Raw genomic sequence first — 60948 nt, 5'->3', positions numbered from 1 at the left:
CACTTTATCTGGAGTTCCTGATCCACACTGATCCGAAGCTCTTTTGAATTGTGTGCCAGAATGGGTCATTCTGATCTACTGCAGTTTGGGATTTGCTTATTCCTCATTCTTCTATGTGCTTTTCATTGCCCTCCCAGAAATGACAAAATTTCTCATCCTCTTCTTCCCTGTACAAGTGCTTGCCTGATATCTTCTGAACAATTACCTCTTCTGGCACATATCTATTTTCAGTTGGAAAATGGGGAACAGGGTGTTTTGTATTCTGCAAGGGCATATTCATCTGGAAAGAAGAAAGGAAGGTGACATTTGCATAACAGTAGGAAATCATTCTGACCCCAGCCCATGTGCACCTGCAATTAACACATTATGAAACAAAAAACATTCGATAGATTTTGTGGTAATCTTCCAGCTGTCAGGGCACACAGTTGTAGGGGTCCACAATTGGATCTCAGTGCACTCCTTTGGTCATGCATGTCAGGACACATCACTGCTATGACCACGCAGGAGGTGGATCAGATGGTAGAACATGCACTCCAGGGTCAATTCTCTGGCTACTGCTGCTCATCTGCTAGGATGCAGTTTGCAAAGGTTGTGCCAATCTTGAGAAAAGCATGGGAGAACCTAAGCCACTGTTTTGATAACATGAATTCCACAACTGGGTAATATCTGATACAATTTTAGTTCCTTGAGGCTAGATGGAGAAAGGTGGCCAGGCACTTAATTTTCATGTTAGGTGCTTAAACTCCTGTTGGGTTCAATGGGACTGTCATTTCTACTTAAGTATTTAAATTCTCCTAAGGGTCAGTTCTTTGACTGCAGCCTACTATGGCAATATAAAGCAAAAATATGAGATAAGCCAGAGCAGGGAAGTCAAGAACTGCCTTTGAGTTATTGATTTTAACCATCATGTTCAAACTGTAGAAGGTGAAACCACTCTTTTTTCTGCATGTAGTTTGTAAAAAAACAGCTCCTGACATATAAGTTTCTAATCTGCTTTATGTTGAAACGAAGCAAGAAATTAAAGGACAGGGGGACAGGAACAGTCTATGCTACTGCAAACCTTTTACAGTCTAATAATATAAAGCAGCAGAATTGCTAGCTGGCTCTCAACTTGTCTCTCCTGAGAAACAAAGGCACTGAATGAAGAAAAGTGAAGGTAAGCTTGCACAAATAGAGCAAAGGGAAATCCATTGTCCACAACTTGTAAATGCTGAGATAAATACTTCAATTTTACAGGTTTTTTCTCCAGCCTACTGAGGTCACCTACCTGTTTCGTAGTAATCATATATATGTACTGGCACTGGTTTGATATCTGAGACAGGCAGACTTTGCTCCACGCTGAAGGAGAAGCTGATTTCCTTCTGGGAGACCTGGAAATGACAAGGCAAGAAAATGCATCATACCTACCCTTGAGGCTATGGCTGAGTCAGATAATTGTTTAAAAGCTGTTGTAAATATGTTTTGTTGCTAAAATTGTGTGCTCTTTTCTTTCTTCCTTTTCATATTTCCATTGCCATTTACCCCAACCATTCCCTGGTTAATGTGGCTTTCAGCACATCAGCATGCAACCTTTCACTGAAAGTTGCTGTTAGTTTCTTTCCTTCCTTTTTCCCAGCTAACATCACCTTCAGCATCCCTATGAATCTTCTCCCCACTTTTGTCTCTTTAATCACATTGAACTCAAGATCCCCATCCTTGCCTGTGGTTCAGTTCCTCATTTCACACTCTTTCAGCCAAATGTTCCAAACTCTCCTCCTTGCTCATCTTCCTCATCTTCAACCTTTCCCCTGCATGCCTGGCACTGTGCCCCTGCTTTCTTCTCTCTTTGTCCTTGTTTTTATCTTGCTGATCTCTACAGGAATGGAGCCATGGACAGTGGCTCTGCAGAGCTTTCTGCGTCACTGGTGCCATGATGGGTAAACTTTTCACATCTCAGTATTTCAGCTTCTCTGTGAATTCAGAATGCTGACTCCGATCTTCCTTATTAGATCCTTGGAAACCAACTAATAAAAGTTAGTGTTTGAGAGGTAGGTATTATTACTGTTTATTTTTACTTCCTCTCTCCTTTCTGTCTTGGTATTTTAAGATCCCTTGTGTTCTGATTTTCATCTTCCTTCTCTCTCATTCCCTTTATTAAAGTCATTGATGTGGGAGGGCCGTTTTTTCATACAGAAACCTCTCTAAAAGGGAAAGGTTTCTCAGATCAACTGATGAGAAGCATCACTTAGGGGCTGAAGAATATTATGTAGACTGGGAACTTCTGCAATATGGAGTGCAACTTAGCTGTGTTTGTGAAATGCTATTTCATCATATAGCATCTTCCAAAAAAGTAACAACAAATGCATCTCTATTCACTGTAGACTAAAACTACTGTATATATTTGATATTGGACTGAGTGAAGTCCCTTTACATCTCTAAGACTTGTATTGATAATCTGCTATTAATGAGATTATTCTTTTATCTATCTGTTGTAAACTTTCAATTCAATAAAACCGAAAAGAAACATCTCAAACTTACATTCTGAAGGTAGAAGAAGATGTGGTTGTCCTTGGTGTCTATACGATCCACAACAGAATTCTGGTACTGGAGCTTTAAAGAAGGCAATTGATAGCAATGTTAACATAAGAGACTTTGCAAGGAGATTTAGCTATTCCACAGTGAAAGATGTTTAAAGCCGCTGCCATGCTCCTCTTGTGCCACCCTGACATCTCGTGGCCAAAATAAGAAATGTAAGTTGAGTATTTTCATAACATGACGAGCGGAAACCAACCACAATGAAAAACAGTTCTACTACTCAGCTTTGCTGTGTGTGAATTTGTTAAAGAACTTAAGGGTGCTCTCATTTCATTGAGAATTCACTATTACATGACCATTTCTGCAGCTCAGGTTAACTCACTTTCTAGTGCATTGCATATTTTAAAAACTGAAAGTTTAAAAAAGTTTTAGAAAAGCACATGAGCAAAATTATTTTACTGTAAAAATACACAAAAATAAAATATTCAAAAAGTTATAAACCTACTAATTTTTCCCATATATAGAAAAAGGAGTACATACAAGTACAAAAAGTATCTATAAAGTACAGGAGCAGGATGCCAAATGGTGTCACATCTCAATGGAAAAAAACTTTCAAAGAAAATTTACTAATTTCATACTGTTCTAATAAAAAAAATAAATTCAGTCCTGAATACTGAGTGGCTCTGAAGACACCTAGCTATGAGTAGACTCTACAATGAATTTCATCCTTTTTTTCATGTGGGGAAACACCAGTAACATGAGAAGACCCACAAGAGCACCTGGACCCTGCTCTCCCCAGGGCTGCCACACGGCAGTGACCAGACCCAGTGTAGGGGGGTGAGACCCACGAGTTGAGTCAACAGCAGAGTATCCCTGTATCACCTCAGTGACTTAAGGGGAATGCTGCCTACAGGGACATGGGGCTGAGCATGGGGTGCTGGGGCCTGAGAAACAGGATATTTAGGGGGAAAACTAGGACTAACAAAGGGAGGGATGAAGTCAGACTGGGAGGGAAAAAAGGGTGAGAAAATGAGATATAAGGGTGGGAAAACAGGAAAAAAGGGAACAGTTGCACATAAACATGTTGGTGGTCAGTATGCTTGTCTTTCCATGCCTTGCAGCTGGTCACTGCAGTCTCTTCTCTCTTTTTGAACTCTGTTCCTGATTACTTTCCTTGGTGAGGGGCTCTCTGTTTTGTGTGCACCTGTGCACATGGAGTGCAAGTCATTGGAGAGGGGATCACAGATCACAGGGACCATGTGTCTGGAGTGCCAGCATCCTGAGAGACCAGACTTCAGGCCTGTTGTGTGTGCGTGTGTATATCAGTGGGTGGTCACTAGTGAATTTAAAGCTGGTCTAGCTAGTAAGTTAAGTGGCTTGGCAGCCACCTACTGAAGCAGAAGTCTGGGCCAAATATGGAAGATACCAGAGAATCTGAGCTAGCTACAGGAGGGATCAGAAGATCTGAGCCTGTTACTGGAGGGACCATAAGGTCTTGGGAGCAGATATTGGTCGGGTCATTGGGCTGGACCAGCTACCAAAGACTCATTTGTGTGTGCCTAGTGTGTGTATGTGTCTGCATGAAGCAACTGGAAGACTAGGGGATCCAAGCCCAGCTGCTGAAGAGATTGCATGTCTCAGGCTGATTACTGGAGGTACATACCATGTGTATGTTTGCGTGCTGTGGGGCTCAGATCCAGCCACTGGGGTGGGGCTGTGGCCTCAAGGGTGCATATGTCCAGGTACCAGCAACTAGGTACAACAAGGATCCAGGGGCAGCTACAGGGCAGACTGAGTGTCTGAGGTCAGATACCAGAGGGATCCACATGTATTTGCATGTATACAAGTGCGTGTGTATGAATACACGTATATTTATTTATTTTTTCCAAAATTTGGCTTTCAGTCTGATCAGCCAGAAATGGGAAAAAGGATAATGCCATTTGTGCTATCTGTGCTGGTGTAAGTACTGTCTTTTCTGCCTCTGTTGATCTGTGTGGCCAGCCATGTATATATGTTTATACATATATGTACATATAGTGTACTTGTCTGCCTATTGGGAATATGCACTTGGCCTTGCTGCTGGCTGGACTTGGGAATATTAAGCTGCAGTAGTCTTATTTCTGCTAAGCAACTGGATTCAGCAACTCCTAACAGATTTGTCTTCAACAGGTGAACACCTACGAGTCTGAGACACAGAAAATGTGACAGAAGGATATGCCCAGGGACTTTGCAGAATTCCCATGGAACTCCAATTTGCTAATCAGAGTTTATTTTTATCAACTTCCTATGTTTCCAGGGTTTACCATTAACTGTGTTCCCATTCTTTACCTTTTCCAGGGAAGACCTTATAGGAACAAAACCCGAGAGCATCTTCACATCAATAATAGCCATGTTGGAGACATTGCGGTTTCCTGTGTAACTAAAATGAGAAAAGTTCTGTTAGTCTGGTCTGCAAATGGAGAGACCAGTGAATTACACTGTCAGCTCCCAATGATGCTGTTTGTCTTCCTGCAGCTGCACAGAAGCAGTTAACTGCTTGTACTCAAATTTACTTGATTTGATGCTTTACCAAACTGTGAATACAAGGGGTTAGGTAAATAAGAGGTAGTTACCTGGTGGAGAGGACAAGGTCAAACTTTGGTGGGAAGTTGCTTGTGCAGGATACATTGGCTGTCCATACAGAGAGAGAAAATCCTGCAACTTTTTTTGGCAAATGGACGTTGTATCTCAGGGTAGTCTAAAAGAGATTTGAAGTGTGGGATGGTCACAAACTTACAGGCTTTTGTGGCTTTTGCGTGAGGCATGGAGAGGAATGAGGTATGAAGGACCCACTGCTTTGTTCTCAGAGGGGTGGTTCTGAGTTTCCAGCTTGCTTACCTGCAGATAGACACAGCCAGTGCCCTTCACTTCCACACTGTAATTCCCTGGAATAGTGGGTAAGGAAGCTTGCTGCAGTAAGAAGCGGTTGTTGTCATTCACCTGGAAAGTCTCGCTGGGGGACTTCATGAAGTTGATTTTGACTGTGTTAAGACTTTTTTTAGAGAAGGTGAGGTACCCATACTGAGCTAAAGCTTGGAGAGCAACAACAGTGTCCTGAAACAAATAAAATCATTCCTAATTAGATAGATACCCAGCTGTAAGATGAAGTTATGAGATTAGCACAGCTCCTATTTCCCTGAAGCTTTGTCAGTGCACATAATTGGAGAGTGACTTTGCAAAAAGCTAAGGAGACAAGGTACAAGTTCTGAGGCAACAGATTGGAAGTATCCCGTAAAACCTGGAATAATGCTCTGTCAACAGTGACTGCTGTCTACTGCTAACTTGAAACTCAGGTAAATTCTCATTTCCTGAAACTCAAATATGTATGAAGCTGCCAATGAAGAGCATGATGTGCCCTGACAAGGAGACTTCTGTGAACACCATTTATCAAATATTATTCAAGCAAATATGCAGTCATACCATTGAGATCCAGCTTGCAGGCTGGACTGCTCCCAGAAGCCTTTTTTTACCACACCCAGTTGTTACCTGGCTGGAGGAGAAACCACCGTACGGGTTCTGTTGTTTGACAAGCCAGTGCACGATACGAGAAATGTAAGATAAGTCTTCTGGAGTGAGTTTGGTTCTGTTGAGCAGAGCCAGAAGCACATAGCTGGTCATTTCAATCTCAGCAGAAGGGGCACGGGAGTAGAAGACAGGGAAATATTCTGCTGGTGGCTTATTTTCTCTCTGCCAATGAATGGAACTACCTGAAAACAGAAAAGTGGTGTGTAAAAAGCATGGAAAAATTACTTGCTGCTTAAGCCATTACAGTATCACGTGGGAGATAGGCATACAATTCCCTCTCTGCCCTTACCCAGAAGTTTTTTCAGTCGTCATTGTTCTGAACTGGGTAAGTTGCAGTTGCAGGATGGAAAACAGGAGGGGATGGAAGGGGAACTAATAAAAGGGGGCTGTATAAGTCAAAGAGGGTTTGAAGTGAAGGCAGTGCAGCAGAAGGATGCTAAGGCAGTTATGAATTGGAGTACACAACATAGTCAAGGGAACTGGGTTAGTTCAGCATGGAGAAGAGAAGGCTAATGGAGTAACTAGGTGCAATCTTCCACTACCTTGGACTGAGACTTACAGGGGTCTCTTCCCACCTACAGTATTTCATAATTCTAAAGTAATCAGGTCACACCTCACTCTCTTCTGCAGCCAAAAGAGACAGACAGAGAAGTTAATGGAGATAAACTCAGTAACATAGCAGGAATGAAATGAGAAGCAAGTAGCATGAATGAGAAAACAGCTACAGCTGTTCTGTTCTTGTTCTGTTTATCAGAATAGCTTACATCATACAACAGGCCATTCCATCAACTGTATTGTCTGTATCATGGCCACACTGCACTTACCATCTCTGGTAGCTGTCTTGTCCAGCTTCTCAAGGAAGAATTGACGTCTTTTCTCTTTGCCAGCTAAGCCATAAGCATAGGCAAAGAGGGCCTGGTTGTACAGGTTGTTGACCCCATTGCCAAATGCAGTCTCCAAACAGTTCATGCCGCTCTGAATGATGGGATGCTGGTAATGCAAAACATGGTAGGGTTGTCAGACACTGTGTCTCAGCTTCTCTTTAAGCACTTCCATCACTGCTTAAGCTACCATCACTGATCCTTCATGCTAAAAGTACACATCATCTATGGCATGTTTAAGGGCCTACAGTATGTATCCTGTAAAAAAATCCCCTTCCAGTGGTGCTGCATTCTTTCTGCATTTATTTAGAGGCAGCATAGCCAGACTAACAGAGCACTGTTGTTTTCCTGACTTGTGAGATGACCTTATGCAGGTGAACCCCTTGTCTCTTGGTTGATTTAGTTCTAAAATGTGGATTTTTACATAACTATGTAGAGGGTATTGAGACCTCATGATGAAGCAGGCTCTCTTAGATGAATGTTATTTCTCACTTGCTAGTTATAGCTATCAAGAAAATTCTTCAGCCCTTTTAGCCTTACAGACTATCTCTGTGAGCTCAGCTCTGTTCAGCTCAGATATCACCAGACACTACTAACCATGTCCTGTCTATGCAGCTTCACTTATAGATGTGACACTAGGTTCTGGAACTTCTTATGAAGATAGTGGGAACTAAGTTCATGTTGCTGAAGAATTATTTGATTCTGCACAATGTTTTTATCCTGCTGGTCTCAGGTACTTAAATGATGACCCATAGCATAGTATCTGAGTGACCTGCAAAACCCACTATGCCTAGAACATATGTGTCAAATTTGGAACGGTTCTTACCTTCCCCATTTTACAAAGAACAAAATCAGCAAAAAGATGGGGTCTCAAAGATATGCAGGAAGTGTATTCCGAGAACAGAACTAGGCTCTCATTCCCCTGTGCTTAGCAAGTATTCCAACAAGCAACTCTTAGTTTCCTTCTATTATTAACAGTGATAAAGGGAAATGGAAACAGAGCTTGAAACTAAATGCACAGAGAGTTTGTAGGACTGTAGATTTGCATAGCTTGGACTTTGGACTGGGTGAATTCAGAGAAAATTCCAAACTGGATTCTGAATGGAGTGGGGAAATTCATTCTGGATTTTACACCTACATAGACTACCATTGTTTAACACAACTGGATTCCTAAGGGAATTTTAAATTACTTTTCAATTAATAACTTCAATTAAGATTTTTTTTCAAATTAATCCATAGGGACTGGATACATAACTAATTTATAAGACTCAACAAATGCTTACGGCAACTGTAGACTTCTGTAAACATTTTTGGATTTTCTCAGCTGCCCCTACTGTCCTACAATCAGTACTTAACACATTGTAAAAGAATATAGATGTGAAGACTGTGACTTGGGCACTGACAAATTGCTGATCGGACTAACAGTGCGTAACAGCATCAAATACCCACAGCAGCAGAGTGTCCAGCCTCCAGCAATGCTGCCACAACATAGGCTGTGAGTGAGTATTCACCTTCTTCTCCACCCTGAAGAAAGCACAAGCAAAGAATAGGTCAGTACAGATGTCCTAGAAAGAAGCAAATTATGAATTAACTCACAGTTCAGATAACAGTTAGATTTGAGATCAGAAGTAATTTTTGTCTCCCTGTGTGTACAGGAATGAGAACAAACAAGCTGACACTGGATAAAGCCAGAATTATTTCACACATTTTCTTTGCTTCTGCACATACATAATAAAGCACATGGCTGAATGCGTAATGCAGTGATGAAAAATAAAATCTGAGATTTCTGACTCAGAAAGTTATACTTGTTTCTACCTCACCATCAATAGCAGACAAAAGAATCATGCCTCGCTTGTATATTGGAGGCATGAGAGAATAGTATTAGGAAGAGTGTGTGGTGATGAGCTTGTGTCTGGCAGAAATAATCCAAATCAATCCCAATGCCAGAACTGGAAGTTTGGGACTGAACTTGTCTCAATTACCTTCAAAGCATTGTTGAAATGTGAACCAGCATTTTCAAAGCAGCCATCTGACTTCTGCTTGCTTGCCAGCCAGATCAAAGATTGAGACTGGACGTTGTTGTCAATGTAGATGTAGCGTCTGGCTTGTGCAAATGACTTGTACACAAAGGCAGTGAGCCTGCAGGTGAACCAGAAATAGAAATTGGGTAAGGTGTGAATAAGACCAAGAAGGCTTACCAGAAAATGGATATGCATAGAAAATGACACAAAATGAACTCCAGAATGTCTGAAGTAAAAGAAACAAGTGTTTCATAAGTTTTAAATAAATAAGACAGTTGAAATCCTGATATGAAAAACTAACCAGGAGTTTCTCCATTACTGTGCTGAATCCATTCTTTCAGAGCAGGAGTATAGACACAGCTTGATGACTGATGATAGTAATTTCTAATCTTTATTAATAGAATTATGAAATAAACTAGGTGGGAAGGGACCTCTGGAAGTCTCCAGTCCAACTACCAGCTCAAACTAGGGCCAGCTTCAAAGCTCAGTCAGGTTTCTGCCTCTTGTCCAATCATGTTGTGAAAATCTCGAGGGACAGAGATATCCATATCCTCTCTGAGCATCTGTCTTGGTGCTGCAGCCTTCCCCTGGGGAAGATTTCTTTCCTTCTACCCAGCTGGAGTTTTCCCTATTGCAACTTGAGTAAGGACAAACTCTTGCCTTTACTCTGTGTACCCCTGACAAGAATCTGTCTTTTCTACAGTCCCTATCTAGGTAGTGGAAAGCTTTACCCAGATTCCCCATTATATTACTCTTCTACAGGCTGAACAAACATGGTTCCTTCAGCCTCCTCTCAAACATTATGTACTCCAGGCCCCAATCATCTTATCATTCTTTTTCTTGCAGTCTCTTCAGTTTATTAATCTCTCCTTTACTAAGGGATCGAAGTTATTGAGCTATATTCATTTAGTGTACTAAAAATAAGAATCACTTAATAGTTTGATCATTTTTCAAAGCCTAAGATCCTGCATGAGGGAAACAGAAAGTGTCATAACTTACCATACACTCCCTTCCCTATCTCGTGTCCCAAAGGAGCTGTAGGATCCATCCCGGTGTTTATATGACAGCTGTTTTTGGTAACCTGAAAACACAACAGAGATAATATATTTTCTAATCACAGAAAGGGACTAATTTTGTTATTTATTCAACTGAAACAGTAAGAATTTTGGACTTAATATTAAGTAAAGTATGTTTGGTCTAGCTGCTTTTGCTCCTGGAAGTATGACATGCTTCTTTGGGGTGCTGTTGTTGTCTACTCCTATGCAATAAAGGTGGTGCTACAATTCAGAGATCAGTGTTGACCACATAGAGCTTTAGAGTTCAATCTAGACAATCACAATATTAGACAGAGGAACCTGAAAGCCTCTCACCTGTGGATAAGTATCCAGTACCCCTGAGTCTAATCTCTTCAGTCAGCTGACCAGTTTTATTCAGATAATCCAGGGCATAGATGTTGGGTGTGAACAAGGCCATGTTCTGTTCTCCGCAGCCGTAAGGCATATGAAGGAGGTTCTCCATGTTCCTCAGGGCTGTACCCAAAATGTCTCCTGGAGAATGAAAGATATAAGGAGTCAGCTCAGTTTAAATATGTTTTTATTACACAGCATTATACATTGCTTTATATCACCTTATTATGAACCCAAGGGGAATAACCAATATAGACTAAATCACAGTAACCAAAGACACAGTTTAGAAGAAATGTTGAAATGCCCCCATTTCTTTTCTTTTTTTTTTTTAATTTTTCACTTTAATGCTGGACACCTGGGAGAAACTGAGAATTTGAGAAAAAAATGAGCACCAATACTGGCTGGCATAGGTTCTGAGAAATTCTATGAACCTTTAGAAGGGTTAGGGTTCCCTGCTCTTTATAGCTTGCTCCCCATTTTGTATGTACATATGAGAACGAGATGTGGAGTATGGTGCTGATGGTGCAATACAGAGGATGTATTGCACACTATCAGCACACCTCACACTGACCCAGGTACACAAAACAGTTGTTTAGAAAGCAATCTCAGTTCAGACCTTGAAAAACTTGAAAAACACTGAAGAGAACTGTCAGTCTGAATAACTACTTTAAGGTTAGCAGAGCTGATTTGGACCTGAAAGTCTTTTTCTATGGGAACTAGTAAAATGACAAATGTTTTTCATTACGTGAAAACATAAATGTGAAAATAAGCAGTCAGCAAAGTTCTGAAGTCTTCTTTCCAAGAAATCAAAATACCTTTTTTTAATGAAATCTGCTTTATCTCACTTTTCAGCTGAATTAACTGTTTTACTATACAGAATGCAATATGCTAATGCAGTATAATCTGAAATGTAATATAAATTGAAATAATTTGACTATTTTGTCCTCTTTTGATATAAGAGAATTCTGACCAACTTTTGTCTTTCATTGCCATTTTGCAAAGTAGGAAACATCTTCTCTAAAGTCAAGGTTAAGTTATCTCCTCAACTTTGCAGTAGTTTTTGCATATGTATACATGGTGCACCACAAGACAAACATCATCATTTACTTTTATTTTTAACCTAAATGCTAAACGTACCAATGACAGAAAAATAAGCTCTGGCTGATCCTTCCACCATGTTTCCTGGCAGGCTGAGAGAAATTGGTTCTGAAGTCGTTATGTCTGATGAGAAAATGTAACAACAAGAATTGTTAAAATAATGTTTTTTTCTGGAAGTCTTCACTTTGTAAGCATTACTATAGTGACTGTTAAGATCTGCAGTCTGGATAAAGAAACTCCTGCAGAGACTTGCCCAATGGCTCACAGGTATCTCTGAAAATCATGAACTGTAGCCCAGTACCTTTCCCCTGAGACCCTCTTTCCTCCCCTGGAAGGGTCTCTGGTTTTGTAGCACAAAAACTACAAGATAGTGAAGCAGGTTCTCCAGCTCCCTGGAATGAACAAATCAACTTGCCTTACCTTTTGTACAGACAAGAGAGCTCTGAGTCAATTCTTTTTTAATACCTTCGGGCTGTTTGATTGCAGGGAATTGATCAGAAAAAAAAAAAAAAAAAAAAGGAGAGAGAGAGAAAAAAAGTGTAGATCACCATAAAACTGTGAGCAAGATAGCAGTGTAAAACAGTATGTGTCTATCTAGACAGTGAACCCCTTGTACCCAGTCCTGCCGTATGTCTGCTAGAATATCTCTTGGTCAATGGCTCCCTCTCTTACCCAACACCCTCTCCAGAGAACCTTCCTTCTAAGAAAGCAGTTACAAAATAGACATTTCCAGCCCCTGAGAGGGCCTCTGTCCAACTAATCCTAGGTGGGTGCTGCTTTATAATGCTCAAGATAAATAATTTTCCTTATATATGTGCCCTCCACCCAACTCCTCAGTATTACAGTCACAGGCTAAAGGCATTTATAGGTAAGGTGTGGAACCTCCCTGCTTCTGGCTACATCTCTACTGACATCCATGGAGTTACAGGCATGTATGCTTGTAGTCCCAGGAAGGAGACAGCAACAGAAGGATAGTGGATGCCACTGATCATTGTGATTTACACTATCATTTTCACATGGAGAAGCCTTCTGTACATAGCTCCATCTGTGTCAGCTGTATTTCCTCTTCACATTAGCTAACTGCTTCTAACCCACAGCTATGGGAATTGCAGTTCCACAAAGCAGAAAGCACAGACAGATTTCCTACCATACCTCAACAAGTAGAGTTTGAATCAGGGTGTCCCTGTGAATTGTCTCATTTTCTGAGGATGTGCTGCTTCCAGTACCTATGGTATTCAGTTTGGCCTCAGCAGTAATTGTGAATTTCACTTCACCTGGAAAGCCACACAAGAAAAGAAAGTTATCTTCAATTACTACAGTTAACCCTGGTTTTTGCCACCTCTATTAGGCTGATGGACTACTGAGAAAAATGTTCTCTGCGCAGGCAGCTCAGTAGAAACAGATTTCATTAAGGCTCCACGTCTGTCTGCTAGTGGCAAGGAGTGGTTGCCTGGGGCCCTAGCATGAGGAACAAAATAGGGGTGATCCTGGCCAAACAACTGGAAGTACTCTCTACCAATTTCCACTTCTTCTTGGCCTTGTGTTGAGTTTTTGCTGGCCTAGGGCAGTGTTGCAATAGTTATAGTCCTGGTGTCTCTTTCATTCAGATGAAATTCGTTAACTGAAGGACAACACTGAGAAGCAGCACTGAGGAGCTCACACACACACACAGAACATTAGGGATTGGAAGGGACCTCAAGAGATCATCTAGTCCAATCCCCCTGCTGGAGCAGGAACACTTAGATGAGGCTACTCAGGAATGTGTCCAGGCAGGTCTTGAATGTCTCCAGAGTAGGAGACTCCCTGGGCAGCCTGTTCAAGTGTTCTGTTACCCTTACTGAGAAGAAGTTTCTTCTTGAATTTAAGTGGAACCTCTTGTTTTCCAATTTGAACCAAACCCTGAAGTGATCAGCTTTGCAGGCATTACTTAACCCCTGCAAGCATTGCAAACTGGAAATCCAAAGGAATTTTTTATCTGGAATAGAATGCATTATCATTACCAGGGAGAGACACTAGCTTTCTTTTTTTCAGCTCTGCAGTATTATTTCACTGTACATTCAGTGTTCACCTCACTATAAGTTTGAATCTATCTCAGTGAGTTTGAAGGAAATCAATTATAGGGTTTTAGAAAAAACCTTGTAAAGAAAAGGTCAATATGTGTTTTTTTTGAGTTTTGAGAAGAATCTTTGCTAATTAAAAGGTTTTGTAACTTTTGGGGCACTTACATATGCAAGCCATTGTAACTGTTTTTTTAAAATACAATGTTGACTTGAAGGCAGTGTGAACTAAAACAGATGTAAAATTGAGGAGGAGCAGTGTCCTCTTTGCCCATTGAAGATCCAGTCAAAAATTATTAGCAAATTTAATTTTTACTGAATACAGTTGGTCAGATGCAAAACTGCCAGATGAATCATCACAGGCACATGAAATTCTGCCAGTATTTCATACATAATGTGATAAGTGAAGAGTTCTTCCTAAAATGGACAGGAAATTGACTACCAAAACTTGGAAGAGATAAAACACTAGAACAACTGACTGCTTATTCAGTGCATCTAAGGGAACTTTAGCAGAGGTCTAATATTACATTTGTGGAACAAGTAATGGAGCTGTCCTAAAATGCCTGCATGTGCACTATTGATGCTGCATTAAAGGGTGGGAGTGACAGAGGTAGAAAGATCAAATAGGGTGATGAAAAGACAAACTTACCGATTTTGTTTGGGCTAACAGCCCAAATATAGGTTTTTCTTTCATTGACGCACACCCTTGCTGTGTTGCCCTCTGGTGAAATGATTTCTGCCTTGTAGTCACTCGACTTTGCCAGTATGGCACTGATCTGAGACAAAGAAAGAAGCAGCAAGTTTACAAATGAAGCAGGCTGCCCCTAAAGTTAGGCTGCAGAGCAAGGGAGACTTGCTGGAGAAGCTATTTGTCATATGAATCTGCTATCAGAACAGAAGGATGGGGTATTTCTCTGAGGAAATGGAAATCCTGTCTCTTTTCTGCCCACTGTTGTCTGGCTTTGACAGAAGTATACCTAGGTGTCTGTGTTCATTAGTCAAGTCTTCTTATGAGTTCCTGCTGCATGCAGCATAATCAACATGTATTCCGTATTGCACAGCATAGGACCCATACCCTCTACTCAAGTTCATCCTTCATGAGCAAGAAGAATTAAATTAGATAGGGTTAAGGAGGAAATTCTTATCTTCTCTGGACCAACCACAGTTATCATCGGCCACATTTTCCTAATGTTATGACACAGGGATGGGTCCAGAGAGAGAGGGTGAGAAAGGAATATGTCAGGCTAAAGCATAAGTTAAACACTTATTTCTGCATTTCTGATGCATTATGCAGGAGAATGCTGGGATCTCTGAGGAACAGACAAACCATGTAGGAAGTAAAAGGGAACTTGATGTACCTGGATGCATTTGTTGAGGTAGTTGAAGACATTGGCTATTAAATTAAATTTTTCCCCTCGAATGACAGAATATGGCAAGGTGAGATCCACAAAGAATGGTTGGAATGCTGTCAGTGAAACAGGTGAGGTGATGCCAAAACCAGCATCATCCTGCACACAGAAAGCACTGGCTTTCCATTCTGTGATGGTGTCAGGAATGGTGTAAAAGACATTGACCTCTCCCCTGGAACTGAGGAAAATACAAAAAAAAAAGCAAAAACAAACAGAATGAGAGATGTTCTTTAGCATCTTAAATCCAAATTGTAGAATAGGCTCCCTGCTTGAATTAGTGGATTGGTTTTGGCTAGGATAACATTCATTTTCTTCACAGTAGCTACAGGGCTGTGGTTTGGATTTGTGCTAGAAACAGTGTTGATAATACAGGGATGTTTTAGTTTTTCAGCTCCTCACACCACCCTGCCAGTGAGCAGGCTGGGGTATACAACAAGTTGGGAGAGGACACATCTGGGACAGCTGACTCCAAGTGAACAAAGGGATATTCCACACCACATGACATCATCTTCAGTACATAAGATGAGGGAAGAAGAAGGAAGGGAAGGACATTCAGAGTTACGGTGTTTGACTTCCCAAGTAACAGTTACACGTGATGGAGCCTTGCTGTCCTGGAGATGGCTGAACACCCGCCTGCCCATGGGAAGTAGTGAACAAATTCCTTGCTTTGCTCTGCTTGTGTGTGTGTGGGTTTTGCTTTACTTATTACACTGTCTTTATCTCAACCCATGAGTTTCCTCACTTTTATTCTACTGATTCTCTCCCCCATCCCACTGGGGGGAACTGAGTGAACAACTGTGTGGTGCTTAGTTGCTGGCTGGGGTTAAACCATGACAGCATTTCTGGTTTCATCTCACTTTCTGCAAGATACTGCTCTAAATTTAAAAAGTATTATAAAGCTGGAAGTAAAGATGAATAAAGGTGAATTGCATGTTAAAAAGTACTTGGAAAAACACTCAGCTTTTTAAATCTAGAAATACCATTTGTTTAAATACCATAATGCCCAAACATAGAGATTAGAACCTATAAATTTGGATTAATATTCTAGAGCAGCCCCTGGATGCATAGTTAAGATGGAGATGTTCTCATTGCATATGTTATGACATCTTGGAAAGAAAAACAAAATTACTTGAGTTTTCTGCTGCTGAATTAAAAATATGATTAAAAATAACAAGTTTTGCTCCTGGTCTCTCCTAAGCAAATGCTCTTATTTTACTCTTAGCCTTTATTCTTTCTTCCCATCAGAAGGATGGGGGACAGAGTACAGATCAGATGTCATTCAAAGTTCAAGTAGGTTTTATACAGTGTACAAAGTCAGGAGCTAAATGGCCATTGAGCAACATGGGAAAAGGAGACCTGCATCTACAAAGCAGACATATGTTCCATGGCTTCTTCCCATAACTCTTTTCAGCAACATGTATGAACTCAAAAATCCACATGAAAAGTAAGAAGTGAAACCAAAAATACTCACTCAGTATGAACCAGATCCCAAATCCAGGTCTCGGGGAAGAATTTCCGAACAGTGTTACTACCACGAGCACCGGCACTTCCACCAATGATCTTTGACTCAGCTAGAAGATTGTGTATAGTTAAAGTACAATATTAGAAACATCAGTCCAGAAGAATCTGAACTGCTGTGAAGCATGCTAAACAGAATAAATGAATACTAAGTATTTCATTTGAACATTTTTCCATTTTTTTCCCCATTAAAAAAATTGCAATGGATATAAGGTACAGGAAAAAACAATTTCTTAACTATTCTTTTTCTTCATGGGAAAACACTAGAAAATGTAGCTATTTCACAAGACATTTCATGTCATTTAATATTGAAATGTCTCATTATCCAGTTCAAAAGGCACGTCCCTCATCCTCTACCAATAGCTCTCTTTGATTTGCAAATAGACAACAGTAGCCAGTATTGTCATGAAAGGTTATAATGCTTTACAAACCTCCCTCAGAATTCAATCATTCTTACCTAGTAGTTAAAAAATGGAGCTGAATATCCAGCCGATTGGAAAACTACTTTTGTTCACATAATCAAACTACAGGTCTGATATTAGGAAGCAAAGTTGTCTTTCTAGTTTTGACACATGCTCATTTGTGATGTCCAACAACACATTTAGCATGGAGGTACCTCAGATTTCCTACCCATATCATGGAAGTAACAATACTTCCTTATTTTGCTGAACTTAGAATGATAGAATCACAGAATCATTGAAAAAATCTAGGTTGGGAGGAATATGTGGAGTTCTCTAGTCCAATCACCTTGAATTAGGACTAATTACAAAGTCAGATCATGTTACTCAAGGGTCTTGTCCAGCTCAGGTTGGAACACCTGCAGTGATGGAGATTCCAAAACCTCCTGGAGAACCCCTCCTAGAGTAGCACAACTCTCATGGGGAATAACTGTTTCCTAGTGTTGAATAGCACTTTCCTTTGTGGTAACCTATGACTGCTACTTTTATGCTGATCAATCTGATTTGGAGGAAGATAATCATAACTCGTGCTGATGTATAAAGTGCTTTGGAGACTATGCTAAGGGCTGTATGGATTCTTAACATTGGCAATTGCCATTATTTTTCTACATTGACATTTCCTTTTAAATACTTAATTGAATTGTGATTTGATGAAACCTGAAAAACCATAAAAAACTGATACCAGTTGAGGAAGAAAGTAGCACACCAGTATTCCCTGTCTTTTTTTTTATGTGCACCCTATACCTAAGTGTGAGAGAATTCATTCTACTACAAAGACTGTCAGAAAGAGTTTGGCAAACTGTGACACATAGACCTATCCCCCCCAAAAAACCCTCAGTATTCTGGCTGTTATTTAAATAGGCAACAGTTTTGAAGATCAGGCAGACTAGAACTGGAGATACAGTATGAACCTTCTTTTACCTATGCCATGGACACTGAAAGGGGTGACACGATGGTCAAAATAGACAGGGTAGTCTTCTATTTCTGATCTGTCTTCATTGCATAGAACTGGTTTCCGTAGCACAGAGTTGGTGAAAACCTTCAAACCCATATCCTGAATATGAAAAAATCAATCATGTCACTCAGGTCATGCACTAGCTACCACTGCATGCCACTTCTTCCACTTTGGTTATCACACCTCATCTCTCTCCTTCCTTCTCACATCCCACTCTTTCAACACTCAATGTCACGACTCACTCTTTCTCTCCAGCTTCCATATCTTTCTTACAGAGCAGTGACACCTGGTCTTCTGTGAAGAGCAGTAATGATGCAACTTATGTTAGGTCTTAGGCCATGGGACCAGTGGAAATGAAGGCAAATGTATCAGGAACCAAGTGGCATGCATCATGGACTCAGATCTTTACTAGGAATGCCTGAGGTCATGAGTCAAGGCCATAGTCCTGCTTAGGAAATGTCTACTTAAGTATGAGGAGGATCCCAGCAAATATATCTAGTAGTGACTTTCAGTCCTCTCGAATAAGAGGTGGGGATGAGAAGACAGAAATTGAGTGATCAGAGACTTTAGGAAGTTCCAGGCATCAGCTGCCTTCTCTTAGCAGTAAGAACCACCACCTGTGAAAGTTTAATGCTAATGTGCATGAATTCTACTGGAACATCTCCCCCTTAAAGAACTGTACAGACAACATACCCTGAAAATCCTGTAGACATCACCATCACGACTGACATTCACAGGTTCATAGTACAAGCCATCAAAAAAGGTGGTTTTGACTGGAGTACATCCCTCTGGCTTGTCATCTTCCAGATTGATCCCATTGTAGTAGTAGCCGTATAAATCACCCACAGTAAGTTGGTAGTACACCTGGGAGGTGAGAACAATTAGTCTAAGCACAAGAAAGGTCCCAGGCAGGTGCAAAATCACATATATCGAAAGTTATGGGGTGGCCCCTGAGCAATCCCATAGACTGCAGTGAGTTTGCCTAGTGATGCCTATCTAGAGATGAATGAACCATTTGGCTGATATACAAGAAGCAGCAGATTCTACACCCCTTCTTCTGAGGTGTAATGGTTTTTTGAGGTGAACTTAAGAAAAAAAAAAAACCAGATATACTCTTGAGTTATGCAGAGAGGAGGCTGGAGTCCAACAAGATACTAGCTGACATCTACAGCTTTGTTATGCCCCTATGGCCTGTGTGAGTCATAAAATGTAATTTTGATATAATCACTCCTCAGGGAGGAAGTATGCTTTCAAGGATTTACATTAGGCATATTGTTAGGACATGTCTTACACTGCCATGCTTTCCAAAAGTAAATATTCCACTATCAGTTTCTGGCTTTGAAGTATACAACTGCAATAGACCTTTCTTAAATCACTGAGATGTCTATTTCCAAGGGAAAAATAAAAACACAGTCAGCAGCAGAGAGATCACAGATGGGAATTAGAATGTCATTCTGGATGTTCATAGGTCAAAAGAACATGGGACTGGGGATGTGGCTTACACTTTCAGCAGATAACTCTTGCTCAGGCTGAAGAAGAAGGACACTCTGATCCACAGTTCTCAGGGCACAGTAGGAGTTGGCAGCAGCTTCAAGGTGGAGACTGACTTTAGAGCCTGGGAGACCCTGCTTCTCCGAGAACTCAAGCTGGAGCTGGAAATGAATAAATCCAAGACAAATAGACAGAAATTAGGAGAATAAGCTTGGCACATAAGTCTAAATCTCACCTTTCACCAGCACTATATTCTCTGCGGGGAAAAGCTCTTACCGCTAGATGGCCCTCCTGAATCCCTCTTCTGTAAAATACCACGATTTCTATAACCCCCTAGTCACCTCCCTCTCCACTCTCCATTAAGACCTTAGTTTGAGTCAGAGCATATGTGTCAATTCCAGAGACGGCTCCTCATATTCCCAAGCACATCTGTACCTTTTCTATTCCTAAAGGCTGTCCTAAGTGCAGGGCTCTTGATAAAGTCATTGTCCCCTAAACAAAGAACCAGTTGATATATCCGTTAATAAGAAAGTGAAGGTTTTAACCTTGTTTTTGAAGCATACATCACTGCGTATCCAAGAGCTGTCAGCCACTATCTCCCCATGAGGATGCACTGTGTAGAGCAACAGCCTGGAGCTGGGGGCAAGCTTCTCAGTGACAGTCAGTGTGATGAAGAATGTACCTTTTGGAGCTGTGGAAGTAACATGGATCAGGGGAGGAGAAGCCAACAAAAGACATTAAACAAAACTCAGCTTTAGTGGAAGTACCACATATTTATCCATAACCTAACAGAACTTTTAAGAACAGGGAAGTTGGATATTGCAAGATTCATCTCCCAGTGGCTGAGGAACAACTCCCATCAACAAGACAACAGATACAAACTGGAAGATGCTGAGAGCAGGGTGCTCTGCAGAGAGGAGTCTGAGTTCAGTAGAAGCTGGACAGGTAAATCTGTGCATGATTGCTATGAGAAGAACACAACATTACCTTTGGTCCTCAAGCCTAGAATGTCCTATATCAAAGGAGATAGGCCAATCTCCTGAACTAAGGGAGAGCTCTTTTAACACTAGGAAATAAGAAGTTCTTATCTACATGGATGACAACTACTAGACCAGGAACAGGAAATTAAGCTTTCACTCAGTGATGAATCACACACTATCACACACCTTCGTGTTAGCCCCCAATAATATGGAAAAAACACATGGCTGCAAGGGGATTTCATGAAGGGAAAATATGTGACATAGTTGTCTTCTGATGAATGGGATTGCCTTTCCCCAAACCACAGGGGAACATACGCAGTCACAGTGCATGAATACCCACAGAAAGACCAAAGATGGCAAATACTAAGGAACAAGTTCTATATGTAGAGTGAGGCTTACTTAAGCCACCTACTGAAGACCAGGTTCTGCAAGAAAATGTATTTTTAACAATGAAAGAATGAATTTCAGTTTGTTGTGACTGGTAGGTTCATTGTCATTTGTGGGTATTTGGAGACTTCAAAAAATGCAATGAATTCCAAGCAGTTAACTGCTGAATACCCCTGTCAAATGGGACACCTATTTCAAACTTCAAAATGTTTCAGTCTTCTAATTGGAGAGACCTGGATGTCATAGAGTAACTGTGAAACTGCAAATACTCCTTGGCAAGAAATAAAAGAGAAGAAGGTTAGTTTCCTTGCTGTTCAATTGCAGAGAAATTGTCATCTTTCAACTAACAAGATGAATATCAGTATGATATGGGGGATTGTCTAGATGCTGCAGCAAAAGCAAATGATACTGTGAGTGGTGACAGGTCATGGAGTTTAAGCTGCAGTTCGCTGCTTTCATCCCTTCTTACAAAACTTACTAATGCTCTGGCACTCAGAAAAATGCTCTGAAGTATTAGTTGTAATATATTTTAGAACTTACCACCAGAGATGTTGATTTGCTTCTGACCACTGAGAACAATTTTTCCTTTTGTCATCACCTGGACACAGAAAAAAAACTTATGAGACAGGATCAAAAGCACATTCTCCCTTTCTCCATGAAGTCATTGGATTTGAGTAGTGTTCTGAGACGCTTCAAAGGCCATCAAGTCAAGCTGTGATCTGTAACCACTGTCTGGCCTAGAGATTTCTGCCTTGTATGGTGTCCAAGAGAAGATAAAAGAAAAGAGATGTTTACCACATAGTAGAAGTTTGTGTGCCTGGTATTCCTGTAGCCTTCTCTGTTCAGGACATAGTGAACCTTGATCCTTCGCTGCTGGTGACAGCTGAGCTGCTCCTTCACTGGCTCGATTTTCACAAAGCTGTTGGTCCGTGAGTAGAAACGCTGAACAAAGAATAAGGCTTGGGGCTCATTATCATTGCTCCAGATGAAGAAGTCTTCACAGTCATCTGGTGCCTGCCTGACCTATGAAGCAGAAGAGCCACAGATGGGGAATCAACAAAGTGGAAAACGAAAAAATAACAGGAAGGTGAGAGGCAAATGCATCTTCCCTCTAAAATATTTTATTAGGAAGTTGATTTTGTGGGGCTGTTTAAGCCAAGAGCAAGAGCTGGTGTGAAAAACTTGTGCTTCATCAGCCCAGAGTGGGGGGCCTTCTGGACACCTTAATGTATCCAGACACCTATGGCACATAGCAGTAAGGAGATTATTTCAGATTATTGCAGGCTTAGGACAGGTTGTATAAACTGTTAGGAGTTAGAATGCTACTGTTCTCAGGAAGCTGGTGTGCATCCAGGCTGGGTGGGGAAGGCAGGGCAGTCTGTGAGGAACGTCCTCTAGTGCACAGAATAAAGAGAAGGAAGATGGCTGCAGAAAGGGCTTCTGAGCGCAGGGTAAAGTAGGGAGGTGATGAAGATTGCTGCATCCCAAACACACTTGGAACACAGTCTTCCACTTTTTAACACTGATTCTTTCTCATATTAATTTCACACAGATTGCAGGTGCTGGTGGACTGCCTACTTTCCTCATCTGAAACAATCCTGCCAGTACTCACTGATTGCTTCTAGTCCTTCTTTCCAATTAAGTATTTTTTCAGGAATTAGACTGAAACCTGTATTCACTTACACGCAACTTAAGACTGGGATCAAAGAAGTTGGACGTGTCAATGGAAAAAGCAGCAGTGCCATTCTCATTAGTGGTATAGTTGGCCAGATATTCTTCGTTGAGCTCCAGAAGGACAGTCCTATTGGGAATGGGCTCACCATCCATCTTAGTCACAGAGATCTGAACACAAAGAACACCCAAGGGATTCAGAAAAAAACAAACAAACCAACCAACCACAAAAAAAAACCCAAAGCAAAACAAAACCAAACAAAATAAAACAAACCACACACACAAAAATAAACTGGAAACGTGGTGCTCACCAGAGGATGCTCACTTAATTACTGAGGGCAGGTGCAGGGCATAGAAATCAAGAGTGAAACATATATAAGAGGCAAATGCTCCTCAGTATTTTGAAGGAGCAGGAGCTCTGTGACAAGCAAAGGTAGGAAATTCCCATTAGTGTAAGGACAAACTATACATCATAGATGGAGAAGAAATGTGATCTTGTATAAAAGATTATTTTAATGAACAGTCCTCTGTTTCTCTTCAGTGACGGTTAATTCAGTGCACCATGACATAAGTTAAAAACTACTGAGTGAGAGATGATGATTTAAATTCTTACCTCATGCTCTGAGCAAATAGAAACAGGGGAACTCTGGAGGACACACTCTTTGGAGGGCACTGATTAATAAGCCTAAAGCAATCAGATAACTTTGTGGCCACAGGTAACCTGTGGAGCTCAGTAGCACCTCGCATCTCCTGGGCACCTGTGCATACCTCTGTCCCCTTGTGTATCAGGATGATGCTGTATGGCTCATCCTCTTTTCTCTGCCTAGGTTTATCCTGCATGTGAAGGTTGGTAAGAATTTGGAATGTGCTCCAACACCTATATTGCTGTAAGTAAAAATCCCTATGACTGGGTGATGCAAGGCAAGGTAAATTCTATGTTCAGTTTAGGCATAACTGTTGCTGAAGTAGCTTCTTGCAGACTCTCCCCTATTCATATGACCTTTCACTTACCACCTTTTAGGCATTCTCTAATTATGGCAAAAGAGAGATCCTAAAACTGCAAGTATAATACGATTTTCTTATTTTCTCTAGGAGCACCTAATGTAGCAAAAGAACTATGCAGCAGTCACTGTTATAAAACATTATAATGAGAAGTTGTCAGCACAGTGTTAGGGGACATCTGTAAATGGAACAATACAGAGATCATCATGCTGAACCTCGGGGAGATTTGATCTAAATATACCATCTCAGGTACCCACCTCACCATAGTAAGGAATTCCTCTCTTGTAATAGAGATCCATATTCTTGAAGATCACTCTGTCATTTTCTTCATTGACTACAACATAGTCATAGCCTTTCATCTGGATACCTTTAAGATACACCAGGTATAAAGGGGAGGAAACAGAAATCAGACATGGGCAGAAAACTGTTTCTTTTGGAAAACTATAGGAGCAGAGATGCTCTGGAGGGAGAGTTAAACAAGAAAATGGTGATTGTCAGTTGTTTGCTGCACAGAGCGGGATCCAGGAGATTGCTCTCAGGAATTACCACCTATTAGCTTTAATCAGCTACTCCTAGCCTCCACTTGGTGTTACCTGTCCCGTTTTCAGTGACGATACTTTCTACATTGAGGCTGGCATACATCCTGGCGTATCTGCGGTAGAGCTGGAATATTTTGATGGAGATGACAGTGTTGAGGCAGCCATCCTTCCCCAGCTGAAAAAAGAGCACAAAGGGGAAAGCCCATTTTTCTCAAGGTTTGGAAAATTGCTCCTGAATCTGTATTTCTGGTTCTCTGAAGAGCTTCATGCCTCTTCTCACATCTTCAGCTCCTACTTTCTACTCGCTCACCTCCTACTATACGCTTCTCACTTCCTGGCTCCCTTCCCAGCTCATTGTTTCAATATTATCTACCCTTGCACCTGGGAATCTCCCTTCTCACTCCCTGTAGTCCTCTCTGTGATTACATCCCTTTTCAAACCCCTTTTGCGTGATGCCTGAGCTATATGACCAGAGCACTTTGAATCTGATCTAGTGGAGAAATTAATTAGTAGTTTAACATTAAGTGTCCTCAAAGACTTCCAGTACAGATCTGCTGATTACATTTCATAAGAACACAGCTCTGGTGTTTTTGGAATGGTCACAAATGTATAGTTTCATGAGCTTCCTTCCCTCCTATTGACTCCTTCTGAGGGAAAACCCAAAGTCCCCTAATAAGGTCATTGGTAAAAACTACCTTTATGATCTTCCAGCATTGCCTGTGAAATAGTGAGAAAAAAACATGCCTCTGGGATTGTCTCTGTCATGTTCTTCAGAAAAAGAAAGAGACCACTGAACACCATTCTACATGTTGGGTAGTAAAGCTGCCCGGGAAGAAAGGCCTTGTCCTGTGTCTTACCCGTCCAGTGACAGCTTCACAGGCTTCTTTCTGGTTTCGCTCACATCGTGGATAATAGAAGTGCTGCTGACACACATTAATTTGGGCATTTCCTTGTACCGGTTGGCCATAAGTGTACCTAGGAGAGAAAGAGACACCAGAATCCAATCAGGTGGACTTAGCATGAAACCTGCAAAAATTGCAGAGCAATTAAGACTCTAAACCCCTCAGGAGCACCCAGACCACAGACAGAAGAGCAGCTGGGGATTAGTTAGCCCTAGCAGAATTTGCTTCAGCTATTTTTAGGCTGTTTCTGGCATCTTGTTAAAAAAAGTCTGCTTTTCCATTGTCTTTGTGTTGTCATTCTTCAATGTCTGAAGCTGGAAAGTGGTGATGGGCTTGAGGCTTGGCTTGGCTTCCCTGCTGCTTGTTTTTTCTCATTAGTTCCTTATGCAAAGCAGTACATACTGCAGAAAGATCCCTGTTCAACCCTTTAGCTCATGAGACCCTGCCCTTTGGCAGTGTCACAGATGGCAATCTCAATTATAGACCCTCCTTTTGTATTTCTTCTCTCCTTTTCTGTAATAACATAAAACAACAGCTACCGAGTATGGACCACTTGATACCTTCAAACTGTGAGACACACAAATTCTCACAGTTCTAATTCTTCTATGTAGCAGGAGGAGAGTTATCATATTTCATGTCATAGAAGTCATAGCTAAAGGAATTCCTCTAACTCTGAATCAGCAGCAGGGTCTCAGCTTTCCAGCATGGCACAACATCCTCTCTCTGCTGTTTCTTGTGCACGAATGTGTCATTCTCAGCTCAGATACTTACGAAGCACAAACATTCACCCTGATTTCTTCATCAAAGAAAGAGATCCTCTGTGGCACACTGGTTGTCACTTCAAATTTTGGCAGCACTGGGGACACAACATGAATACAACTGATCAGCAGCTGCATGCTGTAGGTAGGTATGTGTGCAAAACAGTAAAAAACCAGCTGGTAAAGGCATTTTCACCAACAAGGGAGAGGGAATGGTTCAGAGAAAAGTCTACCTAGGAACTGGCTGTAGGATATCATCAGTGAAAAAATAACTTTTATTAGTAAGATGAATAACTTGTTTAAAATGCAATAATAATCATACTGATATTGATAACAGCCACTATAAGAATGGTAATAAATCAATTTAATTTGCTATACATTTTCCTCAAGAGAAATGTAGGAGTAATGCTGATGTCTCAAACTAGTTATCTCCTGGAGAACAGAAGTTATAATGCAATCCAGCCCCATTGAAGGAGAAAGGCAACAGATAAAGTAAAATAGTAAAATCAAATAGGTCACTGTCACTCCCTCTTTTCAGCTTATTCTTTGCACCCGGTCACCAGCAATAATGACAATATAGCTGGAAAAGGCATTTTTCTGGCACACCTGTACACAGGAGACTGGAAGGTATGAAAGAGCTCTGGAAAGTAAGCAGGAAAGGTGCCTTATTACACTTACAAAAAGAACTAAACAACTGGTAGTTGTTGGTCAAACCTTCTCTGCAGACTATTAAGGAAAACCTGCCACTAAAAGATGAAAAAACTTGTAAAACTAAAATGAATTTAGCAACTCCCTTGATATGGTCTGTTCCAGAGAGTAAACAGATCACTATGAGGGCTTTGGCACCTCCATTACCCACTGTTTTCTGTCTTGCACTTCCACTGGCTATCCAGCTTCCCCTAGTAACAACCTGGTACCTGTTATTAATATTTAATCTATCTGATAGATGATATCTTCAGATTTGTACTGCATATTTTAGCCTAGTGCTCTTCATATGGTGATGACCTCCACGAAAGAGGACAGGCTTGACTCATTCATTTTGCCTCTGAACAGATGGGAAGTGTAAGGCCCAAGTGACGGGACTTGGATTCCAAAGTCACACAGTGACTTTGTGCGAAGTCCAGAAAAGAATTAGACTCCTATTTTAATTCCTGAAAAATGCTACCTTCTCAGCATTTCCTTTTTCCCTTTCTTGCCTTCACTTTCTCCACCCAGCCCTCTTCATGCCTTTCATACTCAAGGCATGAAGTAGAGAATTCAAAGCCCTTAGAATCTGCACTAGACTTAGGAAGACCCAACCTCACTGCTGGTGCAGGGTAGTTCACAGCCATTGCTTACCATATTCCTCCACTGTGAAGTACTGGTACTTGTTTTCACCTGACTTCCTCTCCACCATGATGTGGTAGGACCCCAGAATAGGCTCTGGGATTAGTGGAAAGGAGAGCTGGACAATTCCATGCTTAGATGCTACATCCAGCCACTGGAATATCTTGTTTTGCTCCGGATCCTGGAGAGTGGAAGAAAGAGATGCACCAAAATGTTTATCACCTTGTTTCTTGTTCTTGCCTTCTTTTAAGTTTAGTGTCCTAGCATATAGGCTAAGTGCACCACAGTGTGACTGTGAGTTTGGGCTGATGACATATGCTCTGACTTCCCATTAATTTTCCAGATCTATTGGTGTATTAAAGAAGTCTAAATTTATGTTTAACTGGAAATTAGCTACACTGCCAAATGATCTCAGATCATACAGGAATAGTACCTGGTTGGGACTTAGGTTGCTTATCTGTAGCTTTTCTAGCGTAAGTCTTTCTGACTCAACTGTTTCTGTAAAATGGGAATTGCCCAGGGAAGTGTTGGAGTCACCATCCCTAGAAGTCTTTAAAAGGCGTTTAGACAAGGTTCTTAGGGATATGGTTTAGTACTAGAGTTAGGTTAGGTTATGGTTGGGCTCAATGATCCTGAGGGTCTCTTCCAACTGAAATGGTTCTGTGATTCTATGAATATTACACTGGCCTCTTTTAGAAAGTGCTTTGAGATCTAGTGATGTGAAAAGCAGTAGGAAACTGATTCATTGTTAGCCTGTCCCCCAGCAGAACATGACATTTCAGAAAGTTGTTATTCCTCTGCCTGTATGAGAATGAGGCTATTTCACCAGCCAATTTACTGTAGTCCTACCAAAGTAAGACTACGCTGAGCACTCTTGTGTGAATCCTAACAAAAGACACAGTGACAACCCCATGTCATCTCTGAATAACATCTCCAATCCTGCTGATTTCTTCTCCTGTAGTGTCTGATAGTTTGTATTGCCACTGTTCAACCTCAAGGCTTTAGATGGTGTGCTTTGGGTGGTTGTCCATTAGCTATTGACACTATGGGGAATGATGAAGGACACATAGCCTTTCCAAAGCAACTTGTGTTTTAATGTTATATTGCATATCTTACCTCAATGGTGATTCGGGGATACTAGAAGAGGAAAAAAGAGAACAAAATAAAAATTAAAACAAACAAACAAACAAAAAAAATAATCAAAACATCAAGAAATTAACTGTGGAATTTAAAAAATACCAGAACATAAAGAAGGCTGTGAAGAGCTTTCTCTGGATACAGAAAACTGGGTCAAGGAAACACTTGGAAACTCATGTCTGTAATTAACAAGATATTTTTAAAAGCATAACCTGTTTGTGAATTTAAGTTTTCTACAAAAAACACCTAGTATTTTTCTACATATCTGGGGCAGGTGAACTGAGGTGACTCTAAAATCTGAGTGCTGTGAGAGATTTCCAGGAGTGCTTTCAGACCTTTTGCCCTCGATAAAGGCAGGGAAAGGACAGAGTGTAAGGAATTACAGCAGTTCTCCAAAAACATCAGAAGGCCTATCCCAGGCTTTTATTCAATTTCCAAGAGAAAGAGTCTCAGCAAACAGGTACCCAAAGAAGGTGCTTGAAAAATCTTGACTATCACTCATACTTACTGTCTCCTGAACAGGTCTGAACTGGCTGTCCAAAGCGACCACACGAAACATCACTGAATAAGATGTAGGACACAAAAGGATCATTCACTTCAGCATTGGTAAGTCACTTTCAACATACAACTAAAACAAAGTTTTCCCAGGCTCTTAGGGAGAACTAGAGTCCCTGGAGCACTAGAAAGGATTTTATTATCTTAGCAAGTGAAAAAGAAAACCAAAATAAACTTGTCAGCTGAAAGATCTTCAGTTCTGACCCACTACAACTAAAGTAACATCTAAAGTAAATAAAAATACTCCGTACTGCTTTAAATTCTTCTTGAAGGACTCCGTTCTTTGGAGCATTTCCTAAAAAAACCTGTCCATACAAAAGCAATTTAATGAAAAAAAAAACAAAGAGAAGGAAGAATTTTTCTATTCTAAGTGTAAACCCTGTGCAGCACTAAAGTATAATTATACTAAAGTGATAAGTAAATATACCACAGCTCATACGTTCATTTAAATATCAAGATGGAATCAGTGCTGCGAATTAGATTAGCAGTTGAGTAGAAGGAGCTGTTCACAGGAAGTGAATTTTATTAATACCAAGCTTCTGAATTTTTAAGGACACTATGTGACTGACCTCAGTAAACCTTGCAGAACTCAAGATCCTGTAAATGCATTTCACTCAATAAAAACACATGAATTCTACTCATTTGTTGCAATTTTGTGAATTGGCTCTATTTTTCACTGACTTCTGATGAGCCCAACCTCAGATGACCATTATACACTATCTGAAGTATTGTTCATGGCTGTTGCAGTCCATGGTCTTTTCCTCCACAAGGGGAAGTCCTTGTCATTCTGGACCCACCCTTGCACTCAATTTCCCAGTTCACAAGCAGATTCAGACTCCCCAGCCACCTTTTTGCCCTGGTTTGTAGATGGGTTTGTCCGTCTGGATGAAGACAGTACTATCCACATTCTGAATTGCCACCGATCTTCTCTCAGCTAAGTTGACTGTGGGGCCTTTGGCAGAGAAGGAAATGAATGCCAGGGGGTCAGAAGCAGCAGGAGGAACCTGGGGAGAAAAAAAATGTGGAGGAAAAGTGGTAAATGAGATATGTTGAGGTCCCCTGAAGCCCAGGGTTCTTGAGTAACATACTGACTGTCACATGAATCATAAATAGCTTGTGCAAAGTCATGAGAAGCCTCATCTTTGCCAGTGAGATAGTCTCTGGGAATTTCTGCTGTGCAAGTTCCATAATCTGTCAGCACATACTAAGGTTTAAGTTATGCCCTGTCCTATATATTTCCTTATTTCATGTAGCTACCTGCCTATATGCAGGTTGCCCCTGACATATAGCTCAATTCTGAAGTGTTTTCTTCTGCTGCATTCTGGAAGACCTAACCTTGCGACTTTTTTTGTTGTATCTGTCCAGATCTTGCAGAGTCAGATGAAAGGGAATAAGCATGTCCCAGCTGGGTTCTCCAGCTTGACAATTATGATAGTCCCATAGGCCACATACACCTGTGATAGCAATCAAAAGCTTTTTTCTATTCACTCCATGAATGGAGGTGGAAAGTCTGTCTTCAGCTCCTCCCTACAACTCGTATGTCTTTCTTTTTTCCTGCCTATATTTTCAGTATTTCCAGAAGTTTATCTTTTTTTGTCCCATTCACTGACTACACTCTTCATCTTCTTGCCCTCACTGACCAGGAGAGTTGCACTCAGAAGTATTTCCAGCTTCTACATCCTCTTCAGTAGTCTCAAAAGGGAAAATACCTTGAACTCGTGGCACTTGAAGTAATCATTTCTTGTCACAGATTCCTCAAAGAGAGCCTTCCGGATGCTGCCATATTCCAGAATGATGCTCAGGGACAGAGGCTCGCTGAGGCTGTGGAACTGCACACAAGCAGTCTGTGGAGAGTTGCTCCGCACTACCGTCGGGACCAGTAGCACATACTGACTGTAGGAAGTCAAAACCATACCAGAGAGTGCAGTCATGGAGGAAAGTCAAAGAAAATACAAGAGAAAAATACTACAGAAATGCCATATGTGTGAAGGAGGACATGGTCTAAAGCTAGCTTAAACCAGTGAAAAGATTTCCATTTCTTTCAATGAATTCTGAACAATATGCTAAGAAAGTACAGATGAAAATTTTTTGTCCCTTACAGTTCTTTCTGTGCTGAGAGATGGGCATTATTCTATGCTGTCTCTCACCCAGCATTATACTACATCTTTCCATTCCTGGTATTTATGCTGCTCCAGCTGCTGAATTGTCTAAAGATCTGACAAGCATAGCTACATTTATCCTCCCGTGACTTATATGTATACTTAAACCTCTGGAAACTCTCATAATGAGGACTGATATTTAGCTTATTTTTGAGATCAATTACAAAAATACTGGTTAATATTTGCAACAAATTTTTTATTTCTTTTTCTCTGGATATCTCCCCTTCCAGATAAGAACTGACATATCGTACATCAATCAGCATAACAAATAAGACATTATCCTGCTTTTTGATTTTGCAGAATATTCCATGGAATGCTCAATCTAACCCGCACACTCTATTCTGTTTTCCAGCCTCAACCTGTGTTGCTTCCTTTGCTTCTTTCTTCCATTGGGCTTTTTTAGTTATACTACTATCTATAATTAAAGCAGTCTACCTTCCCCAGGTTCTTCCTCTGAAAAACATTCCTTCAGATCTGATATATATGGCTAAGGTTCTGTTGTTGGCTTCTGGTTCTCTGCTGCTCAAAATGCTCTTTGCAAATAATGTGTGACAGAATTGATGAGTTGGTTCTGCAGCACAACATGAATGGCACAATCTTTTCTTGCTAATCTAATCCTTTCCCTTTTTTTCTCCCACAGATTTGCTTGCTCGTACTGTTGTTACTGTTATTTTCACTTGCACAGTTCAGACTGCACAATATTCAAAGGCCAAAAGTAAAACACTGTTTTACCAACACTGTTCCTGAGTAAGCTAAACCCTCTGACTTTCACAGTGTTTTCCTTTAGAACTTTTGAGAAGGGGATTTAAGGGCTAATGTTGGTGTAATTTTGAAAACTGTGGTTGAAATCTTCTGTTTGAAGAAAGCCATGGACATTAAGAGTGCTGTATAAGCTGTGACAGCAGAGCAGGTGTAATACTAATACTAATTCTAATTCTAATACTAATACGTGCTAGGATTGCCATTCAGTGTAGTCCCTAGTATCAGACATTATCTGGCTTGCAGCATCTCCTCATACACCATGGTTTCTCTGTACTGCTGATACATATAAATTCTGATCACTAGTATTAATTGCTAGTTGAGTCTTGAATCTCCTCCTTACTTTATCCATGCAATTCAGAATTTATCTACTCCAGTTCTAGGTTTCTGCCATTCAGAACAGATTTTATAGCAGTTTTATGATGGAGAACATAATTCCAAATCATCCTTCAATGTCCTCTGCTTCCCTTCCAGACACATTTCAGAACCTATGTCTCAAACATCCTGTTTATTATATAGCAACATCCTAGAAGAAATTAACTGTTGGGAAATATAATAAAATATTTTATCATAAAAACATAGAATGTATGATCTCTTACAGTTCAGAAGACGCTGTGGCAATCCAGTTCAAGGACAGAATACTCAGAAGAATTCTTGACCACATCTCTGTCTGTGAAGAAGAAAGACGACTGATCTCAAGTGGACAGCCTGTATACTGCCTTTTAAACTGGTGTGAGATGGAGCTCCTCCTCCATGGCTTCAATCATGTTCTAACAAAAGATATATACATAAAATTTGCATAGGTTCATCTTCCTCTCTCCTGTCTGTTCTCACACTCCTTGAACTCTCAAACTGGAGCTTAGGAAAGCTCTCATATTTCACATAGCTTTGTGAGGTATTGCAAGCCAAACCGGTTCCTGCCCATCTGAATGTTTTATTGACGCTTACCTCTCTGATTACTGTGTCATTGACTGAAGGTTCCTTAATATTTCAACCTGTATTTGCCACTGTTCAAGTATTTCCTTGTTCTGTGAAGATCTCCCATAGATATATCTCACAAAGCAGAAGCAATCATAACACAGTGCTGTTGTATGGCTGCATAGGGGCCTGGGCAGTAATAATAGAGCATCAGACTATATCTGAATTCAGTATGGCACAGAAAGAAACTTCTGATTGTAATCTGGATTTCTTATTGCACACAGTAACAATTAACAAGGAATGGTGTTGGCTGGTTGTCTATCATTTTTGTCAGAGGTCAGGACAAGCATATCTCTAGGGAAAGGAATCTTACAGCATTACTCATTTTTTTCACTCCTCTGTCTGTTAGTCTGCTTTTTCTCCCTATTCCTGCTCCCTCCATCAAATAACTTGTAAGCCTTACTGATGAATTTTAAGTAAATCTGGCTGTGAAGAAGTTTCAGAATAATCAAGAAATAGAATAATAAATAATTTAGACACAAAGGAACCTTCTGACATTCGGTGGTCCAATCTCTTCTTTCAAGAAGAGCTAGATTTAAAACTTGTCTGGTCATATTTTTAATGTCTCCAAGGATGGAGAGTTCACATCATCTCTAGACATCAGCTCCCATGCTTAACCAACCATGTCATGGGGGACTGTATTCACACTCTTACACAGGAAAAGAAAAGAAAACAAAACAAAAGAAACAATCAAACAAAATAACATAGCCTACCAACATGTGTGTAACTGCAACCTAGAAGAAGCAACATGCAATTTCCATTCCTTGGTCAAACAGGTGATGAACGGGAAGAGGAAGCTGAGTGTACAGTAGGAGTAACCAGGGACATAAAAAAGAGCTAGGGTCACTGAAAAAGGTTAGGCAATGCAGAGTGGGCCTGAAGTTATTTCAGTGGTAAGAGGTAGGAGAAGGAAATGAGGACTGTTATCATGATGTGGTTCAAATGGATGTGGGATTGTTGAAGGCCATATTCTACCAATTTCATTTCTCATGATGTAATACTTTATTGCTGATGATTCAGCTGTACAGGGTTTATTCTTTCCATTAGCATAGGCGATACCCAAAACTACCCATGCCTAACCAGCTTGCCTACCCATCTTTCCCGGAAGTTCTCTGTTGACCAAGTTAGGGCACAAAGAAAACTGCCTCGGGTGCTGCTGGAGTTACTGTCTGTTCCCACTGGGTTACTAGTGAGGAAGGTTGCACACAGCTTCCAAAACCACCTAACATTAAAGTGACAATGCTGCATGGCAGATGGATGGTTTGCAAACAGGGTGGCCACATTGTGAAGAAATTCGCTATGTTAGTTGCAGTAAGGGCAGAAGACAGCTAAGAGCATGTCACAGACATGTTTATATTTTCAGCTTTGAAACGCCTCAGACTCCATGTTTTATTTAAACAGGTACTAAGTAATAGGCAAAAAAAGTATTAAGGAGGGAGAAGGAAATATTCCAGGGCCCTGGTGCAAAAGCTCGTTCTTTAAGTACTGTGTTCCTTTAGCATGAATGTAAGAGGGTTTTCTTTTTGATACATGGACATGGGAAAAAAAAAAAAAAAAAAAAAAAAAGAAAAAAGAAAAAAAGATAAAGCATTTGAGAAACTGAAATCTTAGAAGCCATGATGGTCAGATCAACTAAAGTGCATATATTTCCCTGGAAACAAGCTATTGAATTCGTTACTTTAGCGGAAAGATCCTTCAACCAGAGGGTGATGGGATGGTAGAGCACTGGAACAGGCTCCCCATGAAGGTAGTCACGGCCCTAAGCCTGACATTATTCAAGAAGCATTGGGACAACACCCTCAGCACATGGTTTGAATTTTGGGGTTGTCTTATGCAGAGGCAGGAGTTGAACTCCATGATCCTTGTGGGTCCCAACTCAGGACATTCTATGATTCTATGTTTCTATGAACTTACTGATCCTAGAGGAACTCTTTGTATTGTATCAACATTGTGATAAAAAAGTAACCTCAGGTCTGTTACAAACATCACTACTATGTCAGGGAAAATTCTTAAGAAGACCACAGCATAATGGGGAAGTTATTCCAGTTGTCTCCTGTAGGAGGGAAAAAGTAGAAGTTTTGGATTGTATGTTTAAGAAGCTAGGAGCAGGGGGGTATTAATCATCTGGAAGCATGAAGATCAAGATTTAACATGGGGGATATAATGAACCTCACACTAAACAGCTGTTACACGACAGACAAAAAGAAGGTACCTTTATACTGGATGTAAAATAAACCAATCTGTTGATTTTAGACTGGCACTGCTTTGTATTGGCATAAGGAAATATGTCATTTGAGATTATTGTCTGGCTAGAAAACTGATGAAACAAGGAACAGTGCCAAATGCCCTTCAAGACCAAAACAATGCAAATACAGACTTAAGTATCACATGTATACTTGGTTTTCAAAGCAGACTCATGTTGCAGGCTGTTTGAACAGCAGAGAATAAAGATGTCTTCAATTCACTCAGTCCAGACTTTAGAAAGTTACTGCATTTACTCTCTGTAATGAAGAAATTGTATATACACATACAGGGTTTTTTTTCCCCCATTCTTTGTCTAGATGAGTCAGAGGGATGATTGGTGCAGTTGCATTGGAAACATGTTTTTCACAATTTAGTTTTCCTTTAAATAAACTGATTTTGCCTATCTATTTTATCACATCAGATGTACCCATCCTCTTCTTTCCTTTTACACTGGCCACACATATGTGGCAGGGCAATGTAAAGTTTTCCAACTAACACTGATATCACTCACTTTCTGGGAGCAGTTAAGTTCAGTGTTTTGCACATACACTGCAGTCACAACAGAGAATTCTATGAGGCTGTGACTAGCCAACCTCTGATACCATAGCTAGATTGTATAGAACATCTCAGAGTCCCTATGCTGTTGCAAAATGCCCAGTATAGCTGTATGTCCAGAATCTAGACACTAGATGTAATCATAAATTAGAAAATAAAAACAACAAAGAATGTCCATTTGCCATTCAGAACACTGCATAATCTGAAAGTGGAGTTGAGACATTCAAATTCTTGGTCAATATGGATATAAATCATGTCTGTTTTCCTTTGTGTCAGAGAAATAGCAGAAAGTGCAGTGTAAATATGAGCAGCTTTCAGCAGTGAAGCCTTGGATTTTCCAGAAGAATGAGTAATACATAATCACTTGTTTCTCTTCTATGGCTTCACTTTATAGTTGCACAATATCTAAGGACTGAGAGTACTTTCTAAGTCATTACTTCACCTGAGATGAAGTACAAACAGTCCATCCCACACGACAATACCTGGTTTATTGTCTGGTTTCTTTCTCTAAAACAGGTAGATATGGAGTCAGAGAATCAGCTAGCATTTCACTTACACAAAAATACCCTCATTAAGAGGCTATTTGCTAGCCTATGGTCTCCTCAAGAAATTCTACTGCAATATGAGAAATGCTTCCCCATGACACATTTATCAAATCCACTCTGACAAGACATCTTGTTTCAAAAAAACAACTTATCTCTGAATAGTATTGTATATGTCTCAGAGTCAGGATACTTTGGATCAATTTGCCTTCACAGCCTTCCACTCTTCCAAGGCACGTCCCCATCTGCAAGCTTTTAGGTTTGCAAGTGATGGTATTTCTCAAAATGATCGCTGGCAATGGGCAGCTTATAGTGCATTTGGTAAAGGATGCTGTATTATTTCATGTTGAATGGATGGAATATTTTTCTGATATTGCTCATATTCTGTAATAGTAAAAATCAGGTAATATTAAGTATTGGAACACTGTTATACCTAGAAGAGTAAATGGCACACTGCTCAGTATCTGCAAGATCTTTGTTACAGACTGATAGTGAACTAACAAGTATTCTCTCAACATTATCTTTCTGGAACATATTTTAGCTGTGCCTATGAGAACTGTAGTATTGCAACTTCATATGGCATGAAACACTTGAAATATCATCTATTCTTCTTGATCTAGAAAGTGTAATGTATATAGACATACTTGAAAACCCCCTATGTGTGTGTAAATGATGAAAATAGGACATAAACATAGCAAGACAGTCCAGAAAAAATATTCTAAAAATACTAGCAAAGGCAAACAAATCTAATAATCAACCTTTCTTCAAAACCAACAGGAAAACAAAGCCAGCCAGAGAATCCATAGGAACATGTAATGAGAAGGATAGAAGATGAAATCAAGAAGAGTGCAGGAGCAGTACAAACAATAACTATTATTCCCTATTATTTTATAAACAAGTATTTAATATTACTGTATTTAAATAAACCATTTGATATAAAATTTTAATTTTCAAAAAATAAAATAGTCAAAAAATCTATGGATTATGTAATTCTGGTGCAGTAATTATGTTGTTGGCACTCTGAATTGGTTCAAAACCTTGAATCAATGACATATCAATTTAACTTAAGATTTGGTTATTATAGACCTTTGCATTAAGAGACTGTGAACACGTATTTCACTTGATCACAAGGGATGAAAATGTGTCAGGAAGCCTTTTAAAGGGTAAAAAGAATTTTTCCTTCAGTAGAAAAGTTTTCCTGTCTTCATTATTTTCTTTGTTCCCTTAGTCACGTTGTTCTGCTACTTTAGGTGGAGATAGGCATACCGATGCACAGGGCTTTAAAAAAGGCAAACAGTAATTGAATTAAAACAAAGAAACAGATTTGAGAGCTTCCCTTTTGAAATGTCACCATCTTAATTTTTTTATTCTATCACTGTTCTGGTTTTGGCTAGAACAGGACCAATTCTCCTGTCAGCATTTTTTCCTTTCACTTAAGTTTCTTCTAAGTAACTGCACTTTCTGAAGTTGGCTACATGTTTTTCAGACAATGTCTGCTCCCAGAACTGACAATGTCAAATGTTTACAGGTTAACCATTGAAACGGTATGCAGAAGAGGCTCCTGCTTATGCTTTTTTCTACAGAAACCAAGGTCTCTGACAAACCCCTTGTGTTCCACAAGTGAAGGGTCATAAAAGGGTCATACTTGTAGGAGGAGTAGATGGAATAGGTGACCAAAATTGATCTATGAAGTATTGTATCCCATACACATCATACTCCATTTAAAACTGAGGCATCACTAGGGTCTCACTCTCTTCTTCCATGGCCGGCACCTGTGAAGGACCCTGCTCATTGTTTTCCTGCATCTGATCCTAACCTGTGCATTTCTGAATCTGGTACCCATCTGCTGATGAGTCCAGGCCACAACTTCCTAGTGCCTGCCCTTCAGCATCGATGGTACCAGCCCTGGCAGCACACAGTTCCAAGATTTTCATATCATCAGAGCGACTATGTATTGATTTTGCACATTTTGCAATGTTTCTAGTAGTAGTAGTAGTAAAGCTGTTTTAATTTTCAACCTATAATTCTCTCTTCCTTTTCTCTTTTCCCTTTCCCTGGTGGGGATGGTGGGGGTTAATAGAAAGAATCTGTCACCTGTTAATTGCCAGCCCAGTCTTAAATGGTGACAATTAAAAAGAAAATTAATCCGAATTGGTTCCCTCCAGATTCAGATTCTAAATAGCATTCCACTCCGTGTGGAGAAAGCAGACATTTTGGTTTCATATCCAGTAGTTGTTGTTGTTTCTTTTTTTTTTGCTTTCTTTCTTTTTTCTTTTTTTTTTTTTTTTTTTTTTTTAAGAGAACAATACACCAGTCCCCACACTGGCTTACTCAGAAATCTCCCATTTGTTGGAATCCTCTTGATTTCACCCTCTTGGAAATATCCAAACTCTCTAACTCAAAAATATATTTTGCAATTACAGGAAAGCCAGGGTTGAAACCTAAAAATATTGCTGCTTTTCCTGCTCGGGGATAATCTTTGCCAATAGAGAGGTGCACCATTTCACAGGTCTTGTACAGGTTGAAGTTGCAGTTGGTCCATGAGCCAGGAAAGGCTCTCAGTGCTGACTCTGTAGCATCAGCTACCTAAGAACCAAAACAGATGCCTATGAGCGACAGCTCCCCGGTTGCATGGTCCAATGAAAAGCCAAGTGGACTATATCGTGCAGGTAACCAGGCATCTTGATTATGAAACTTCTAATTGGAAACACAACAAAGACTAGATGATCTTATGGATAAGCTAAGAACTAGCTAATACAATGTTATGGACTGCTAGTGGTTCAGAAGACATAAGAGATATAGACACATAAGAGATGCCTTATAAAGTGATGTCATAATGTATTTTAAGACCTGTTTTTCCTAGTCTCTTGAGCAATGCATGAGTAATGGCTACAACACATGCCTTGCAACTGCAAGACTTCCATTTAGTACAAGATATTTTTCAGGCATGTCATTTCATTCAACAAAGGCTTATGGCCTGCTGAAAACTTATTCCTGGTGATATGAAACAACTGTTGTGCTGTTCTGGCTATACAGGAATAAGGTGAGAGTCTGTAGTTCAGTTTTACCTGCACCAATCACTGCACAAAACATGTTTCAGTGTGTTCATATATTATCTCTGTAAAATGCAGTACATTGAAAGACAACCTACTGTAAGTCGGTGGCAAAAGCAAACAAAACATTACATTATTTGAAAACTACTTCTCTCTAAACTCATATTTCAGGTCCTTTCCTAAGAAGATGAGAAGAAGCACCAGTGTCCCAGTCTCTCTCTATCCACCAGTGTAAATCTTAGGAATTTATTATCACTCTGAGCTGCTGAGTTTCTAAAAATAAGGCCACAGTGCAAAAAAAGGTTCCTTGAATTAGCAAAGAAATGCTTTGCAATATAATTTGTAACCAGTATTCCTAGAGAACTCTGATGTAACTGCACAACTGAACATGGGGATGTCTTATACCGAAAACTATGTGTCTGGAGGCAGCATACCAGTAAGCAGGAGCTTTACTTTTTCGTAGCTGAGAAAAACCTTACAAAGACATTTGCAGCAACAACTAGAAAAATATAATAAGTCTAGGTGTGGCCGAAGTCTGCATTTTATTGTATGCATCTTTATTTTTAGTTGAAGCTTTTTTAATTGTATGAAGAAGACTCAAAGCCTTAGATTAGTAATTGTTCCAATATTCAGTATGTCTGAATCTGATAGAAACAAAGAATTTCTCTCTTGAAGCAGTAAATACAGTTTGATCAGCACTGAAAGCAAATATTTTAGACCACTGACAACTGAAGGAAAATGTAAAGATCCCTAGAACTGGTTATTGTCGCCTTCCAGTCTACAACAGTCTACTTGCAGACTGGTGCTGCCATGGAAAAAGAAAGTACTGAATTCAGAGCCCCTCTGGCAAGTGTAAAGTAAAGTAAAAGGACATCCTGAAACTGAAAGGATAAATCCTTATCAGCACAGTGACACTGGCCACTACATGGATGAGCTTGAAGCCTTGGCCCAGTCCCATGGGTATTATATAACTGACATTAGCGAAACCTGATGAGATGAATCCGGTGACTGGTGTGCCATGATGGACGGCTACAGGCTGTTCAGAAGGAATAGGCAGGGTAGGAGAGATGGGAGGGGGGTGGCACGGTATGTAGCAGAGGGGCTGGAGTGCATGAAGCTGGCAGCTGGTGATGGCAAAGTTGAGAGCCTCTGAGTAAGGATTAAGGGTCAGACAAATAAAGCAGATGTCATCATGGGTGTCTACTACAGGCCACCCAACAGGATGACAACAATAATGAGTCATTCTTTAAGGAACTAAGTAAAACCTTCAAATCATCTGCTCTTGTCCTATGGGGGACTTCAACTTGCCAGATGTCAACTGGAAATATCACACAGTTGGCACCAACAGGTCCAGAAGATTCCTGAAGCATCTGGACGATAACTTCGTGGTGCAGGTACTAAGGGAACTGACCAGGAAAGGTGCCTTCCTAGATTTGATTCTCACTAAAAGAGAGGGTCTCATGGAAGATATGGTGACTGGTGGCTCCCTTGGCCACAGCAACGATGAAGAAGTCAGGTTTAAAATCTTTGCTAATGGAGGAAAACTTCCAGCAAGACCTTAACACTAGATATGAGGAGAGCAGACTTCAGGCTGCTCAGAGAAATACTTAGTAAGATTCCCTGGGAATAAGCTTTTGAAGGTGTTGGGGTCCATCAGTGTTGGTCGCTTTTTAAGCACCACCTACTAAGAGCACAGCACCAGGCCATTCCAAAATACCAAAAATCTAGCTGGCAAGGTAAAATCCAGCTTGGTTGAGCAGGAATCTTCTTCTGAAATACAGCAAAAAGGGAAAGTAGATGGTCAGTGCAAGCAAGATCAGGTAACATAGGAGGACTACAGAAATGCTGCTCGCCACTGTAGGGAGGAAATTTGTGCTGCCAGAGCTCAGTTAGAATTGAAGCTGTCCAATACTGTGAAGGAAAATAAAAAAGGCTTTTTAAAATATATTAATGGTAAAAGGCAAGCTAGAAATAACATTGGCCCATTAACTGATGAACACGGTCAGCTTATTAACAGGGACATGGACAAAGCTGAGACTTTCAATTCTTTCTTCGCTTCAGTCTTCAACACCAATTATGGACTTCAGAGCCCCCATAACCCAGGGCTGGAAAACTATGCCTGCGAGAACAAAAAACTCCCAGTCAATCTGGAAATTGTACGGGATCTGCTACTCCAGCTAAATCCCTACAAGTCGATGGGGCCTGGTGAAATTCATCCAAGGGTGCTTAAAGAGTTGGCTGACATCATAGCAAGATCTCTCTCTGTGATTTTTCAACACTCTTGGGAATGTGAAGAGGTCCCAGAAGACTGGAAGCTGGCAAATATTGTCCCAATCTACAAGAAGGGCAACAGGGATGACCCCAGCAACTACAGGCCTGTCAGCCTCACTTCTGTTCCTGGCAAAATCGTGGAGAAAATTGTTCTGGGAGTTATCGAAAAACATTTGAATGACAATGCAGTCATTGGTCCCAGTCAGCACAGGTTCATTAGGGCAAAGTCCTGCTTAACAAACAACTTATTTCTATGGTAAGGGTACCCACCTAGTTGACCAAGGGAAACCTGTTGACGTGATCTTTTTGGATTTCAGTAAAGCCTTTGATACTGTCTCTCACAGTATCCTCCTGGACAAGATGTCCAGCACACAGCTGGGTAAACACACAATGAAGTGGGTGAGCAATTGGCTGACAGGCCAGGCTCAAGGTGATCTAGCAAATGGGGTTATGTTGGGCTGGTGACCAGTCACTAGTGGGGTTCCACAGGGATCCATCTTAGTGCCAGCACTCTTCAATGTCTTTATAAATGACTTAGGGAACTAAATGACTTGAGGGATTGCTTAGTAAGTTTGCTAATGACACAAAATTGGGGAGAGCTGTTGACATTCTCAAGGACAGAGAGGACCTGCAGAGGGATCTGGACAAATTGGAAAACTGGGCAATCACCATGTGCATGAAGTTCAACAAGGGCAAGGGCCAGATTTTGCACCTGGGACACGACAACCCTGTCTGTACATACAGAGTGGGGACTGAGATGCTGCAAAGCAGCTTTGTGGAGAAGGATCTGGGAGGTCTGGTCGACCACAAGTTTAATATGAGCCAACAGTGTGCCCTGGCAGCCAAGAGGGCCAACCATGTCCTGGGCACATCCAGCACATCATTGCCAGCTGGGCGAGGGAGGTGATTGTCCCGCTCTGCTCTGCACTGGTGCGGCCTCACCTGGAGCACTGTGTGCAGTTCTGGGTGTCACAGTATAGAAAGGATGGATATAAAGCTACTGGAGAGTGTCCAGAAGAGCACTACAAAGTTGGTGAAGGGTTTGGAGAGGAAACCGTATGAGGAGCAGCTAAAGTCACTTGATTTGTTCAGCCTGGACAAGAGAAGACTGAGAGGAGACCTCATCACAGTCTACATCTTCCTCACAAGGGAAGGAAGAGGGGTGGGCACTGAACTCTTCTCTTTAGTGACCAATGACAGAATGCAAGGCAATGGCAGGAAGATGTGACAGGGGAGGTGTAGGTTGGACATTAGGAAAAGGTTCTTCACCCAGAGGGTGGTGGAACACTGGAACAGGCTACCCAGGGAGGTGTTATGGCCCCAAGCCTGACAGTGTTCAAGAAGTGATTGGACAATGCCTTCAGACACATGGTGTGAAGTGTGGGGTTGTCATATGCAGAGACAGGAGCTGGACTCAATGACCCATGTGGGTCCCTTCGAGCTCAGGACATTCTATGATTCTATGGTTTCCCCATGGTACTGTGAAGGTCAGTTGTATATTCTTTATAATCCTGGATTACACTGTTGTGTTACAGTGTTCCGACCTTTGTGCAGGCTGCATAAGAAAAAATGAAAATAGCAGTCCCTGAGGGAAGAAAACAATGGGTCCTGCCACATAACTCAGGACTCTCCTGCACAGAGTGGCATGAGCCCCTCCAACAATACAATGCAGAGATGGTATGGAGGTGATGCTGCAGCCAGGGCCCCTTGGACAGCAGTGCCAAACCACTCTTGCATGATGTGCAGGACTAGCATCATTATAAACAATGATTACATCTAGGGATGAGTACCCAGTAATTAAAGATAAATCATGCACAGCTCTTCAAATGACGTCCCTGGCCATTCTGGGACTGCCAGGAATCGGGAGTGGCAGCCATGGGTGTGGCATGAGGTGCACAGACAAGCAATCAGGAAGCAAAGGGAAACTAAATGCAAAGCTGTCACTGGATCAATGATCCCGCGTCAAACAGAGCAGGGCAAATACTGACAAATGCTGAACACAAAGGCTGATAAGAAGACAGACTGGGAAGCATGCTGAGGAGACAGAGGAGAGAGAATTATGGCATGTTGGTGGAGATGACCCTAGGCAAATCTTCTGTCAGCAGGTTAGAGGGCACAGGGGGTCACTGATGTCTCAGAGAGACCAGGAGCCTCCTGAAGACATCCTCAACAAGAATATGGCACCTGTAACTTCCCTATCCTGTGCCTGTAGGGAGTCTCTGTCTTTCCAGGCAGCAGGCAAAGAGCTTTGGCCAGAAGAGAGAAGCACAATTTACCGTAGCAGTACATGGAGTCAGTAGTCTCTGTCATTTATCTACTTCTTTGTTACTTTTTTCCCCCTAAGGGAGTTGTTGGGATGCAGATTGTTGCCAGGCTTAATGTGCTGGTCCTCCCTGTCTGGCCCCTGGCAGCTGGGGAGAGCCAAGGAGACAGAGCCTGATGGAAGTCACAGGCAAATGGCCAGGCAGGCAGACTCCCTAGGTGACCCCAGGCCAGCTGCCTTGGCTGCCACAGTGGGGAAGTGCCCAGAACTGGGCTGGTGGGGAGGGACATGGAAGGGCTAGGCTGGGGTGGTCAGTGCTGATAAGGGTAATCTGTGCCCCATGTGCTCTGATTCTCAGCACAACTGAGAGGACAGGACCTTCTGGAGTTGGCATGTCCCTGAGCTGCAGCCTGCTGCCTGCCTCCTGTGCCGCCAGGCCCTGGCATGATGAAGTGAGGCTCATGCAAGTGGGGGAAGCAGCTTTCATGATGAGGCACCCCTGTTCCTGAGGATCATGGAAGAAGCGCACCTGGAAATTCTGTGGTCAGTGCAGCAGTGTGATGATGAAAACCTAGTCCCCTTGATGGGCTTTGGCAATGAAGACCATGTGTCTCACACCGCTGAGCATCTCCTCATTGGCTTTATTTCTTCCTCTCCTTGTACTGACTATGATGTGCTGTCAACCTCTGCAGGGGTCTCTTTCAGCAGAACTACCAAAAATTTGAGGACACTGGATTTTGCAAGGTGACCTGGGGTGGCCAGGTCACTGAAGAGTAACCTTGGAGGTCACCTTGGAGGGTGGGCATCAGCCAGTGGTGTGGAAGCAATGCATTGTAACTTTAAATGTATTTCTTTGGCGTGAGGAGATCTACAATAGCTCTCGTGCCTCTGCTAGCCGAACCAGCATGAAAACCCAGAGGTGCTGCTAGCAAAGTTACAATGCACCTTTCCGGCATGAGTGGGTAAGCAGCATGTCATGTCATATCCAACATGAAAATGCTCTGTAAACTCATGACACAAGATGCTGAAGCAAGGAGTAAGAGTTGGTTTAATCTGTGCTAGAGAGGGAGCTAGGGAGCATTTCAGTGAAAAAGAGCACGTCTGGGAAATAAGCAGACCATAATTTCCAAAGTTGTGAGTGGGATAGAAAGGCTTACTCCTCAGATAATTTACACATTTTTCTCATTATATGATGCACTTTATCTTAAATGTCTCTGGCAGCTCTCACAAGACATCAGCTACTTTCAGGAAAATGCAGTCCATCATTAATTCATAGCTCTGCACTAAACTGTTCTAGCAGGTTAAAAGCATGTCATTATTTAGAAACCCAAAATTGATGTGTAAGTTTGTCTCTACTGCAGTTTATCAAGATAATCTTGAGTCAGGCTATTAATATTTCATGTGTAAGTTTCTTCCTGAAGCCTCAGTCTGTAACGGTGGACCTGCTTAAAAGGATATTTGGTTCTTTCTAGAGCCTTCCTCTAATTTCACTTTTCCAGGTGAAGATTGTTCCAGGCTAATGCTGGCTTGGAGTTTACATTATATATTTTGTTGTGGTGCTTTTTATTAAACCTTCTTGCACAGCCCTTGAATGTTAGTTTTTGTCTCTTGCAGGTGATGTCCCTCTTCTTTTGCTGAGTTAGGAGTTACGAGAGTGGTGCATCTCAGAGAAGACAGAATAAAACAGCAGCCTTTGCTCAGTCTGCTTTGAAATTTCAGTAGAACGTTGAATTTGCAACTTGTTATGAGCTATTCTATAGTGTTTCTCAATGCTACTGAATTGCTGTGGGATGCACTTCCAGGAGGAGTGAGCACTGAACTATATCACTGTGTGCCTTGATAAGATGCTTTTGGTCACATGAAATAGCAAACATAATAGATAGGCCAATTAGTTTTTCTGAAGATTTACAGGATAGATATTCCTACTTGCAGCATTTTGAAAGAAGTTGGAAAAGTATCTTTCCAACTGACCAGCTCTCTGCAGATTCTAAAGCTTGCTCTTGACTTCTGTACTTTGGACAGCTTTGAATCAGCCATAAGGAAACACATCAGAATCCAAGTGTATTTTGTATTTAGTATTTTGTATTCAAAGCTACTTCTGTAACCTGTTTCACATGCAGCAAAAAGCTGCTGCAAAGATGGTTTCAAAGGGACTTAATGATACCAAGTTATATTCTGGAGTTTGATTTCTTCATCCTGCTGGAGAAAGAGAACTTGCATGCCAGTTAGCTGAGCTCTGATTTTTACACAACAAGCCACTCTGTCTCTATTCAAGATGTGTGGCACTGGTTGAGTTCTTCACTTGTACCTTTAGACAAGCAAGCCTTTGATTTGGACCACATAAAATTACCTTTTCAGCTGTTGTCTCTCTAAGATGGAACTGAAAGGTAGAAGGAACACAGGAAATAATTTCTGCTGAGCTTGTGTTCACAGAATAAGGTGTATCAGACAGCTGTTAATGCACTGCATTATTGCCAGACTGTAGCATTTTCCTCTGAGAGCCAAAAGCGAATGTCAGCAGGGCAATCTCCAAGTAGCATAAGGGTGGCCTGGCCTAGTTCTTCCTATTTGAAATTGGACTGTTCATTTAAAGAGAAAAATAAGCATATAGATGGCAATAAGCTAGCAACTTTTTCAGTTTTAAGATTCTGGCAGACTTTTAACAAGGACATTTGTAAGTGACATGGATTTCTTTGAAACTGGAGTTTGGTTTCTCAGCCATTTCAGTATTCCAGAAACTGTCGTCCCTGGTGTCTAGTTTTCTGAATGTAACTGTGAAAATTATGGCAGGGGACATGAAGGTACTGCCCTCAGCTAAAGCAGCTGTTCTCAGAAGTGGTGAGTCAGAGCTGGGCTTGTCCTGTCTCAATTGCTCCAGGGCTTTCTTGGCACTCAAACGCTGGGTGTTGCCAATGATGTATGCTGGGTTTGCAGTCTGAGCTGAACTGGAAGGAGTAAAGGTATGGGCACATTTGAGTGCCACAGACAAATCAAATGGGACTGTCTTGTAGAATTACTGGGAGCTGAGTAATTTGGAAAGGTGACAAAGCCCCTGAATTGGAGGCTGATTCAGGGGTTTCATGTTGCTTTTTTCATTTTCAGCTGAAAAAAAGCCACATTTTTATAAGAACATGCATATATGTGCATAATAGTGCATGTTTTACATCAGCTACCATTAGCTGCAATCATGGTCTTAAATGAAACAAAATAAAGAGGTGGACTTTTAAAGGTCTTTTCCAACAAAAATTACTCTATGTTTCTATAATGGTGAGTAGCTTTTTTAAATGAAAGCCTTTGTAGTGGAGTAGGATAAAGGGGAAAAAATCAAAGAAAACAGGATAAATGTATGTGGTAGAAGTGGTTCTTTAAATTTTTATGCTTTTTTTCCTGGTTCACTAGATGTGAAAAAAAAATGCTCTGTTGTCTACAATGCTTTTTGTAGAAAGGCTCAATGTGAATTCTTCTGAAAGGGGAAGGTGATTTTTATTTAAGCAAAACTGATTTTGCTCATGCTTCTGCTGTAGTTTTCACTTGCTCATTCTCTCATATTCAGAAATGCCAAGACATGTCCAAGTAATCTGGAAAGGAATAGTGCCACAGGGGAGAGGTGTCAGCAGCTGCTAAGTCTTTTTCATGTTTATAGAGGTTCTGCTTGACTGGCAATCATTATTAACTATTACTAACTGAATTTTGGTTGTGTCTCAGGCATCCTCCGTGAGTAGATTTTTACTGGGATCTTCTGCCTGATGCATCTTCTCTTGCTCCTTGAAAGTCTAAGCAAAAATTGCTGAGTCCCAGTGTTCTTTATTTTTCTACTTGAGTATTTGATGGCTTCAAACCTGTTTTCAGCTCTTTGCTACCCTGTCTTTATGTCTTTAAACTGCTGCTGTTCTTGTTCTCTGGTTATTTGAATGACAACCTTCTGCACCAATTAAGGCATACCATATCTTTATCTCTGGTTCTGTTCTTTATTCAGATGACTCTTCATACATTTTTCCATTCAAACGCCATTCACGCCAAACTCAAGGTTTCTCTTACGAGGACTGGCGGTTTAATGCAGTATTTTCCTCAGAAAAATACATAAGGCACACATGGATAGTTTTCATTGCTGTGAATGTCGAATATAGAAATCTCTTATGTAGAGGACCTGCAAACAAATGTGCAAATTACTTGAAAAGTGGTGTTTACTAGAAAATACAGTTCTTGTGATATAGCAATTAAACCATCAAGATTGTATTCTTAAAAAAAAAATCCTATACTTAGCAATTTTTAATTATTTTGAAACTACACTACGGTATAGTATAATAAAGCAAGTTTAAGATACTGAAGTACATTACTAGAATGTTATCAAACAGAAACTGAATGTAGTATGAAATCCCATGTGCTGCATTTTAAACTACCGTACATTACTCCATAGCTAATCAGTGAAAAACTCTTATTTAGATAAGACCAAGAGTGTATGAAAGATGAAATAGGAATTGAATATTTAAGATAAGCATTTTATTTTTCCTTCTGTCCTGCTTAAAACTGCCTGTAGCACAGGCATCAGTAAAGTTTGCCTTTGGAGGACACTGAAAGAACCGGCCATTTCCCAAAGGAAATGGAAGGACCCTGGGTAGTCTCAGCATTGAACTGCTGCCACCTTGTGGTCATAGAATCACAGAATCCATTTAGGTTGGAAAAGACCCTTAAGATCAACGAGTCCAACCGTTAAACTAACACTACCAAGTCCACCCCTAAACCATGTCACTAAGCATCACATCTACACACCTTTCAAACACCTTGAGGGATGGTAACATAACTACTTTCCTGGGCAGCCTACTTATATGCTTGATAACCCTTTCAGTGAAGAAATTTTTCCTAATACCCAAACTGAATCTCCCCTGGCGCAATTTGAGGCTGTTTCTCTTTGTCCTGTTGTGCCACAAAGAGATAAGGGCACTTTGCAATCATGAACCATGACAATATTTATTCCTTAAAAACTGTGCTGTGGGTGCCATTGCATGGTTCATACTTCAGAACACCCTTAATGCTCTTCCTCTATGAGGTACCTGCAAGCAGATTTTTAAGACAAGTTGTTTTGGGGGTTTTTTGTTTGTTTGTTTGTGGGTGGGGGGTTTGGTGTTTTTTTTCTATTTGTTGTTTTTTTTTTTTTTTTCTTTCCCAGAAAGATTAGTAAAATGAAAAGTCTTAACCCTCGTGCCCCAGATTTGAACGGATTTCACTGTCCCACACTGGGTGGTTGGGTCTCAGCATCCTTATATAGAGAAGTAGCACCATCTCCCTATTGTGTTTTCTATTTACTCTGAAAAAGCTACTTTTGAAATTAACAAATGGACTCATTTCCATGAGAGGTGGGGCAAAAGCTAAGTTGCTGACCCTTATCTTCCCAAATACTAGAAAACAGTAATACCCTTAATAGGCAGGTGACCTTTATGAGCAGAATAACTCAAGAACAGAATTTTAATTTCTGATGTGGTTTCATAAAATGGTTTGCAAATGAAGTCTCCTACAATATTTAGTATTTTACCCAAGCTGTTTGTATCATATGACATTTGGAATATTGGCTACTAATTTTAAAGGTAGATTTCTGTTTCCCTGAATGTTAAAGAAATCTAGGCAAGTTGAATCCAATGGATTTGTAAAATACTGCCACCCAAGTGTTTATTCTATGAAGAAGTTCCTGTTGTTAGAGCGAAGATCATGGATATCAGGAGCCTTGACTAATGAAGTGCATATAAGGAACAGTGTTCCAAAAGAAGCAGGTTTCATAGACATTAATTTGGGTCTATGACTCTTTACACAGATTGAGGCATAAAAAAATTGGTTACATCAATGGTAAAAACTCTGGGCAAGCTGGAAAGCAACAAGAAATATAAAATTGAGTGCATCCTTGCTAGTGGCACAGGCATTTGAAAACACTATTTCTGAAATGACCTTGTGCACAGAGACTATTCATCTTTCCATCATCCCAGAAAGTGGTTCCAAAACTCCACAATTATCCTCAGAACACCAGAAAAGGCACAGCTCTGGGTCTATGAGACATTGCCCTTACACAAAGCAGCACGATTTATCTCCTCTGTATCTCTGCTAGAACTAACCTGGAAAAAACAAAAGCTGCCACCCTTTGACATGCACAGCCTCTGCATCTCATCAGACTGCTATGTACACTTAACAAAGGTGTCCCTGAAGCAGTTTAAGGGCAAAAAGTGGCAAGTTTGAAAAGGCAGGGGAGGAAGGTGAGGCCAAGGGGAAGACCCGGCTATACTATTTTAGCTGAAAGTGTGAAACCCACTTTTGAGCAATGTGAGGAAGGAGTGAACTTCCAAAGTACCTAAAGATATGTTGGAATGAATTTTTAGTAAAATAAAAACAGTATAAAAAGAAAAAACAAAACACTTCTCTATGCCATTGGAAAAACTACCTATAATACTACAAAAATCCCAGAAGGTTGTGTGTGCGTAAATCAAAAATACATGTCTCTACCACATTTATCTTAATGGAAGGCACTTGAAGAGACTACAGGATACAAATTAGGGCAAGGCACATTGCCAGCATTGCCTTTGGGGTGAAGTACAGGAGATGCAGTGCTGCAGACAGCAATATTCTGCAGTCCTTGAGATGTTCTCAAGCATTTCTCCTCCACAGCCTTGCCTAGACACACCTGTCCTAGGTAGTCACACCTCAGGTACCTGTGTCTTTCTTAACCACAGCAGGTGTCAGGGCTGGTTTGAGATTCCTTCTGCTTGTGTCACTCTCCTCTGTGCCCTACCCAACAGGGGAGGAGAGGAAAGGGAAAGAAAAGGGGCATTAGAAGAGGAAGGCACAGGAAAATGCTGGCTTTGGCTGGAGGAAAGAGCTGAGGGAGTGGGGCTGTTCAGCCCAGAGGAGAGAAGGCTCGGGGGGATGCCCAGGCAGGATATGGAGTCTCCACCTGCGGAGCTACTCAAAGCCCAACAGGACTCAAGTCTGGTCTGCCTGATCTAATTCAAACTGCTTGGGCAGGAGGGGGTTGGACTAAATGAACTTCAATGACTCCTTGTGACTCCAGCAGTTCTGCAGCTCTGCTATTTCAAAACAATGGGAAGGGCAAGGGGTAGGAGATCTTCTCCCCAGGGGTGGCAATATGGGTTTTGGTTGGAGGCAATAGGCAAGTGCTGAAGGGTGAGCGTCACAGGGTAGAGCCAGGGAGAGGAGCGGAGAGGAGCGGAGAGGAGAGGAGCGGCGAGGAGAGGAGAGGAGAGGAGAGGAGCAGCGAGGAGAGGAGAGGAGAGGAGAGGAGAGGAGAGGAGAGGAGAGGAGAGGAGAGGAGAGGAGAGGAGAGGAGATGACTTGGGTATGTAGCAGCTCCTCCCATGCCAAGCCTCTCCCATGCAAAACAGGAGTGGAGCTGCTCCCTGAGCTGACCCACAAAGAGCAGAGGCAGCAGGGAGGATGTCACAAGCAGGGAGGTGATGTCATAGAGCAAGTCCTTTCCTATTGGTCTCTGCCCTAGTAGAACCCTTGTTCCTGCTGCCCAGGTGAGCAAAGGGCCTGAGCCTGCACAGGAGAGGGGCTCAGCCTGAGCTCTTCTTCCAAGGGTCTCGGCCAAAGCGGGGTCGGTCCTGTCCAGAGCCCGTGGGGACGTCCTGCCCAGACAAGGCTTGGCCAGGCCAGCAAGGACAGGTGCAGGCAGCCTGAGCCCAGAGGCAGGAACCACCAGCGAAGGCCAGCAAGGAGGACAGGTGGGCAAGGAAGCAGGGCACGGGAAGACGCAACGGGGACATACCTGTGGGAGCAAGCTGCGAGCAGTATGTCCGGAGAACAGGAGGTCCGCACAGTGTCTGAGCAGGAGAGGGAGCCTGAAGCGACATGTTCTGAGGAGCTCTCCAAAGGCACTGAAGCCAAGGCCAAAAAGAGCCGCTCCTCACGGTCCTCCCGGGCTGGGCTGCTCTTCCCTGTGAGCCGTGTAGACAGGCAGCTGCGCAGAGGCCACTTTGCTGAGCGCCTTGGAGCCAGGGCCCCCGTCTATCTGGCTGCAGTGCTGCAGTGTGTGACACACAAGACCATGGATGAGGCTGCAAAGATTTCCAAGGAGAAAAAGCAGCAGTGCATTTCTCCGTTGCACTTGAAGATGGCAATGCAAAGGAGCTCTGTGCTCAAGAAGCTCATGCGAGGCAGTATGCGCAGGCAGCGTGGCAAGGCTGGCCCCCAAAGCCAGCACCTGGCCGCACGCTCCGGAAAGAAGACAACCAAGAGTACAAAGAGGTGCCCCAGACAAAGGGCTGCACCCGCCCCTGCCACCGCTGTTGTCAACTGAGGAGAAAGCAGAAGCTCTTGCCGCACACCAACCAGGCAAGGCAAGGGCTATCTTGTTTGAAATGCTCTTGGCAAATCCATCTCTATGGTCTAAGTGTGTAATAAAAGCTTTTGCAAGGCCATGTGGGTCTTGAGGCCTTTCTTGCTGTGTGTCGGACTAATGTCTTCTGGCTGGACAAGGGCGCACAGCTGGACATGGGCATAAAGCTCTGCAAAGTGAGGCTGCAGGCTACCCCTGCTGAGAAGGAGGGCAGCAACCTGCCTGGAGGGCAACTGGTCCTGACAGGCACCACTATGTATCCTATACATTTAGAGTGAAGTTAGTTTTCCCTGGAACTCCAGGAGAGTAGAAGGAAGAGAGAGGAAGTGCACATATGCCATAGGAAGTCTGTTGTCTAGTTTCCATAGGCGAGTGCATCCCATTCAAAGCTGTTACAAACAGGTGACACAACTCGTTGAGGGATTTTATAGAAACTCAGGGCATGACGAGGTTCGGTTCAAGAATGGTTGAAACACGTTCCCCTTTCAATCTTGTTCTACTAACGTGTTCGAGAAGTGGTTTCCCATGGAGACAAAGAGAGACACACATCCATCAACTCCCATTGTCTTTAAGCCTCAGAGGCAATGCGTAGCACATAAACCTCTCTAGGCAGCAGGGAAATTATCCCAGTGGCACCAGAAACTTCTTCTTACTCATGTCAATGGTACTGACATAAATACTGATACCAAGGGGAATTTACAAAACAGGTATTCCTGACTATTAATGAGTGCTCCAGATGTGACAAAGTCATCGGCTGCAACACTGGGAGATTTAAAGTATTTTCAGTATTTAGAGTCAGTCAAAGGATACAAAGAAAACACTCCACACCTAGAAATCTGAAAATAAGCCATGGATAACCCATGTTTTGATGCTCTCCTTTCCTGATACCTGGAGCAAGATAACCTGGTATATCCTTTGAGGTGTGTTAAATAACTACACTAGGATTTCTGCCCCGTAAAAGGAGTTTTCAAATTTTTCGAGAGAGAGCAACTCTCTGACCATTTATTCCTGACAAGGATTTGCTTTCTCCTTTGCTTTACAACCATTTTCCACACTTGTTTAGTTGCAAGGTATATTTCCTAGCTATGGGGCAAGACTGGAGTAGAGGATGGGAGAACAGATGCTGTCTCTCAGACTTGCAAAGTCCAGGCTTGTCACTCCTTCCAAGGTCTCTGCTAATGACCCTGTTGGCTCAGTGGCTTCTTGTCCTCTCCCTGAGTTCAGCCCCAGTGGGCTTGTTTCCAGTGCACGGGGCACTGTGGGAGAACCCGTGACAGTGGGACTGGGCAGTGAATGGGGCATGTGGGCTTAGACAGCTTTGGCAGAGCATAGGGACTCTGAGGGGGCACTTGCAGATGTGCTGTAAATGGCATCAGGCATTTTCAGAGCCTTCAAGGCAGGTGAGGGGAGAGGAAACAGATGCAAAAAGAAGAAGGAAGCAACTTCAGAGAGGAAAAGGGGTCAGCAATGGCACACAGCTGTAGATTCAAGGTTTTGGATGAAAGGGGACCCTGAAGCTATAGAGAGAATTATCATGGCCAACATGGGAAAGTGGGAGAGGACAAAATCCCATATTTGCTGGGGCAAGACAGAGGAAGAGCTAGAGATAATGGCTGGGAAGAGCCCTCTGTCTTACCCTTCTCATGCATAATGAAATGTAACGGGGCAGTTTTGGTCTTTCCAAAAGAGCGACCCTTGCTTCTTGATCCTGATTACAGTCCAGTAATCCCAATGACTAACACAGCTTTGGATTCAGCATAACACCAGCACGAGCTGAGCTTTTATTCCTGACATGTTGCCATTGAAATAAATGTGTAGATGCATTTGTGCATGTGTGTGCAAACAGAAGAAGGGTTACATTTATTACAGACATGAGAGTGTACGAGGCCAATGTTGAGGTGTCAGGCGTCATGAGATCGATAAGGGTCACTGGGAAGGTAGACAAGGAGGAGATACAGCAAAAGCTGGGGGCTTTCTTCCCCCACCTTGTCTGCCATGCCCACGATCCCTGCACCCACGCCTGCAGCAGCTGTGCTGAGAGACCCTTGGGCTGTGGCAGAAGGAGGGAGCTGCAGAGCAGGTGGTGCTGGCTGCTCATGGCCAAAGAAGGTCAAGAAGCAGAGGTCATCATCTGTCCTTGTCTTGGGGAAGGAACTGTCTGCTGTTGCGCTGGCTTTGCTCACATCCCAGGGTCTTCACCTAGTAACGTCTGGTGGCTCTGCGTGGCCAGCCAGTAACATCGTCACCAGCAGATGCGTAAATGCTTTGCAATAGAAGTCTTAACTTTTAACAACCCCCACTGTGGTTTGTGTCCCAGCAGGACAACAGCACTGGGTATTCACCTGCACCACTTGCAGAAGGCCCATCAGACTTGCTAGCATTGAAACACTGGCTCCTTAATGACACTTTGTGAAGCTCCTTTTGGGTGCCGTGGGACCCTCCCCTGTGCCGTTTGGGCAGGCAGAGCCTCAGCGTGCTGGCTTCACTGCCCCAAGCGCTGAGTAGGGCTGTGAGACCCACACGCTAGGTTCAGGCTCTGGCAGTGTGTTGCCTGCATGGCTGGTCAGGCACAGCCACCGCTACAGCTGTAGCATTTGTTACCCGTTTGCTGCCAGATAGAAGCTAGGATTTTACCCTTTACTTGACACCCCGGTGTCAAGGGGTTTGATTGCGGGGTGACAATAAAACCCTGGCAGATGTATTGTTAACCTCCTCTTCCCCTCCCCTCCCCTCCCCTTCCCCTCCCCCTTCCCCTCCCCTCGTCACTGCCAGAGCCTGAACCTAGCGTGTGGGTCTCACAGCCCTACTCAGCGCTTGGGGCAGTGAAGCCAGCACGCTGAGGCTCTGCCTGCCCAAACGGCACAGGGGAGGGTCCCACGGCACCCAAAAGGAGCTTCACAAAGTGTCATTAAGGAGCCAGTGTTTCAATGCTAGCAAGTCTGATGGGCCTTCTGCAAGTGGTGCAGGTGAATACCCAGTGCTGTTGTCCTGCTGGGACACAAACCACAGTGGGGGTTGTTAAAAGTTAAGACTTCTATTGCAAAGCATTTACGCATCTGCTGGTGACGATGTTACTGGCTGGCCACGCAGAGCCACCAGACGTTACTAGGTGAAGACCCTGGGATGTGAGCAAAGCCAGCGCAACAGCAGACAGTTCCTTCCCCAAGACAAGGACAGATGATGACCTCTGCTTCTTGACCTTCTTTGGCCATGAGCAGCCAGCACCACCTGCTCTGCAGCTCCCTCCTTCTGCCACAGCCCAAGGGTCTCTCAGCACAGCTGCTGCAGGCGTGGGTGCAGGGATCGTGGGCATGGCAGACAAGGTGGGGGAAGAAAGCCCCCAGCTTTTGCTGTATCTCCTCCTTGTCTACCTTCCCAGTGACCCTTATCGATCTCATGACGCCTGACACCTCAACATTGGCCTCGTACACTCTCATGTCTGTAATAAATGTAACCCTTCTTCTGTTTGCACACACATGCACAAATGCATCTACACATTTATTTCAATGGCAACATGTCAGGAATAAAAGCTCAGCTCGTGCTGGTGTTATGCTGAATCCAAAGCTGTGTTAGTCATTGGGATTACTGGACTGTAATCAGGATCAAGAAGCAAGGGTCGCTCTTTTGGAAAGACCAAAACTGCCCCGTTACATTTCATTATGCATGAGAAGGGTAAGACAGAGGGCTCTTCCCAGTCATTATCTCTAGCTCTTCCTCTGTCTTGCCCCAGCAAATATGGGATTTTGTCCTCTCCCACTTTCCCATGTTGGCCATGATAATTCTCTCTATAGCTTCAGGGTCCCCTTTCATCCAAAACCTTGAATCTACAGCTGTGTGCCATTGCTGACCCCTTTTCCTCTCTGAAGTTGCTTCCTTCTTCTTTTTGCATCTGTTTCCTCTCCCCTCACCTGCCTTGAAGGCTCTGAAAATGCCTGATGCCATTTACAGCACATCTGCAAGTGCCCCCTCAGAGTCCCTATGCTCTGCCAAAGCTGTCTAAGCCCACATGCCCCATTCACTGCCCAGTCCCACTGTCACGGGTTCTCCCACAGTGCCCCGTGCACTGGAAACAAGCCCACTGGGGCTGAACTCAGGGAGAGGACAAGAAGCCACTGAGCCAACAGGGTCATTAGCAGAGACCTTGGAAGGAGTGACAAGCCTGGACTTTGCAAGTCTGAGAGACAGCATCTGTTCTCCCATCCTCTACTCCAGTCTTGCCCCATAGCTAGGAAATATACCTTGCAACTAAACAAGTGTGGAAAATGGTTGTAAAGCAAAGGAGAAAGCAAATCCTTGTCAGGAATAAATGGTCAGAGAGTTGCTCTCTCTCGAAAAATTTGAAAACTCCTTTTACGGGGCAGAAATCCTAGTGTAGTTATTTAACACACCTCAAAGGATATACCAGGTTATCTTGCTCCAGGTATCAGGAAAGGAGAGCATCAAAACATGGGTTATCCATGGCTTATTTTCAGATTTCTAGGTGTGGAGTGTTTTCTTTGTATCCTTTGACTGACTCTAAATACTGAAAATACTTTAAATCTCCCAGTGTTGCAGCCGATGACTTTGTCACATCTGGAGCACTCATTAATAGTCAGGAATACCTGTTTTGTAAATTCCCCTTGGTATCAGTATTTATGTCAGTACCATTGACATGAGTAAGAAGAAGTTTCTGGTGCCACTGGGATAATTTCCCTGCTGCCTAGAGAGGTTTATGTGCTACGCATTGCCTCTGAGGCTTAAAGACAATGGGAGTTGATGGATGTGTGTCTCTCTTTGTCTCCATGGGAAACCACTTCTCGAACACGTTAGTAGAACAAGATTGAAAGGGGAACGTGTTTCAACCATTCTTGAACCGAACCTCGTCATGCCCTGAGTTTCTATAAAATCCCTCAACGAGTTGTGTCACCTGTTTGTAACAGCTTTGAATGGGATGCACTCGCCTATGGAAACTAGACAACAGACTTCCTATGGCATATGTGCACTTCCTCTCTCTTCCTTCTACTCTCCTGGAGTTCCAGGGAAAACTAACTTCACTCTAAATGTATAGGATACATAGTGGTGCCTGTCAGGACCAGTTGCCCTCCAGGCAGGTTGCTGCCCTCCTTCTCAGCAGGGGTAGCCTGCAGCCTCACTTTGCAGAGCTTTATGCCCATGTCCAGCTGTGCGCCCTTGTCCAGCCAGAAGACATTAGTCCGACACACAGCAAGAAAGGCCTCAAGACCCACATGGCCTTGCAAAAGCTTTTATTACACACTTAGACCATAGAGATGGATTTGCCAAGAGCATTTCAAACAAGATAGCCCTTGCCTTGCCTGGTTGGTGTGCGGCAAGAGCTTCTGCTTTCTCCTCAGTTGACAACAGCGGTGGCAGGGGCGGGTGCAGCCCTTTGTCTGGGGCACCTCTTTGTACTCTTGGTTGTCTTCTTTCCGGAGCGTGCGGCCAGGTGCTGGCTTTGGGGGCCAGCCTTGCCACGCTGCCTGCGCATACTGCCTCGCATGAGCTTCTTGAGCACAGAGCTCCTTTGCATTGCCATCTTCAAGTGCAACGGAGAAATGCACTGCTGCTTTTTCTCCTTGGAAATCTTTGCAGCCTCATCCATGGTCTTGTGTGTCACACACTGCAGCACTGCAGCCAGATAGACGGGGGCCCTGGCTCCAAGGCGCTCAGCAAAGTGGCCTCTGCGCAGCTGCCTGTCTACACGGCTCACAGGGAAGAGCAGCCCAGCCCGGGAGGACCGTGAGGAGCGGCTCTTTTTGGCCTTGGCTTCAGTGCCTTTGGAGAGCTCCTCAGAACATGTCGCTTCAGGCTCCCTCTCCTGCTCAGACACTGTGCGGACCTCCTGTTCTCCGGACATACTGCTCGCAGCTTGCTCCCACAGGTATGTCCCCGTTGCGTCTTCCCGTGCCCTGCTTCCTTGCCCACCTGTCCTCCTTGCTGGCCTTCGCTGGTGGTTCCTGCCTCTGGGCTCAGGCTGCCTGCACCTGTCCTTGCTGGCCTGGCCAAGCCTTGTCTGGGCAGGACGTCCCCACGGGCTCTGGACAGGACCGACCCCGCTTTGGCCGAGACCCTTGGAAGAAGAGCTCAGGCTGAGCCCCTCTCCTGTGCAGGCTCAGGCCCTTTGCTCACCTGGGCAGCAGGAACAAGGGTTCTACTAGGGCAGAGACCAATAGGAAAGGACTTGCTCTATGACATCACCTCCCTGCTTGTGACATCCTCCCTGCTGCCTCTGCTCTTTGTGGGTCAGCTCAGGGAGCAGCTCCACTCCTGTTTTGCATGGGAGAGGCTTGGCATGGGAGGAGCTGCTACATACCCAAGTCATCTCCTCTCCTCTCCTCTCCTCTCCTCTCCTCTCCTCTCCTCTCCTCTCCTCTCCTCTCCTCTCCTCTCCTCTCCTCTCCTCTCCTCTCCTCTCCTCTCCTCTCCTCGCTGCTCCTCTCCTCTCCTCTCCTCTCCTCGCCGCTCCTCTCCTCTCCGCTCCTCTCCGCTCCTCTCCCTGGCTCTACCCTGTGACGCTCACCCTTCAGCACTTGCCTATTGCCTCCAACCAAAACCCATATTGCCACCCCTGGGGAGAAGATCTCCTACCCCTTGCCCTTCCCATTGTTTTGAAATAGCAGAGCTGCAGAACTGCTGGAGTCACAAGGAGTCATTGAAGTTCATTTAGTCCAACCCCCTCCTGCCCAAGCAGTTTGAATTAGATCAGGCAGACCAGACTTGAGTCCTGTTGGGCTTTGAGTAGCTCCGCAGGTGGAGACTCCATATCCTGCCTGGGCATCCCCCCGAGCCTTCTCTCCTCTGGGCTGAACAGCCCCACTCCCTCAGCTCTTTCCTCCAGCCAAAGCCAGCATTTTCCTGTGCCTTCCTCTTCTAATGCCCCTTTTCTTTCCCTTTCCTCTCCTCCCCTGTTGGGTAGGGCACAGAGGAGAGTGACATAAGCAGAAGGAATCTCAAACCAGCCCTGACACCTGCTGTGGTTAAGAAAGACACAGGTACCTGAGGTGTGACTACCTAGGACAGGTGTGTCTAGGCAAGGCTGTGGAGGAGAAATGCTTGAGAACATCTCAAGGACTGCAGAATATTGCTGTCTGCAGCACTGCATCTCCTGTACTTCACCCCAAAGGCAATGCTGGCAATGTGCCTTGCCCTAATTTGTATCCTGTAGTCTCTTCAAGTGCCTTCCATTAAGATAAATGTGGTAGAGACATGTATTTTTGATTTACGCACACACAACCTTCTGGGATTTTTGTAGTATTATAGGTAGTTTTTCCAATGGCATAGAGAAGTGTTTTGTTTTTTCTTTTTATACTGTTTTTATTTTACTAAAAATTCATTCCAACATATCTTTAGGTACTTTGGAAGTTCACTCCTTCCTCACATTGCTCAAAAGTGGGTTTCACACTTTCAGCTAAAATAGTATAGCCGGGTCTTCCCCTTGGCCTCACCTTCCTCCCCTGCCTTTTCAAACTTGCCACTTTTTGCCCTTAAACTGCTTCAGGGACACCTTTGTTAAGTGTACATAGCAGTCTGATGAGATGCAGAGGCTGTGCATGTCAAAGGGTGGCAGCTTTTGTTTTTTCCAGGTTAGTTCTAGCAGAGATACAGAGGAGATAAATCGTGCTGCTTTGTGTAAGGGCAATGTCTCATAGACCCAGAGCTGTGCCTTTTCTGGTGTTCTGAGGATAATTGTGGAGTTTTGGAACCACTTTCTGGGATGATGGAAAGATGAATAGTCTCTGTGCACAAGGTCATTTCAGAAATAGTGTTTTCAAATGCCTGTGCCACTAGCAAGGATGCACTCAATTTTATATTTCTTGTTGCTTTCCAGCTTGCCCAGAGTTTTTACCATTGATGTAACCAATTTTTTTATGCCTCAATCTGTGTAAAGAGTCATAGACCCAAATTAATGTCTATGAAACCTGCTTCTTTTGGAACACTATTCCTTATATGCACTTCATTAGTCAAGGCTCCTGATATCCATGATCTTCGCTCTAACAACAGGAACTTCTTCATAGAATAAACACTTGGGTGGCAGTATTTTACAAATCCATTGGATTCAACTTGCCTAGATTTCTTTAACATTCAGGGAAATAGAAATCTACCTTTAAAATTAGTAGCCAATATTCCAAATGTCATATGATACAAACAGCTTGGGTAAAATACTAAATATTGTAGGAGACTTCATTTGCAAACCATTTTATGAAACCACATCAGAAATTAAAATTCTGTTCTTGAGTTATTCTGCTCATAAAGGTCACCTGCCTATTAAGGGTATTACTGTTTTCTAGTATTTGGGAAGATAAGGGTCAGCAACTTAGCTTCCCTATGTCATGGGATACCAGAGCCACAGGCTGTCATGGGATACCAGAGCCACAGGCTGTCATGGGTCCCGCCTTTCAAGACATATCACCCCCGAAGTGTCATTTGTAGAGGCTTATTAAGCAGTAACAAAGCCTAAACTTCAAAAGTTTCAGTGCCAGTATCCATTCTCCCCTCTTCCATTCCAGTCTTGCCCCTTTCCTGGAAAAATACCTTGTAATTGAAGCCAACAGAGAAACACCAGTGAAACATCTCAAAGAAATTAAGTGGTTTTCCTCTGAGAAGGTGATGTGGCCAACAGTCCAGCTGTAGTGCCTCTACACCAATGCATACAGCATGGGGAACAAACAGGAGGAGTTGGAAGCCACCATGTTGCTAGAAAGCTATGGCCTAGTCACTGTTACTGAATTTTTTTGGGATGAATCCCATGACTGTAGTGTGGCTATGAATGGTTACAGGCTGTTCTGAAGGGACAGGCAAGGAAGGAAGGGTGGAGCAGTTGCCCTCTATGTCAACAGATGGATAGAGTGCAAAGAGATGTCTCTGAAGAATAGCCACAAACAGGTTGAAAGCTTATGGTCAAGAGTTAGAGACCTAGGCAACAAGGGAACCTTGCATTTGGTATCTGCTACAGGCCACCCTGTCAAGGGGAACCTATTGACAAAGCCTTCTTCCTCCAGCTACAGGAGGTATTGTGCACACAGGCTCTTCTGCTGGAGGACTTCAACCACCCTGACATCTGCTGGCAAAGTAGCACGATGAGCTGTAGGCAATCCTGGAGTGCATTGAGGATAACTTCCTAAGCCAGGTAATAAAGAGCCCTACCAGGGGGGGATGTATA

At 42.5% G+C, this 60948-nt stretch overlaps 3 protein-coding genes across 3 annotated transcripts; 1 reads left to right on the top strand and 2 right to left on the bottom strand.

Annotated features, from left to right (window-relative positions):
* Positions 1-227: 227 nt before the first annotated feature.
* Positions 228-39939, bottom strand: LOC308040679 (ovostatin-like; the record flags this gene model as incomplete). Its single annotated transcript, XM_080344907.1, has 36 exons — positions 228-280; positions 1268-1370; positions 2518-2589; positions 4843-4933; positions 5127-5251; positions 5392-5607; positions 6040-6256; positions 6899-7068; positions 8409-8483; positions 8942-9098; positions 9980-10061; positions 10351-10527; positions 11524-11607; positions 11905-11956; positions 12637-12758; positions 14191-14317; positions 14900-15128; positions 16422-16521; positions 17848-17980; positions 18575-18745; positions 19384-19533; positions 19918-20063; positions 21280-21337; positions 21535-21762; positions 22423-22581; positions 23670-23779; positions 24006-24126; positions 24809-24926; positions 25625-25709; positions 26950-27118; positions 28054-28074; positions 28583-28635; positions 29477-29633; positions 30339-30522; positions 32147-32304; positions 39907-39939. The coding sequence occupies 36 exons, from the start codon at positions 39937-39939 to the stop codon at positions 228-230; spliced, it is 4506 nt and encodes a 1501-aa protein (XP_080201033.1).
* Positions 39940-51245: 11306 nt separating this feature from the next.
* Positions 51246-51752, top strand: LOC308040617 (histone H2A-like; the record flags this gene model as incomplete). Its single annotated transcript, XM_080344777.1, has 1 exon — positions 51246-51752. One exon carries the CDS (start codon positions 51246-51248, stop codon positions 51750-51752), a length of 507 nt encoding a protein of 168 aa, XP_080200903.1.
* A 5386-nt stretch (positions 51753-57138) lies between these two features.
* On the bottom strand, positions 57139-57645 carry LOC308040558 (histone H2A-like; the record flags this gene model as incomplete). The annotated part of the gene is made up of 1 exon (XM_080344639.1): positions 57139-57645. The coding sequence occupies one exon, from the start codon at positions 57643-57645 to the stop codon at positions 57139-57141; it is 507 nt and encodes a 168-aa protein (XP_080200765.1).
* Positions 57646-60948: the final 3303 nt, after the last annotated feature.

Source organism: Nesoenas mayeri (assembly GCF_963082525.1).
Source record: "Nesoenas mayeri genome assembly, chromosome: 1".
Classification (NCBI taxonomy): Eukaryota; Metazoa; Chordata; class Aves; order Columbiformes; family Columbidae; genus Nesoenas; species Nesoenas mayeri.
Note: the sequence above shows the minus strand (reverse complement) of the source record. Positions and strands in the feature narration are given on the sequence as shown.